The sequence below is a fragment of the Acartia tonsa genome, chromosome 10, assembly GCF_053477335.1.
Source record: "Acartia tonsa isolate MP-2025a chromosome 10, ASM5347733v1, whole genome shotgun sequence".
Taxonomy (NCBI): Eukaryota; Metazoa; Arthropoda; class Copepoda; order Calanoida; family Acartiidae; genus Acartia; species Acartia tonsa.
Window position 1 is genome coordinate 9,971,096 of NC_137269.1, and position 72,089 is coordinate 10,043,184.

At 34.4% G+C, this 72,089-nt stretch overlaps 5 protein-coding genes across 13 annotated transcripts in view; all 5 read left to right on the forward strand.

Moving 5' to 3' along the window:
- The window catches only part of LOC145329352 (uncharacterized), a 55,897-nt gene extending 53,360 nt beyond the window's left edge, over positions 1 to 2,537 (forward strand). For 6 of the 7 annotated variants that reach the window (XM_080173419.1, XM_080173421.1, XM_080173414.1 and 3 more), the window contains 2 exons: positions 906 to 973; positions 1,522 to 2,537. In XM_080173419.1, the coding sequence (XP_080029545.1) occupies positions 906 to 973; positions 1,522 to 1,524 (71 nt within the window). In that variant the 3' untranslated portion in view covers positions 1,525 to 2,537. The remainder of the gene's footprint in view (positions 1 to 905; positions 974 to 1,521) is intronic. The other variant, XM_080173417.1, reaches the window with a different exon arrangement.
- A 7,604-nt stretch (positions 2,538 to 10,141) lies between these two features.
- LOC145330517 (uncharacterized) lies at positions 10,142 to 20,129 on the forward strand. Its single transcript, XM_080175145.1, has 7 exons — positions 10,142 to 10,260; positions 11,275 to 11,347; positions 12,060 to 12,160; positions 13,616 to 13,711; positions 15,524 to 15,596; positions 17,860 to 17,958; positions 19,327 to 20,129. The coding sequence occupies exons 2-7, from the start codon at positions 11,276 to 11,278 to the stop codon at positions 19,369 to 19,371; spliced, it is 486 nt and encodes a 161-aa protein (XP_080031271.1). The 5' UTR covers positions 10,142 to 10,260; position 11,275; the 3' UTR covers positions 19,372 to 20,129.
- A 2,015-nt stretch (positions 20,130 to 22,144) lies between these two features.
- Positions 22,145 to 26,617, forward strand: LOC145329353 (prosaposin-like). 3 transcript variants are annotated; one of them, XM_080173423.1, is made up of 6 exons: positions 22,145 to 22,282; positions 22,760 to 22,815; positions 23,096 to 23,122; positions 23,507 to 23,554; positions 25,753 to 25,792; positions 26,251 to 26,617. In XM_080173423.1, exons 1-6 carry the CDS (start codon positions 22,210 to 22,212, stop codon positions 26,325 to 26,327), a joined length of 321 nt encoding a protein of 106 aa, XP_080029549.1. In that variant the 5' UTR covers positions 22,145 to 22,209; the 3' UTR covers positions 26,328 to 26,617. The 3 variants fall into 3 exon arrangements, with proteins under 3 accessions (XP_080029549.1, XP_080029548.1, XP_080029550.1); XM_080173424.1 differs by lacking the exon at positions 22,760 to 22,815 and adding an exon at positions 22,956 to 23,011 and having other exon boundaries at positions 22,182 to 22,282; XM_080173422.1 differs by lacking the exon at positions 22,760 to 22,815 and having other exon boundaries at positions 22,173 to 22,282; positions 23,040 to 23,122.
- A 3,886-nt stretch (positions 26,618 to 30,503) lies between these two features.
- LOC145330519 (uncharacterized) lies at positions 30,504 to 39,868 on the forward strand. The gene is made up of 5 exons (XM_080175147.1): positions 30,504 to 30,589; positions 31,345 to 31,361; positions 38,661 to 38,736; positions 39,385 to 39,452; positions 39,729 to 39,868. The coding sequence occupies exons 1-5, from the start codon at positions 30,516 to 30,518 to the stop codon at positions 39,797 to 39,799; spliced, it is 306 nt and encodes a 101-aa protein (XP_080031273.1). The 5' UTR covers positions 30,504 to 30,515; the 3' UTR covers positions 39,800 to 39,868.
- Positions 39,869 to 43,472: 3,604 nt separating this feature from the next.
- Positions 43,473 to 47,808, forward strand: LOC145329354 (uncharacterized). The gene is made up of 5 exons (XM_080173425.1): positions 43,473 to 43,595; positions 45,022 to 45,170; positions 45,729 to 45,889; positions 46,257 to 47,019; positions 47,596 to 47,808. The coding sequence occupies exons 4-5, from the start codon at positions 46,994 to 46,996 to the stop codon at positions 47,750 to 47,752; spliced, it is 183 nt and encodes a 60-aa protein (XP_080029551.1). The 5' UTR covers positions 43,473 to 43,595; positions 45,022 to 45,170; positions 45,729 to 45,889; positions 46,257 to 46,993; the 3' UTR covers positions 47,753 to 47,808.
- Positions 47,809 to 72,089: the final 24,281 nt, after the last annotated feature.

Consider the following 72,089-nt stretch of genomic DNA (forward strand, 5'->3'; position numbering starts at 1 on the left):
AGCTATTTCAGATGAGATGTTTCACCAGCTTGGAATAGATAAAAAGATAGATAATATGGATAGATAGATAGATAATGCTAAGGATAGATAGATAATATCTATAAGTTATTTCAGATGGGATGTTCCACCAGCTTGGAATAGATAGATAGATAGATAATATGGATAGATAGATAGATAATGCTCAGGATAGATAGATAATATATATAAGCTATTTAAGATGGGATGTTTCACCAGCTTGGAATAGATAGATAGAAAGATAGATAATATGGATAGATATATAGATAATATGGATAGATAGATAGATAATGCTAAGGATAGATAGATAATATCTGTAAGCTATTTCAGATGAGATGTTCCACCAGCTTGGAATAGATAAAAAGATAGATAATATGGATAGATAGATAGATAATATGGATAGATATATAGATAATATGGATAGATAGATAGATAATGCTAAGGATAGATAGATAATATCTGTAAGCTATTTCAGATGAGATGTTTCACCAGCTTGGAATAGATAGATAGACAGTTAGATAATATGGATAGATAGAGAGACAATGCTAAGAATAGATAGATAATATCTGTGAGCTATTTCAGATGAGATGTTCCACCAGCTTGGAATAGATAAAAAGATAGATAATATGGATAGAAAGATAGACAATGCTAAGGATAGATAGATAATATCTGTAAGCTATTTCAGATGAGATGTTCCACCAGCTTGGAATAGATAGATAGACAGTTAGATAATATGGATAGATAGATAGATAATGCTAAGGATAGATAGATAATATCCATAAGCTATTTCAGATGAGATGTTCCACCAGCTTGGAATAGATAGATAGACAGTTAGATAATATGGATAGATAGATAGATAATACTAAGGATAGATAGATAATATCTATAAGCTATTTCAGATGAGATGTTTCACCAGCTTGGAATGCCAGAAGCTAATGTCGCAGAATTTATCGCCCTCTAGGAAAAAAAAACACTTTAAAACAGCCCCCTCCCCCCCACACAAAAATTCTTTATCTAAGTTAATGGTAGCATGTAGATATTTACAGGGAGAAAGGGGGGGGGGCATTTGCCAGTTTATTACACTAGTCCCCAAAGTATTATGATAATGTTTTCTTATTCGTTTGCTTATCAACTTTGGGCACTTTTATCAAACTTTGATTTTGGAAGGTTCATTAAGTTAAATGGCCAAATGTTTTGACCACTAGTTGCTTCAGGGGAAGATTAGTATGTAGTTATTATATCATTAGCCATTAGTCGATTTTATGACTTTTTTAATTTTATTTATTTATTGTCTTATATGACAAACATATTGTCCACTAATATGTTGAATTATGTTAATATCCTCCCATTTGGCTAAACTAAGGGTACCCCAAGTCCTGCTCATTTACATCACCCCCTCCTCTTCTACTAGAATAAATAACTTACCAATCTATGTGGATATTAAAGATTTTATTAATATTATTTATTCTTTGGGTTTCTTGAATTTTAAAGTGTTTATTTGTACCATAGAACTGGAACAAAAGTTGAAGAATGAAACAGAAAAGCTTTCAAAAAAGTCTTGAGTTGGATACTTAAGAAAATACTTGAACAGTTACTTTACATTATCTAGTCAACAACTTTTTAAGAATTGGACCAAAGCTGCATTATCAGGCTTATATGGTAATCTTTCCAAAAAAGTTTTATCTGAAAAAGTATCTCTTTAAGTTAGCTTTAAACCAGTTTTTGTTCTGGTCTTAAACACTTTTAAGTATCCATCTCATATCAATCTGACTGAATGAACAGAAAAAGACTTGTGTAAAAAAATCTTTACAAAAAATACTTTTTTTGCTCGTGAAACTTGAAGGATTGTTGAAAACTTGAGAATTTTAGTGATGGGAAATGAAAAAAAGTGTTTTTTTTACTGCACAAGATTGCTTGAACCCACTTCCTTGCCTTTTTTTATTATTTTTAATATTATTTATTTATTTTTGCATAAATGTGATATATTTAGTTTTTATTTGATGAATGTAAAATAATTGGTTAGCCGCCATTTTGTCAAAATTGGCGGGAAAATCCGCGAATTTGTCAAAATTAGAGGGAAAACTCGCCATTTTGTTAATTTGGCGGGAAAATCCGCCATTCTTGAAATATGGCGCCAAAATTTAGAATGAAAACTTTGCACAAATCAGCTAAGCACAAGATATTTATTTATTATTATTTTTTTTTAATGTGATGATTGTTTATTTTTTTATAGACAATTTTAGACCAATTTTAATATAATTTTTATTTCATTTTTGAAAAAATTCTAGTTATAAATGATTTTTGTTTGATGTTTATATGAAAGGTTTATGTTGATATATTTTTATATTTATAAAGTGTGAATGTATTTATGAATTGTTCTGAGTGAGTTAAGATCTTTTAGAGATCTTTCATGACATGATGGTATATTTTTGTATCCTTACTTCCCAGAATAAGTTTTTGTAAAACTCAATTAATTAAATATTTCAATAAGTTTAGCAATTTAGTGCTAGAAAATCGTAAAATGATTTTTTTATTTGAGTGTTACAAAAAATTAAAATTTTCCCCACCACGCCCCCCCCCCTCAACCCTATAAAAATCCAAAATCCTGGTATACCCCCCCCCCCTCCCCCTCCCTCCTGTCTCAATTGGGTTTTCACTTTAGCTCAAGACAAAACCAAAACCAAAATTGAACAGAGGACAGAAGAACACCGGTGTAAAAAGTTCATTTTCAGCCCTAAAAGTCCCTAAATTTTTTTAGTGTGTTACAAAAAAGGCTTTAATAAATTATTAGTTGGAAAAAAATCATCTTTAAAAAAAAGTAAAATCCTAGTCAAAATTATGTTTTTTTATTGTTTAAATCTGAAAATTAAAAATTTCTATTTTTGTTGATAAATTGGCCAATTGTGTTAAAATAAATTCTTGAAAAAAATTCTTTTATATTTTTGACCTTAAATAAAAGCACCAGAATGGTTTTCTGTATGTGGCAAAGATCTAGATAACAGCTGGGCCGATATGGTTTCCTTAACAATGTAGCTTCTTATAGGTCCTTTGAAGGTTTATAACTAGTTTTGAAGAAGCTCTTTAAGTGTCTATAAAAAATAACGTCATACTATACAAATGACCAATGATAGGCCAATACACAGACTAAATTATAAATTGATGGTAGGTCAGTATGACGTCATTTTTTAAGGCACTATAAAACAAGGATCTAAAGGGATAAGATATGGCCGATAAATTGATGTACATCCCCAAAAATGATATACAGAATTAACCCTTCTGTAGATTTTAATTAGGCCATAACACAGACTAAATTATCAATGGCAGGCCAGTATACATTTTTAAGTGACCGATGGTAGGCCAGTATTTTGTCATTTTTCAGAGGGTACCTCAACCCCTCCAAGAAAAATCGACCCTAAAAAAACCTCTTACCACTCCCAAAAAATATTTTTTCTCTTTTTAAAACTAAAAGTCGATAATCAATTTCGTTATTCAGTCATAATAAGTAAGTAGTCAGGGAATCCTTATATAAAATTAAAGTAACAAAATGTATGTGAGTCTGCCTGTAATGCTAACCACTGGACCGATATGGTTCTCCTTTCCATCTTCCCAGTGGAAAGTTACCCTTAGAACAAAATGACACTCAAATTTTTTTTTGTACTTTTTCTTTATAATAATAATAAAAAGTGCCACTAGAAGCCTGTAGGGGCGTATCCGCAGAAGTGGATGAAATAACCAAATAAATAATCGTCTTTAGTAAAAAAAAAATTTAGTGTAATGTTTTCATTCAAAATTAATTCAACTTGTTATTGATGCGCTACTTACAAATTTTGGAAAATATTGTCCTTGTCAAAAAAGAAAAATATAAAAACAAGGCTGGCAACATCTATAAAAGCGAAGCTCATTAAATCAGAAAGACAGCCTATTTTTGATAAATATAACGTAACGAGTCATAAAATATTCCATATTTTGTAATCTTAACAAAAAATCCGTATAATTAATCCCAAATTACAAGATACTTCAAATGGACATACTTTCATATCAAGACTTGATTATTGAGATGCTTTGCTTTTAACATAGTATCCAATAGTCATAGGAAAAATTAGATGAAATGGGTAATGATGTACTTAACTGTTATAGGAATCAACATGCTAAATTTGAAATTTATAGGACAATTCTAACTTGCACTCTCGATTAATGACGGACAAACAAACTTACCCTGATTATATGTAGAAAAGCTTCACTTTTAACCATTAAACAAAATTTCCAATAAATGATTTATTTTTTATTTTAATTACATTACAAGGATGACAACATTCATACGTAGCAAAGCCTAAAACAATCATGGATGGGAATACGGAAAAGGAGGGAAAAATCACAAAACCTTTCTCACATACTTTTATATCTTTAATATTTATAGCTTGAAGCATGACTGATAGACAGACGGACAAAGTAAATCACACTCTGAATGCTTATTAGTAGGGAACAAAAAAATCAGCCGTCTAACAGCTGTGAAAATCACATTTCCCACAAAGTGTTACACACTAACTGGCAGACTGATAGACGAATTGAATTATAGAGTAGCTTCGCTACTAAAAATCAATTATCAAAACCAAAACATCCGTCTTTCTAGGATAAACAATTAATTATTTGTTTTATAAAACTTATATAGTACACAATTAGTACATCCTATTAAATAAAGTAGTTAGTTTTTTTTTGTCCGTAGTGAAAGATCTTGCTGATACCTGATAAATGTTCTCCTTCACAGTGGTCTAGTGAAGGTTTATAACTATTTTGGGGGATGGAATCTTTACTAAATCGCCCTTAGAAAAACTTACCTCCCCAAAAATTTTATTTTTTTGTCTAAATCAAAAATAGGACACCCCCCCGACCCCACCATAAGTGCCCTGATAAGTTAGGGGCGTAACCGCTATCTATAATACAAAGAAGAATGATGTCTGTCCGTCCGTCTGTCTGAAGAATTTATTTTTCTTTTTTTAGTTTCTTTTCTTTTTAATTAAAAAAATCCTAGAGGTTTTTTTTATATGTAGATTAATATTTCGTTAACGACTAAACGCGGTCCCAGGATAGATTTCATCTATTTCATTTTCAAATTTAAGTCGATTTGTTGTGAGTCTACTTTTCTGCCTTGCTTCTCTATATACTAGGGGTGCAACTTTTGGAAACTTTTATTAAATTTGTTTGGTTGGTTTCGGTGTCCAATAATTTTTATTAACAGAAGGGATCACATTGTTTAACTTCATAAAGGATGACAAGCTTTTTTTTTGGGGGGGGGGGTAAAATTTTTTTAAGGGGGGTAATTTCCTTTGGGAGGGGGGTACCCCGGGGGTAAAATTTGCTTGGGGGGGGTGGCTAATTACCCCCCTTGAAATCTGTTGGCAGGGGTAAATTTTGTTTACCCCCCCCAAAATTTACCCCAGGGTAAAATTTTTTGAGGGGTAATTTAATAATGTAGAAAGGTACCTGCCTAAAAATGAAATACTATAAAAAATTTATATTAGTAAAAATGCGCGCGAAGCGCGCAAAATTTTTTTTTGTTAGAAAATTTTTATTTTGGGGGGGTATTTACCCCCCCCCCCCCCCAAATTATTTGGGTGGGTAAATACCCCCTCTTAAATGGTTGGGGGTGCCTAATACCCACAAGGTAGGTGTAAATTTTAAAGGGGGGGGAGGTAATCACCTCTTTACCCCCCCCATTGGACGTCTTTGGATGACAACATCTATAAGTAGCGAAGCACAGAAATCTAAAATTACTTTCCAAAATATCAAGTAAAGATAAATAAACGGACTAACAATTTAACTAATATAAAAGTAACAGAATCTGTGTTTGTCTGTCTGTGTGACACCGGGGAGTCTTGCTAAACGCTGAACCGATATGGTTCTCCTTTACAGTGTAGCTTCTCATAAATCCTGCAAAAATGTTTAGCTATTTTTAGGGAGGGTACCTCCAAACTCCCAAGAGAAATCACCTCTAGAAAAAAAATTCGCCACCCCCATTTACTTTTTTTAAAACTAAAATTTAAAGCAGAGAAAGCAGAGGGACGGACAACGTAAATTATAGAGTAGCTGCGCTATTTTCAAAATCAACCTACGTAAGGATCTTTCGATAATTATGCGTTTAATTGGAATGACGTCGTTATCAGGGAGAGAGGGGACATTGGACTATTTATTATAATGGCCCCCGACATTTTATAATAGTGTTTTCTTAATTTTGTATATCATCATTGGGGATGTACATCGTTTTATTAGCTATCGTCTTATGCCTTTAGATCCCTGTATTCTTATAGAATTTAGAATAACAAAATTAATTAAATTAAAATTGATAAAAGATACTTTTATGAAATTTAATAATTTGATTTTCAAAGAAAATATTGACCGTAAACAAGTAATTCTTGGTGATTTCCTCCCAAAAGCCTGGCGAGCACTGAAATCAACCCCCTCCCTTGTCTTGAAATAACAAGTGTTTTATCTTATGTTAGGTTAGGTAATTTTGGGTACAGGGTAACACCCCACGTAGGGTTAGGTAGTCCCACAGGAGTGAGTTATCAAGAAACCCCCTATAATTTTTAAAATTCAAATAATTTTTAAAATAAAGGGAGGGGGGGGGGATCTGTGCTTGCTGTACACTTTGTAGGGAAAGCACCCAAATACTTCCTTTATCATATTATTTACGTCAAACAATTTGATTGTGTTCTTACCCTATAATACGAAGATTTCGGTACATCCTTATTTAAAAGTAATAGGATGTTTGTGTATGTATGTGTGTGTGTGTCTGTACCGAAGGATCTCTCTACCTCTAAACCGATATTTTTTTCCTTTACACTGTAGCTTCTCATCATGTAGATCATTGAAATATTTTTAGGGACGAGGGTACCACCACTCCTCTAGGAGAAATCGCCACACAAAAAATACCCTCCCCCCCACAAAGAATTGAAAGTGGGGGTTGACTCCCCACCCTTCTCAAGAGTTAAATGTAGTTTTTAACCTATCTTATTATGATATAATTGTTTCTCTCGTATTCATTCGAAACTGGTGGATTAGAACCGGTTGTAATCGATATGAAAAAACTATGTCAAGCATCGTTTTATATCCAGTTTTCTACGAATATAAAAATGTACAATCATATGAATAAAACAAGTTTTTTAGCCCGTGCCTTCGGCATCTCGGGGTTAAAAAACTGGTTTTAATCTTATAATTGTACAGTTTATATCCGCGGAAAACTGTTTATAATATGATTCGAGAAATAACTATAACTAATTTTTTTTTTTTTTAAATGATGATTTCTTTGGTAGTTAGGCAAGATGTAGCATAAATATTTTGAAAGTAGGTACGTCCATATGTTTAAAATTCAAAGTTCAAAATTTAAAATTTAGTTTAAACTATTATAATTTACTATTGATCAAAGGGAGGGAGAGGACATTGGACTGTGAATAACACTGGTACCCAAAGTTTTATATCCACATTTTATTTGTTGGCTACAAATTTTTATTTAATTTTGATTGATTGGTTCCAAACTTCAAATCTAACCTAATTAAATTAGAGGTAAAAAAACAATCGCTTCACTCTTTCCAATATAAACCCTACAGTTTTAGTCAAAAACTAACAAAAAATGACCCAAATCATGTCCAAGTAATGACAATGAGAAAGCACTATTTAATTTTGATTTCTACTAACCTCTCCTAAGCACTACAGCTCGAGTCCTAGCCCTTGTGGAGAATTTTTCCTTACATGGAGATTAAAAATCAACAAATGGTCTTAAGTATTTAAAATCTTGTAAATAGACCCCATAATGTTTAGATTTTTGATGGAGCATGGAAAGACCTTTCTATAGACACTTTAACCAGGTTTCTAACTCAATCCTAGCCAATTTGGCATTAAAAAGACAGACCCATCAAACATTTTCTCATTTTCATTGCTTGGACATGATTTGGGTCATTTTTTGTTAGTTTTTGACCAAAACTGTAGGGTTTATAATGAAAAGAGTGAAGCGATTGGTTTTTTTTAAACACCCCTTATAATAATTTATCATAATAGGCTGACTTTCTGGTAATGCATATAAGGTTGCTACACTTTCTTAATTTTTACAGAAATCATTATGAAAAGTTTAAAATCGATAGGACAATTCTAACATTAACAATTAACGAAAAAAGCCAACAGTTACGAACGGACTGACGTAAAGACATTGCATATAGAAAAGCTTTGATTTTTAATAACCCTTAACAGCAAAATATTTATTCCTCGTAAATCACTTATAAAACTTCATGGACAAGGGATTTCGCAGTTTGCACCACATGAAAACTTTTTTACGGCTGGCAAAATTTCTCATTTTTCAAGGGGATCTAATGGGATAAGACAATGGCCGATATATTAATGTACATCCCCAATGACGATACACAAAATTATCCCTTCTGTAGATTACAATTAGTGGTTGAAACGGGGTTATAACACTTACACACCCAGCAAATTTACTGTGGATGTATTTTTGGCAAAATGTTTTCTTCGTTTTTCGCATGTCATAAATACATTCAACACTGGCAAAAATACATCCTATATTTTTAAACATGTGCCAAAAATACACTCAACTAAAAAAATCAACCACTCAAAATTCCATAGAAGTCCCTAAAGTTGCTAAGCCAACGAATAAGAAAACGGATATTATAAAACTTTGGGGACAAGTGTTTAAACAGTGTTCAATCAGTTCAGTGGTTAGAGAGATCTTAAAAAACATAAAAACCTCTCTATAGGAGAACTATTGGCTACGCCCTTAGTGACATCTAGGCAATTTAAGGTAGAGATGGGGGTAAATTTTCTGGATCTACTGCAGTTCACGGTAAAATATTGCTGGTAACCCAATTTTCCAAAAATCTATGAATTTTAAAGGCTGCTAGCTGCCAAACGGCTGAACATACAGATCATACCCGCACACCATTTTAAGCGGCATAAGAAGGCCTACAAATAATCTGGAATAGCCAAGATCCAATTATGCACAGGGAAAGCTTCATTGAAGAAAAAACGCGTAAAATAGGTCTTTTTCGCGAATTTCTCTGCACTGCGAGATTATTATGCATTATTGATTTATGGCTATTCTAGATTGTTTGTAGGCCTTCTTATGCCGCTTAAAACGTTCAGCCGTTTGGCAGCTATCAGCCTTTAAAATTCATAGATTTTTGGAAAATTGCGTTCCCAGCAATGTTTTACCGTGAACTGCAGTAGATCCAATTTTCTTATAGGTGATATATCTTGGGAGGGTGGAGGTACCTTCCCCTAAAATAGTTATAAACCTTCCCAAGACCAATGGGAAGCTACCCCGGTTAAGGAGAACCCGATCAGTTCAGCGATTAACGATATACTTCGGTACAGACAAACAAAGAGACATCCAAGGATTATTTTACATACATTTTTAAATTTGTGCAATAAAAGGTTGAAAATGTTTTTTAACTCTAGCAAAGTTATTGAGAATAAGGAAATAATCCCTTCTGTAGATTGAAATTATTGGTTGATAAGTTTGAACACACCAATAACAACTCAATAACAGTACCCAAAGTTTTTTTAGCGAATATTATAACTTGGGTATTATTCTTTTGGTACCAGAACCAGTGTAATTTACATTTTAATGTCCGTCCCCTCCCTCCCTGGTATAAAATAATTTAATATTTAGCCCTGTCTCTCTCCCTCTCTCCTTCCTTCTCTCTCTATCTCTCTCTCTCCCTCTATCCATCTTTCCCCTCTCTCTCTTTTCCTATCTATCTCTCTCTTCTCCTTCTAAAAAAACTCTCTTTATCTACCTACTTAACTAATCTATCAACTAGTAAATTCACTCTTAAATTCTCTTTTAAAAAGCTCTTTTTATCTACCTCTTTATCTATAAACCTAAGATAACTCCTTACTGTGATATTATTTCTCTCTCTCTCTCTCTCTCTCTCTCTCCCTCTCTCTCTCTCTCTCTCTCTCTCTCTTTCTCTCTCTTTCTTTTCTTTTCTCTCTCTCTCTCTCTCTCTCTCTCTCCCTCTCTCTCTCTCTCTCTCTCTCTCTCTTTCTCTCTCTTTCTTTTCTTTTCTCTCTCTCTCTCTCTCCATCATTCTTTCGTTCTCTCATTCCTTCTAAATTTCTCTCTTTATCTACCTATCTATCTATAAACCTAAAATAATATTATTCTCTCAATAAGATAGAACTCTTCAACGTGAAAACACACTTATATAGAAACCAAAACAGCTTATTAAAAAATAGGTATTTTATTCAGGGTATTTTATTTTTACAGTACCCAAAGTTTAATACTGTGAGGTAGGTGACATTTGACTGTAAATTACAGTGTAGGGTACCCAAAGTATTACTTTTCTTATTCGATGACTCAAACTTTATATACTTTCGTTGAAATTTGATTATTCATTAATCTTTCCTTATCTTATTCCTTAAGACACCTGATTTAAAACTTGAATTTTTTTATTTCTGACAAATATTTCAAGTTTAAATTTTCCTAATTCAAGACTATAGGTAAGTAGCTACTTTATAACCTACTTTGTCATTTTGTACAGCCAAGACATGTTCCATAATTTTTATGAACCATCACTTGAATCCAATTTTTTGTTGGTTTAGGTAAAGTTAGCGATCTAAAGGGAAAAGACAATGGCCACTAAATTAATATAAATTCCAAATTATGATATACAAAATTACACTTTCTGTAGATTACGTTTTGACACTCAAATTAAATGCTTTTATAAAACTTTGGTACTAGTGCAAAAAACACTTCCAATGTCCCCTCCCTCTCTAGGTTAAAACAGATATTGTCCTCTGTACATTTCCACATCAGAAATAAAATAAATTGTTGCAAAAAAATGGAAAAAATGGTTTAAATGAGTTTAAATAGTTACAAACCTTCCAAGGATCTTACATTTTAAAGAATAACCATATCGGTTTAGCAGTTAGACATCCTGTTATTTTTATATAAGATAAGAATGCTCAAAAATTAATGCGTATAAAAACGTTTATATACATCTATTCGCTAGTTTTATTCCCATAAAAAGTTAAGCGTTACATAACTACATAGCTACATACAAAGTGAGGAACACTAAGTTTTAAAGAATTTGTTTTGTAAGTTAAGTGTTATTTTCTCACCTCCTATAATATATAGACATATAATTTTTTATATAAAGATTCCTCATATAAATGAGTATTAAGTATACAACTAACTTAGTCTGTCAGTCTGTCGCTCATGCTACAAATACAAAGAATATTTATATTTAGAATGGTTGATAAATTAGAGATTGTCGATGGAATTAGAAAAGTTCATAATTTTTTGGATACTTCAACCACACAAGTAAGATATAGATAGATAGATAGATGGATAGATAGATGGATAGATAGAAGGATAGATAGATAGATATATATATGGTTAAATAGATAGATAAATGAATAGATAGAAAGATAGATAGATAGATAGATAGATAGATAGATAGATAGATAGATAGATTAGATAGATAGATATATAAAAAGATATATAGATAGATAGATAGATTAGATAGATAGATATATAAAAAGATATATAGATAGATAGATAGATAGATTAGATAGATAGATATATAAAAAGATATATAGATAGATAACCTATTACCTAATTGGGACGGGATCCTCCTTCGACTTCAAGTGATCATCTAGAGAACCCAAGGTCATCATGTGCTTGTAATGGTGGATATTAGGTTAAGTAACATCCAGCAGACAACCAACCCTTTGATTGAACGACCCCTACTCTAACTATTAATGTCGCCCACCTGACATAGCAGCAATGGGAACCATTTTCAACGTTATGATGCAGTGTTTTTTTTACAAGGATATGTCATGTCCTTTATAGGTTTCGTGAATAATATTTTATAACAATTTACCATTATAAAAGTCTTCAATATTATATTGGTGCTAGCTAAAAATATTCAGAGCTAGATTGACTAAAAAAACTAATATACGCTTAGAAGGTTAATGAAATATTTATGACTTTGAGATAAAGATTGATAATAATCTATGTATATTTAATTTAGGCCCTGACAAACCTTGGTCTAGCCCGTGTGCCCAGCAAGAAGCAAAGAAATTGGAATGGAATCCCATCCAATATGGATGATATCAACCTACAAACTTCATGGTATATATCTATCTATCTATCTACCAATTATCTATCTATTTCTAAATTGGAGGGGATGATATCAACCTACAGACTTCATGATATCTATCTATCTATTTATCTATCTATTTATCTATCTATTTATCTATCTATTATCTATTTCTAATCTGGAATAGAATCCCCTCCAATATGGATGATATCAACCTACAGACTTCATGGTATCTATCTATCTATTATCTATTTATCTATCTACCATCTATTTCTAATCTGGAATTGAATCCCCTCAAATATGGATAATATCAACCTACAGACTTCATGGTATCTATCTATCTTTCTTTTTTATCTATCTATCAATCTATTTATCTATCTCTAAATTGGAATGGAATCCCCTGCAATATGGATGATATCAACCTACAGACTTCATGGTATCTATCTATCTATCTATTTATCTATTTATAATCTATCTATAAATTGGAATGGAATCCCCTCCAATATGGATGATATCAACCTACAGACTTCATGGTATCTAACTATCTTTTTTTCTACCTATCTATCTATCTATTTATCTATTTATAATCTAACTCTAAATTGGAATGGAATCCCCTCTAATATGGATGATATCAACCTACAAACTTCATGTTATCTATCTATCTTTCTATCTATCTATCTATCTATTTATCTATTCATAATCTATCTCTAAATTGTAAGGGAATCCCCTCCAATATGGATGATATCAACCTACAAACTTCATGGTATCTATCTTTCTTTCTTTCTATCTATCTATCTATCTGTTTATCTATCTATCTCTAAATTGGAATGGAATCCCATCAAATATGGATGATATCAACCTACAAACTTCATCTATCTTTCTATCGATCTATAATACATATACCTATCTTTCTATCTATCTATCTTTCTATAAATCTATCTGTCTATCTATCTACTTATTATCTATCTTGTCTAAGAAACAGAAAATTCTATTTATATGTCTATCTATTCATCCATTCACTGATCCATCCATCTATCCATCCATCCATCTATCTATCTGTCCATCTATATATCTATCTATTACAGGGATGAGGAGAAAGCTAGATCTGACCGCCAGAGACACAGAAAATACTATCTATATGTCTATCTATCTATCTATTACAGAGAGGAAGAGAAAGCTAGATCTAACAGACAGAGACACAGAAAATACTATCTATATGTCTATCTATCTATCTATTACAGGGAGGAAGAGAAAGCTAGATCTGATAGACAGAGACACAGAAAATACTATCTATATGTCTATATATCTATCTATCTATCTATTACAGGGAGGAAGAGAAAGCTAGATCTGACAGACAGAGACACAGAAAATACTATCTATATATCTATCTATCTATCTATTACAGGGAGGAAGAGAAAGCTAGATTTGACAGACAGAGACACAGAAATTACTATCTATATGTCTATCTATCTATCTATCTATTACAGGGAGGAAGAGAAAGCTAGATCTGACCGCCTGAGACACAGAAAATACGCCAACTTTAGGATTATCAGAGAGGATAAGTTATCCAAAATAAGAGACAAGTAAGTAGATAGATAAATAGGTAGATAGATAGATAGGTAGGCAGATATATAGATTATAGATATATTGAAGGGTAGATAGATACATCCACTATTGTGGAGTCTGTAGTTGAAGTATTAGTTATAGGGCCCTGGAATGGTTTAAATCTTTCTGATTTAAAGTCATGCGATGGTTTTAGGCTATTTTTCTACCCTCCCTCTTCAAGAAGAGAGAGCCACCAGCTTATAGTCATGTAAAGTGTAGGATATATCAATGTAAGATATTAATAGAAATTAGATAAATTTAATAACAATAATGATTATTAAGATAGATAGAAGCAGATAAATCAAATCAAAAGATCTTGTAAACCGTTTTAAAACTAAAAATATCAGTATAAAAAGCCTATTTAAATTAAAACTTGAAATTTCAAGATATTATTTCATTTAATTAAATTTTATATTTTATCATTACTAAAATTAGTTTGAAATACAATGAAATTTTACTTTATATTTGTTTTGAAATGAATGAAAAAAAATATTTGAAATTTGGTACTATTTAGAAGTACCATTTTATGTACAGGGTCATTCAAGAGAAATGAATTTTTTAAAAACTTAATTATGCATAGAAAATAAAACAATTATGTAAAATCCTTTATATATTTGGAAAACCTATTATGGGACATTTATGTTTCAAATATTTAAAAATGATTATTTCAACAAATTATGCCCTAAAAACCGGTTTTTCCAAAGGCCTTTTTTTCGAAGATTTATGGATTTAAGGAGTGTTAAAAAAATACACACATTTTTAAAATTCAAATTTCGTGGCTTGTGTTAATAGTAGAAAAATGTTATGCATATCGTTAGAATCGTCATAAGCTCTAGTTTTTGAAAATATAAGACCCGTTTTTGTGCTATTTGTAGTTTAGGAGCTACGTTGAAAAATGTGAGAAAAAGGATGAAAAGTTTTAAGTAATTGGAACATTTTACCACGTAGCTCCTATACTATACGTAGTACAGGAGTGGTTCTTATATATTAAGAAACTAGAGCCTATGACAATTCTAACGATATGCATAACATTTTTCTACTATTAACACAAGCTGCGCAATTTGAATTTCAAAAAGATGCGCATTTTTTACAACCTTTAAATCAATAAATCTTCGAAAAAAAGGCCTTTGGAAAAACCGATTTTTAGGGCATAATTTGTTGAAATAATCATTTTTAAATATTTGAAACATAAATGTCCCATAATATGTTTTCCAAATATATAAAGGATTTTACATAATTGTTTTATTTTCTATGCATAATTAAGTTTAAAAAAAAATCATTTCTCTTGAATGACCCTGTATAATTTAGAATTAGTTATATATTTTTTTGTCTATCCTTCTATCTCTAAATCTATCTATCTATCCGTCTATCTATCCATCTATATATCTATCCATCTATCTATCCATTTATCTATCCACCTATCTATCCATCTATCTTTCTATCTATCTATCCACCTATCTATCCACCTCTCTATCCATCTATCTATCCATCTATATATCCATCTATCTATCCATCTATATATCCATACATCTATCTATCCATCTATATATCCATCAATCTTTCCATCTATTTATCTATCTATCTATCTATCTATCTATCTTATCATCTAGCAATCCATCTATCTATCCATCTATCGATCTATTTATTAATCTTCCAATCTATACATCTATTTAGGTATAACATTGAGCCCAGAAGTCCCCTTTCAGCGAGTATGAATATAATCTATCTATCTATCCATCTATCCATCTTTCTATCTATTTATTTATCTTCCAATCTATCCATCTAATTAGGTATAACATTGAGCCCAGATGTCCCCCTTCAGCGAGTATGGATGTTATCTATGACGTCAAGCGACAATTTGCGGTAAGTCCTGCAATTATTAGGTAGAGTTGCTACTATTGAACAGCTCTTATTGTTTGGGCATGATAGAATTATCCAATTCATTTTAAATTGCGATGATGATTAGTATTAGTTAGGTATAATTTTGAAAGCTTATCAACTATATAATCGTTACCAGAATGTATATTGAAATAAGCTGATTGAAATATATTGATTTTTTATTTTTTGACAACAATTTTTGATATGATTATTCTTCCTCGGATTTTTGGAATATTGATTCCTTGGACAACAAGGTACACTATCATAAATATATATCATACCGTTTACTTCGATTTTTACCACAATTAATAAATGTACAACCCCAATTTTGATGCACAAACTAACCCCTTCTATAGCTTAAAATTGATGGTAGAAGATTCAATAAAAATACAAGTAATTATTGTTCAACTGGCAGACAGATAGACAGACATATAGACAGACAGATATGTAGAAAGATAAAAGACAGATACAAACTGATAGAAAGATAGATAGACAAATAGATAAACAGACAGATAGACAAACAAATAAACATACAAACTTAGCAATGTACTTTCTTTCTTAGTCTTGTCTTTTTTCGATGTATTTTAGGCAAAGAGTTTTATTACCTACAAAAAAAACAATTATCCCATAGAAAAACACATTCATTTATAAAGGCGAAGCTTTTCTAAATTAGGGTCGGTTCGTACGTCTTTTCGTTTGTTGTTGTTAAAATGATTTATTCAACTTATGGAAAAAATCATAAAAAATAATAAGAAAAATACAAACAATTAACTAACAAAATGATACACAGATAGCAAATAATCATTAGTACAGTAAGTTAATAACAATGTTTAACAATCTCACAGTGAGTTAGATAGGTTCAAAAACGATAAATATGATAAGTTAGTTATGAGATTATTAGCAACATAATGTTATAACATATATAATATAATGACACATAGGTTATAATATGGTTAATTTCATGATATAATAGTTATTGGATGATAGAAGTTAATGTTTTAGCAGCTAGATTCATATTTCCTCATTTATTGTAGATATTTATCCACTACGTAACAGTTAGCTCTTTTCGTTAATTTCGGTATGTTATAATTGTCTTATCGATTTCAAATTTTGCATGATTGTTCCTATAGCAGTAAGAAGAGATGGATAATCCCTCGTTTTTATGACGTAACATGCTGATTTGATGGTCTTTCTTCGTCTAAACGTTACAACTAATAGTTTTACTTTTAATCCACATAAGGGGTATTTTTTTGTATCATCATTGGGGTCATTATAGATCAATTCATATTCCATTGTCTTATCCCTTTAGATCCCTGAGGACATTGGACTGTATATTAAACCAGGAAGGAAGGGGACAATAGGCTGTTTGTTACATTAGTCCCCAAAGTTTTTAATAATGTTTTCCTATTCGTTTTTGGTCTTTCAAATTAATTATGATTCATTAAGTTGAGTGTCCAAACGTTTCAACTAATATATTTGATCTACAAAAGAGGGAATTTAGTGTATCATCATTGTGGATTTGCATCAATTTATCGGTCCCTAAAATAAAACAGTTTTAATGATTTACTGACAAAACATTTATGTGAAAAAGTTTTATTCTTATCATTGCTTTTTTGTTGTTGACAGAATTAAATTTATTTGTATTTTTTTAAAAAGAAAAATATGTTTATTTATTTTGTGTATATCTTTTAGTTACTAAGCTACTCTATAATTCACTCTGTCTATTAGTCAGTCAGTGCGTGGTACTATGGAGGGAAATGTGATTTTCTCAGCTGTTATTCAAGGTAGACGGCTGATTTTTTATTTACTCTGTCCGTCGGTCTGTCAGTCATGCTAAAAAGTATAAAAGGCTTTGTAAGTCTTTATTTAAACCTCCTTGTCAATGATTTTATTCATTTTGCTGTGCTACTTATGAATGTTGTCATCCTTTTTTTATATACGTCATAGGTTTCTAACGATTATTTCTATTTTTATGATTCTATTTATTCTCTTTGGATATTGAAAATGTGATTTTCTATAAATAAAAAAGATAAAAATTAATGATTATCTATCTATCTATCTATCTATGTTGTCATCCTTGTTTTATTCTTTACTTCATATTGAAAGGTTTCTAACGATCATTCCTATTTTTATAATTCTATTTATTTCTCTTTGGACATTAAAATGTGATTTTCTATTTATAAAAAGATGAATTAATGATTATCTATCTATCTATCTATCTATTTATCTATCTATCTATCTATCCTAGCTATCTGACCAAGAGGTAGATGTGCTGGAGACGAGCTACAGTGAGATGGCAACTAAAAGAAATATTTCTGTTGACCAACTGAATTCTAATGAAGTAAAGGTAAAACAAAATATCCTAATATAAAAGTTTTTTCAGAGAGGGAGGGAACATTGAACTGTTAATTATACTACTTTTATAATTATTTTTTCTTATCCTTTTGGTTGAGTGTCCAAACTTTTCAACCTTGATTTTGGCCTCCCTTTTAAAAACTTTTTAAAAAGGGTAGGTTTTTTTTTTAAAAAAGTTTAAAGTTTACTTTATTTTATATCCTGATATAAAATAAGAGGATGTCTTTGTGTGTGTGTTTGTGCGGAAGGTTCTTACAAAACTGCTTAACCGATAAGATTCTCCATTACAGTGAAGCTTCTCAGAGATTTAATAAAGTTTATAAGAAGATGATTAAAGTCCCTCCACAGATTATCACGTCATACGATAGAATAACCAATGAGAGGCCCAAATAAATTTTACCATTATTCAATTACAGTGTATACTGGCCTCTCATTGGCTATTCTATCGTATGACGTCATAATCTGTGGAGGGACTTTAACTATTTTCAGTTTATAATCATTTGGGGGAAGGGTATCACCACCCTCTCAGGATAAATCGAGCCTAGAAAAAAGTATATTTTTTATATTTGCCATTTTAAAACAAAAGTGTGGGAGAGCCGACCACCCCCCTACTTTTGCCCACCTTGGTGCCTCTAGGAGCGCGGCGAACCCGCTTGTAAAAAGTTAATTTAGGAACTAATTGAGATAAATAGATATTTATTTTCTTGAAAATCATAATAATTAATGAAAAGAAAATTATAATTTTATAACTTTTTGTAACACAAAAGAAATATTAAATTTATGAAACAATTTGTTTTCTAAAATATTTTTGATGGAATTTTAATATTAGAAATATTTTGTTGTTTAGGATAAAAGTATAAAGATTAATTCCAGTTTTTAGAGCCCGAAGGTCTAACAAAACTGGTATCAATTTAAGATTTTTATTTTAAAATTTATGGAAAATCATCTGTAATACCATGCTATACATGATTTTTCAGTATGGCTGAGAACCGGTTCTAATCCAGCGGATATTAATTGGTTCCGAAACCATACTGAAATATATTTTCTGTACATGTATACGTTGGAATTTACAAAAATATTCAAAATCTGATCTAGAATTAGTCTATCATACCAGGGAGGGAGGAGACATTGGGCTGTTTATTTCACTAGTCCCCAAAGTCTCATACTAACGATGTCTTATTAGTAGGCTTAACAACCTTGGGGACATTAATTGACTAATCTTAATCTACAGACATGGTTATTTTGTGTATCATCAATAGGGATGTACATCAATTCATTGGCCATTGTCTATCATACACAATTAACAGACGAACAGACAGAAAAACGTTTCGTTTTAAATAATTTCTTATATCTTTTTCAGAAGGAGAAAGTGAAGAAGTTGAAGGAACGATGTAGAATTCAGTAAAGAAACAAAATTTATCCTTTTTTGTATTTTTATTGCTTGGATAGGCTTATGGCAGATAAATTAATCTCCCTCCAAAAATGAAGTACAACCATATGCTAATTTGTCATAAGTATAAGTGTCCAAACTTTTGAATTCATAATCTGCATGAGGGTTAATTTTGTTTATCACTAAAGGGAGATACATCGATTTATACGCCATTGTCCTATCCCTTAAGATCACTGAATATTTTAAACCAAAAGCAGTCATTATGTAATTATTGGCCTAAATTGCAGTTGAATCATTATGATAAAGTATTATGATAAGGATGTTTGTCTGTCTGTACCGAAGAGTTAAATGAATGAACAATTTAAAGTCAAAGTTTTTAATTTTTATCATTACGTATTTTGTTAATATTTTAATATTTCTAAATCTGGACGGACAGACGTACGGACAGCCAGACGCTGAATATAGAGTAGGTTCGATACTATAAATTATAAAATACCAGTTTTGCTAGGGGCCGAAGGCCCGGGATAACAAAGCTGGTATACGTTTCATGATTTGTATTTTATTATTCGTGAAAAAATTGTCTGTAATACGGTACGTAAAATGATTTTTCAGTATAGTTAAGAACCGGTTCTAATCCAGCGGAATTTAACTGGTTTCGAAGCCATACTGGAAAAAAAAATAATAAAGTTAGTAAAGTTGCAGCTGTGATAAATTTATTGTAATAATCATGTTATCTGTGAATTAATTGTAAGTAAAAATTAAATTAGTAAAAATGTAATTCTTTTTTTTAAAAGCGAAGCTTTTCTATAATGAGGTGGTCCGTTCGTAACGGAAAGCTTTTTTCGTTAATTTAGGCATGTTAGAATTGTCCTATAGATTTCAAAATTTGCATGGTGATTCCTTTATTAGTTAGGTACGATTTAGAACTCAATAATCATTACCAAAATGTCCGTACGTCCATTTGAAACATGTTGATTTTTTTACTTTTTTAACACTAAATTTTTATGTGATCTAATCATCCGATTGATTTGATTTTTGGTATATTGATTCCTGGGACAACAAAGTATAATGTAATAAGCGAAGCAACTCTATAATCAAGTCCTAAAAATGTAAGTATGTCCATAAACATTATCCTGAATCAGGCAGTTTTTCAACAAATTTACTTACAATTTTGCTTTGACTCTTATACATTTACATTCTGATTATTCAGTTCTGACATTATACAAGTGTTAATGTCCGTTTGTCCTACCGTTTCAGTGCTTCGCTTTAATTGATGTTGTCATCCTTGTTTTATAATGAGCAAAGCTGCTCTATATAATGTGGATATGTCCGTCATTCTGTCCGGAGTTGCTCAAGAAAAGACAACGTATAACTATTCATCTATCTGGCTATCTATTTGTCTATCTTTAGGTCTATCATTTTCTCTATCCATCTATTTATTGGTCCATCTATTTATCTGATTATCAATTTATCTATTATTCTTTCTATCTATCTGTCTATCTATATGTCTATCAATCAATCTATCTATTTAAAAGGGATTCAATAGTGAGAAAGATGTAAAAATATGAAAAGTTATAGGTAAAGATAAATAGATAGGATAGATAGATAGGTAGAAAAAGACACATAGAGATAGAAAGATAGACATATAGAGAGAAAGAAAGACAGATATAAAAATAGATAATTGGATAATTGGGAGAGAAAGTTATAAGATAGATAGATAGAGAATCCTTTTTCCAACCATATAAAATTTTATAAATTATTTTATCCTTGTTTTTATCTTCAATTTTGCTAAAATAACAAACAAACACTTTTTTTTTATCTTTAGTTAGTTAGATAAAAACTTTAAGTGATTATTAAAAAGCTAATATAAATTTTAAGGCTTTTTTCCTTTTTAAATTATGATATAGTTTATTCTTACATAAAAGTAACAGGATGTATGTGTATCTGTCTGTGTGTATGCTGAAGGATCTTTCCAACAGGTGGACTGGTAGTCTTCTCCTTTATTAGTGAAGCTTCTCATAGTTTTATGACTTTTTGGGGGAGATATCGCTCTTAGAAAAAAAATTCCTCCACCCAAAATTTAAAAAAAATTTTTCGTGAAATTGAAAGTCGACTTCTCCCCACACTTTAAGTGCCCCTAGAGGCCGCCAGTATCAAATAAAATGGTAAGGTTTTTGTTTATTTGTTTATTAAGATCTCACTGAACATAAAATAAATTTAGTTCTTTACTTTTGGTAAGCTTTACATAGGTTCTAAGCTGATTTGTGGGTTTTTGTTCATCACTCTAGATGCTCGGGGTGCTTGCGAAATCTTATTATCAATTAATCCTTATAATAAAGTAACAGGATGTGTGTTTGTCTGTTTGATTGTACCGAAAGATTTCGCTAACCGCTAAACCGATCGGGTTCTCCTTAACAGGGTAGCTTCTTATAGGTCCTGGCAAGGTTTATAACTATTTGGGGGGAGGTTACCACCACCCTCCCAAGAGAATCGCCCCGAAACAAATACACCCACCCCCCCAAAACAACTTTATCTTTTAAAATCTAAAATAATAAATTGGGTTATCAAATTCGACTCTCTCCTCCTCAAGTGCCCCTAGAGGCCTCTAGGGGGCGTAGCCGCTGCTACTATTATATAGATTAGTAAGATTGTCTGTTAAGATCTTTTAATTTTAGTTTAAAAAAAACCAGTTTTTTGGTAGTTTTGCATATTTTTCCCAAAATAGTTATGGAATAGTTATAAACCTTTACTGAAGATATAAGTTCTACCAGTTGGCGAGATCTTAAGTTACAGACACACAGACAGACATCCTGTTACTTTAATATAAGGCCAATTTTCTTTTAGACAACAAAAATGAAGGGAAAGTTAGTTGTTGCTCTTTTTCTAATCATTGGTTTTGTTCAAGCTAATAATCAAAATATTGGCGGTAATTAGTTTTCACTTATCTTTCTACTAGCGGCTATGCCCCTAGAGGCCTTTAGGGGCCCGTGAAGCGGAGGGGAGTTGGTCAGATTCAACCCATTTAAATTCTCGTGTTAAAAAGAAAAAGTTAAAAACATTATTTTTTTGTGAGGGGTACATTTTCTTTCTAAGGGCGATTTCTTTTGTGAGGATGGAAGTACCCTCCCACAAAATAGTTATAAACCTACAGGACCTAAGAATAGTTACATGTTACAGGAAAACCATATCGGTCCAGCAGTTGGCTAGATCTTTCGGTACAGACAGACATACACACACAGGGAGACAGTAGACATCCTGTTATTTTTATAAAAGGATTAAGCTATCTAAATATTTAAATAGCGAAGTGATGTGTCCGTCTACTGTTAATGGGGAAAATGGTAAAACACTGATATCAACTATAGACTCCTCAGTAGTGGATGTATCTATCTATCTATCTATCTAGATAAAGATATCCTGACATGTACTATATGTAAAACACTGATATCAACTATAGACTCTACAGTAGTGGATGTATCTATCTATCTATCTATCTAGATAATGATATCCTGACATGTACTATATGTAAAACACTGATATCAACTATAGACTCCACAATAGTGGATGTATCTATCTATCTATCTATCTATCTATCTATCTAGATAAAGATATTCTGACATGTACTATATGTAAAACACTGATATCAACTATAGACTCTACAATAGTGGTTGTATCTATCTATCTAGATAAAGATATCCTAACCTGTACAATATGTAAAACACTGATATCAACTATAGACTCCACAATAGTGGACCCAGCTAATGAACAGGTTAATATTTAGCCTTATCTAAAAGTAACAGGATGTCTGTCTGTGTGTACCAAAGGATCTCACTAACCGCTGAATCGATATCGTTCTCCTTTACAATGTATCTTCTCACTTATGTCCTGGGATAATTTATAACTAACACAACATAAGCCCAAGAGGAAATCACCCCCCCCCCCCAAAAAAAAATTTTTTATTTTTTATTTTCATACATTTTCTTTTAAGAACTAAAATTGAAAATGGAAAGAGGGATGACCCCCCCCCCCCCCTAACTCCAGTTCGTTTGTTGGCGTATCCGTTAGCACACAAAAAGCGCAGCAATAGCGCAGCACTCACAATAATACTGCTCAAAATTATCGTTTTTTTAATGTTGTCATCCTTGTGATTTAGGCTTTGACTGATCTACTGATGGGAATTTGCAACAGCCTGGATGGAGAGGTAAGAGTCAGTACCCAAAGTTAAAACTGGTACCCAAAGTTTTATAACCTCGTTGGATACTTGTATTCAGGAATTTAAGGAAAAAAGACAATGGCCGGAAAATTGGCGTTGCTACAAAAGACCAACGCCTACAAAAGACCAACTCTACAAAAGACCAACGCCTACAAAAGACCAACTCTACAAAAGACCAACGCCTACAAAAGACCAACGCCTACAAAAGACCAACGCCTACAAAAGACCAACGCCTACAAAAGACCAACACCTACATAAGACAAACAACTACAAAAGGGTCAATTTTTTAAAAGCAAGGTCGTATCGGGTTCGAAACTGTTCCGTTGCGTAGCAAACACAGACTTTGGACAAACTGTCGGACGGAATTTTAAAATTCAGCCTGTGGACAAAGTTATTCAAGAAAGAAATTTCGGTTTTGAATTTTGTCCTTGTGTTTTAATCGCCATATTGGATATCATAAAAATTGGAAGATTTTTTCTTTAAAATTTAGAAGAATTTCAAGCCATTATTTGATTACATTGATACAAAAAAATAATTACAATTTTTTCTTGTAATTGTGTCGCTTAAAATCTATTTAAAGCATACATTATATTCATTATATTTATTAATTTGATAAATACAAATATGATGCTACACCAGTTGCAGCTATAGACCTTTTAGCTCTACGATTTTTTGTAGTCGTTGGTCTTTTGTAGGCGTTGGTCTTTTGTAGGGTTGGTCTTTTGTAGGCGTTGGTCTTTTGTAGAACCGACTAGTTGGTCTTTTGTAGGCGTTGGTCTTTTGTAGAGTTGGTCTTTTGTAGCAACGCCGGAAAATTGCTGAACATACCCAATGATGATACACCAAATTACCCCTCTGCAGATAAAATTAGTGGTTGAAACGTTTGGACATTCAATTTAATGAATCGACCAAAATTCAATAAAAGTCCCCAAAATTAAGTTGAGTTAAGTTAAGCCAACGAATATGAAAGCGTCATTATAAAACTTTGGGGACCAATATAATAAACAGCCCAATGAGCCCTTCCACTCTGGGTAAGACTTTTTTTTGTTAATTATTTGGGTGGTTTCCCGCAAAGTTCCCATCGAGCAGAGAACCCCAACCCCTTATTTTTAAAATAATCTGAAAAGAGAGGTGTGGAAAATTGTTAGAGCCGAATCTACTCTATAACTTGAAATGTCCGTCTGTATGTCCGTCAGTTTTTGTTTAAACATGTTGACTTTCTCGGTTCCCATAAAAGATAGGCGGCTGAAACTTCTTGTCCACATTCCCATCATGGAGCAAAATAAAACATCTAAGGCAGTTCTTCCTAATATAGATTGTTTCATGGGGGTATAAACACCCCACTTTTGTATGCTTATTGTTATAATTAACTAAATGTACTTTTCCAAACTCCCACATTAATTAATTTTAAATTAAAAACCACAGAAAATATTAAAATTCTTGCTTAAAATACTTAAGAATGAAATTATCCAAAAATTGGATGCTTTTACGTAATTCAAAAATTCCTTTCACGTAAGCTCATTATCATCATGACAGAGGCGTGTAGAGGGCCGGGGTGTTGTATCCAACCATACAGAAAAATTACTGGGGATTAAGAAGGGATAATAGGCTGTTTATTACACTAGTCCCCAAAGTTTTATGATAATATTCTCTCATTTGTTATCTTAATAACTTCAAGGACTTTTAATGAATTTTGTTTGGTTACTTTATTAGGTTGAGTGTCTAAATTTTTCAACCACTAATTGAAATCTACAATAGGTATAGTTTGTGTATTTATATAAGGGATGTACATCAATTTCTAGGTCATTGTCTTACTTATCCCTTTAGATATCTGCATCAGACAACATGACAGGGACGTGCTAAATGTGGGGGGCGTATCCACCCCCCCCCCCAATGGAAAAATTAAGGGGGAGTGAATACACCCAGAGAGAGAGAGAGGGGATTATGGGCTGTTTATTACACTAGTCCCCAAATTTAATAATAATGTTTTCTCATTCTTTGTATTAACAACTTTGGGAACTTTTTATAAATTTTGATTGGTTACATTATTAAGTTGAGTGTTCAAATGTTTCAATTACTAATTGTAATCTACAAACGAAAAAAATTTACAACTTTATGCTCTTCTTCCATTTTGATAGAATCGTCCCCTGAGCCTTCAACCTTACTGAATATATCTGTTTTTTTAGATTGAAATTATTTGCACAGAGTTTGTTAGCGAATATATTGGTAAGCAAATAAGATAAATAGATAGTTAATTTTTTAATGGACGTCTAAGCTTTTTCGAGGGGCAAAATGAGGGTTTCAAAGACTTGAGAGGTGTAATCTAATGTATATCTTAAAAATGTAAGATATAGTGTATGTACAGAAGGATCTCGCTAACCGCTAAACTAATATAATTCTCCTTTACAGTGTAGCTTCTCATAGGTCATAAGAAGGTTTAAAACAGTTATATGGTAAGATACCACCATCCTTACAAGAGAAATTGCATGCTAAACAATTTATCCATTGTTCCATCTTTCTATGTAATATATATATCCTAATAAAAAAGTAACAGGATATGTATCTGTCTGTCTGTATGTAAAGAAGGATCTTTTGAATTAAACTAACAATTTATCTATCAATCTATATACTCATCTATCAATAAATTTATCTAAGAAATTAATTGAAGCTATCTTTCTATCTAGATGATATACTAGAACAGCTGGTGAATGACTACCTGGACCCCACACAAGTGTGCACTAACCTTGGTGTTTGCCCCTGAACATTTTCCTCTCTTTAATGTCGTCTTATTTTTATGTTTTAAATGTTGTCTTATTTTTATGTTTTAAATGTATAAAAGACAGCTTTCCGCGAATAGTGAAATGAAAAATTATAAGAAGATGCATTTTAATAAGTAATTTTTTGAAAATTGTCCCTAATACTATGAAATATATTATTTTTAGAATGCCTCAGAACCATTCCCCTCAAATGTAAATAAGTTTCAATGTAATACTATAATTTTTTAAAAGTAGTTTGAAATTTTAGTGAAAAATAAATATCATTGCATTTTAACATTTTCAAAACTGCTTCTATGTCAGATTAGTGACATTAAGAGTAGGTGTAAGGGTGTCTTGACCTTAAAACATGTGCAACTCATTACCAATAACAGTTAGACCTCCTAGACAAAGGTTGTGCAATCAAAGGGGGTTAGTTGTATGCAATAGTTGGTATGTTAATTATTTAAGACCTACTATAAAGGTATGACCTAGCTACGTTGTATTAGAGGAATATATGTCAAAAGGGGGTTGGTTTTAAGTACTAGTTTTGATGCTATAAGACAATCTAACATGCCTGAATATCGTAAGGAAAGATTCTATATATGCTGTATAAAGTTGGGCTTTGAAAAATATAAGAGGTTTCGTGATTCTTTAATGGTAAAAAATATATTGCACATCGTTCTGTGTGAAGGTTCTAAGCTTTTTTTTATGTGGAAGTAAACCACAAGTACCAAGTAGCAAGCTGTGTAAACGGCTGACACAATTATTAGACAATTTTCATTGATCCAGGGCAGGTTTTAGGAAATTTTCATTTGTTGTGGAAAGAACCCCGAGTATCAAAATAATCCATTGCATTGGAATTAAAATTACATCTTAGACAGCTAACCCTTTGATTACAGAACATTTATCTAAAAAGGTCTAGTAAAATGTGCTATAGAAATGCCCAGGGAGGGAGTGGGCATTGGTTTGTAAATTACAAGTGTACCAAAAGTTTTGTAACCACATTATCTTATTGGTTAGTTAAAAAACTTTGGGTACTTTTATTGAATCTTTGTTGGTTGGTTCTAGCCTATCAATTTATCGTCCATTTTCTTATCCCTTAAGATTCAGGAGAAATATAATAATATTTAAAGAAATACCATTTTTTAACATTAATTATAACACACTAGCGGCTACGCCCTTGAAAGCCTCAAAGGCACTTAAGGTGGCAGGAGAAAAGACAAAATTTGAGTTTAAAAAGAAAATCCAAAACAAACATTTTTTGGGGGGTGGATAATTTTTATTGGGATGGTGGAGATACCCTGCCCCAAAATAGTTTAATACCTTCCCTGGACCTATAAAAAAAAACAGATTTTTAGCCCGTACCTTCGGCATAGCATGCATAATTCCAGATACTGAACAAACAACTATAAAGAAAAAATAAATGTTGGTGTATCAATTAAGGTTTATTAAATTTATGATCAATATTCCAACTATTTTTACTTTAATGTAAGTTTGACTTAAGAAAAACGTTTGATTCACCAACCCCCCCCCCCCCCATGGTTGTAGTAACAATACATAGATTATTTTTGACATGCATGAATAAATGGATATATAATATACGTGGATATTATGACAAGGGAAAAATTGTCGTCAAATTAGGTTGCTGACATGGAATTATTTTTTGGTCAGATTGTCCAGTATGAGGGGAGGGAATATGATAAGGGGGGGTGGATTGAGGCTATGTTATTTCATATTCAAATAAAAATCTGATGTGACATCCAAGTAAGAACATTTACATTCTTGAATGAAGTGCTAATGACCGAGTTTTCTAAGGAAATGACACCATTGGGCATACCTATGTTGAGGTTGGATTTCTCGTTGTTTTGGTATCAGCAAATGTTCAAAAACAATCGCATCAAACTAAATGCAACTCTAAAATACAATAGATTAAATGTAGCAAATGTTTAGCTATTACGTACTTTTAAATCATATAAAATTTGAAACAATTGCTTATTATTAAAGGTACATTTAATCCTTCCATTGCAGGCTCTTTGCTCCATTAAGAAGCCTCAGAAATTGACATGAGATCAATCTTTGGTTCTGGAAAAGAGGATGTAAAAGAATGTAGTCTCTTGTCAAATTTTTGTCAAGCAGGTTTGTGTTTTACAGAAAGAAAAGGGTAGTTAGCCTTTTGCTAAAACCTTTGGTGGGCATTAAAAATTAACCCGCGGATTTTTGAAAAAAGGTGATTTTTCAATATTGTCTTAAACTTAAACTACAATAAGTGTGAAGGAGCTCTGTCGCTAGCATTAAGCTTGGAGTGTCTGTCAGTCAGTCTGTCACAGGAAATCCTGTGTTACCTTAACCTGTGACCATGGCTTAACACGTAATCAGTGAGTGCCTCGCTATTAAAGTATGGTAATTTTTTTATGCTAGCTTTAACACGCCAGCCTCCTGAATCAATGTTATAAATTGTTATGCTTTTATAGTTTGAACAGGGATAAGTTTGAAATAAGAATCTGTTTAGCTTTCCTTTTTTATTTGATCAAAAGGGTAAATTTTTGTAAAGAAGAATGAATTGCATTTGAATTTAAAAGATTTTTAATAAATTTTATATAAAATAAACTACTAATAATATATATAATGCTTTAGTTTAAGTTTAGAATCAAATTACAAAGGAGAATTCCTTCAAGTAAAAGTGGAACATACGTATTCCCCCAAAAGATCAAACTAATATAAGTCCATGTTTTTTTCAGGGGTTAAAATGAGCGGTTTAAAAGGATTGAGGGGGGTAATTTAATGTATCTTTATTTTGATTTTAAGGGGGATAAAATAAGGAGTTTCAAAGGTTTTAAGGGTTCATTTACTGTATTTTTAAAACTTTTTAGAGTATTAAAATGAGGGGTTTTTAAACATCCTTTACCCCCTGACGGGGGATCCTTGGATATGGGTTTAGTGTTGGGTTAGGTGAGATACACTGAAAAAACATTTGTCGTATTCATTTGAAACCAATTCATATCCGATGGATTAGGACCGGATCTCATCAATACAAAAAAAATATATCTATCATCTCGGGGCTAAAAAAATGGTTTTAATCTTACGATTGTAAATTTTATATCCGCGGATAAAACGATGTGAGAAATAACTATTCTTTTATTTGTTACTTTAAAAATAAAAAAGTTTATTGTTTGAAAATTTAGTAATATGACAACAAACAATTACTAAACAATTTATATAAACACTCACAGTTTCAAATATAAGATTTAATCATTAAAATTTAAAAACTTTAAAAAATGTTTGTTATCTATGATACAAAGTAGAGCGATGTCTGTCTGTCTATTCGTTTATTTGTTTGTACGGAAGGATCTTGCTAACCGCTGAACCGATTAGGTTTTCCTTAACAGGATAGCTTCTCATAGGTCCCAGGAAGGTTTATATTTATTTGGGGTTGGGTACCACCACCCTCCCAAGATAAATCGCCCCGAGAAAAAAATCTAAATAAAAAAAAACTATGATGAAAAATAGGGTGGGGGTGTGATGTCTGCCTCCTCCCCACAAAAAAAAATAAAATGATTTTTAGGATTCAAGTCTATAGGGGCGAAGCCGCTAGTCTTAATAAATAATGAAGTTAGGGTTTTTGCCTGTAGCCTATGAATTCAATTACTGCTCAACCTGCTCAAATTATGAAAACTTTACTTTAATCCAGTAATTGCTAATTCATTTTTAGATTTTACTTTTGGGATGAGTTTAGGTTATTTTTCTGCTTATCCTACTCCTTCAAATATAGAGCTCCTGTGTTGATGTAAGGGGTACATTCGCTAGTTTATTTGTTTTTTTTTATGTAAAAAAAATGTTAACTTCAACTTATTTTTGTTGTGAAAATTGTATTAATCAATTTATCAACAACTGTTCATGAATAACTTGCCAGGCTGTGTATCTATTTGTGTGTCTATCTGTACTGCTAATTGCCGAACCGATATGGTTCTCCTTTATATTGTAGCTTCACATAGGTCCTAAGAAGGTTTACAACTATTTTGGGGCAGGGCACCACAACCCTCCCAAGAGAAAAAAGCATCTAGAAAAAATGGTTTTCCACATTATTTCTTTTAAAGACTAAAATTTATTTATGGGGATGATTCGACTTACCCCACCTCAAGTGCGACTAGAGGCCTCTAGGGAGCGTAGCTGCTAGTTTTATTTCAGACAAAGTGATGCTATGTTCTACAAAACTATTGATTGTTTTCAGCTCAATGTTTATGACAGTAATGTCTTGTATAGGATTTGCATGGATAAATTAATCGATATATTATTACTTGGATGTTGCATCAGATTTTCATGATAAAGTGATGCTTGCAGCTGCCTAAATTAACGATACCCACCATATCTACCCTATCCTATCCCTCCTTTCTAATGGATGGACGATCTGACTAATAAATGAGGTCCATATTAGCAAGCTCAATTGACAAATTTTCACATAAAAAATATCTATAATACAAAGTAGAACGATGTCTGTTTGTCTGTCTGTCTGTTTGTTTGTAGCGAGGGATCTCGCTAACCGCTGAACCGATCGGGTTCTCCTTTACAGGGTAGCTTCTCATAGGTCCCGGGAAGGTTTATAACTATTTTCTTGGAGGGTGGGACACCCCCAACCCCCCTAAAAAATAAAAATACCCCCCCAAATTTTTTAAAAATCTAAAATACGAAAAATTGGTTTGATCAAACCTCTTGGGGCAAAGCCCCTAGAGGCTAGGAGCGAAACCGCTAGTATTTCATAAAGAAGGAGAAAGAATGGGGTAGGAATTATCAGGTGCAATTTAAATAATATCCCTCCCCAAAAAAGCCTCCAGGACAAATGAGAAGCTTCGCTGTAAAGTATTCAGAGTATTGCAAGATCCTTCAGTACTAATAGATACATAAATAGACATCCTATTACTTTTATATAAGGGTTGTAAGATTAAAATAAGTTGGAATTTGTGTAATACAAAATAAAATAAAAGGTCGTATTCCATGAAACTGAAATTTTTATCTCTATAAATATGAAGGAAGAGCAAATCCAGGTATTTTTTGCTAATTTTTATAAAATATTCTTCAATCAAATTCAATTTAGATAATAGATTGAGTACTGTGTGTGTTTTTAAAAGAACAAAAGTACAGTAGTTTTTGAAAAGAATAAAATATTGCTTTATTTAACCCACTTACCGTTGACATAAGTTAATAATCAAATTCTCATTTGCTCATTTGCGTGGGACATTTTGTATAAAAAAAAAACATTTTATTGTTTTCAACAGATCATGTCAGTTTTTCCAAAGTGACTTTTTTGGAAGGTTTATAGATTTTAAGGGTGTGACTCTGCAAAAGTGCGCACATTTTTAAAATTGAAATTGCGCGGCTTGTGTTAATAGTAGAAAAATGTTATGCATACCGTTAGAATCGTCGTAAAATCTAGTTTTTGTAAGCAATACTTTTGTTCCTTAAATAAACTGTAGAAGCCACTGCTGCACAAAATTATTTGATCCAAAACATGTTTGATTTTTTTATTTGCAAAGGTTAAGAATCTAAATTCGAAATAAAAGGTTGAAGCCATAGACGTCGAAAAGGGGATTAGGGTTAATGAATGTTTAACTTTTAAACCACTCATTTTAACCCCTCAAATTAAAAAAAACATCATTCCTCTGAAAATTTACCTCCCTCAATGTAAAACAAGCAGGGTTCGGATGCCGCAGCTGCAGCCTCAGCCTCAGCCACCATCAGCCGCGCGGCTTACGAGAAGCCTCAAAATCAGCCGCGCGGCTTCCTCAGCCACCCAATAAGCCTCAGCCTTAGTCGCAGCCGCGCGGCTTAAAGAAAACATAAGCCACTGTAAGCCTCAGCCACATTCAGCCACTGTAAGCCTCAGCCACTGTAAGCCTCAGCCACAAAACTCCAATTCAGCCACATTAAGCCTCAGCCGCACTAAGCCTCATTCAGCCAACGCCCCTCTAAGCCTCAGCCGCAATCAGCCGCGCGGCTTATAGTTGGGGAAGCCTCAGCCACACTCAGCCGCGCGGCTGTTAATAATTTGAAGCCGCAGCCGCACTCAGCCGCGCGGCTTCAAGAAAGCCTCAGCCGCAGCTGCAAAGTTATGATTATGCCGCAGCCGCAGCCGCGCGGCTTGATATTTGTAAGCCGCAGCCTCAGCCGCAGCTTAATTTTTTAAATTCAGCCGCAGCTTTGACACAGCCGCGCGGCTGAGATATTGTAAGCCCCAGCCGCAGCCGCAGGTGCTAAATTAGTACAAGCCTCAGCCGTCAATTCAGCCGCGGGGCTTAATTTTCATTTAATTTTGTCTGTCTGAAGCTTAAGATCTCAGCAACCACTGAACTGACAATGTTGTCCTTCTCAGGAATCCTTTTACTAAAGTAACAGGATGTCTGTGTGTCTGTGTATCTGTGTGTCTGTACCGAAGGATCTCTCTAACCGCTGAACCGATCGGGTTCTCCTTAACAGGGTAGCTTCTCATAGGTCCTGGGAAGGTTTATAACTATTTTTTTGGGGGTGGGACACCCCCAACCCCCCAAAAAAATTAAAATCCCCCCCCCTCAAAAAAAGAAATTTTTTTTTAAATTTTTAAAACTAAAATTAAAAATGAGGGGGGAGGCCCCCCCCCCCCTAAAAAAAAAAATTCCCCCCTCCCAAAAAAATTTTTTTACTTTTCTTTAAAAATTTAAAATAAGAAATTGGGTTATTAAGATCAAGGTAGTGTCCACACAACATATAATCAAGTTAGTGTCCACATAATTTTTGAGAAAATTTTTCATGGAAAATGGGAAACTAGAGTGTAAAACACTAAGGCATGCAGGATACATATTTCAGTGCAATTTTTTTTTAATAATACATAATAAAATTTGTATTTGATATTCCCTGACCCTAAATACATTCTCACTTAATATTCCAGTATCGCTTCGAATCCGAATTAGAACCGGTTCTTAGCCATACTGAAAAATATATATATGCATCCTATCATATCCAGTTTTCTATGAATATAAAAATGTACAATCATTTGAGATTAAAGCCAGTGTTATATAATAATAGTTAATGATACGATGCTAAATAAATATTATATTACTCCTCCCTCTCCACCCCCCTTAAAATATTTTTGATTCATAAATGAATTAATCGATTCGTGAAATTGTTATGTAATAAGGAAAGATTACTTTGTTGTCAACGGAATTTTGGATAAAAAATGTGTAACTTAGCAAGACTAGAACCTGGATTTTAAGGATGACAAACCAGCGTGTTAACCCATGCGCTATTTAGAAAAGGAATGTTCACCTAAATTTTAAGCTGATAATTAAAAATTCTAATGTAGAAGCTTGGAAGCAAAATGCTTTTTAATGCATATATAGAAAATATGTTTTTCTATGAATATGTTAATATTTATATTTTTGATGGATTTTATAGATGTAGTTCTCTAAGTCATACGCAGTCATATTCAATGTTGAAGGGTGACGCAAATTCAGATTTCAGTTTTCATGATTTGAGAAAAATTCACCATTAATTGAAAAGTTGATATTATAAATTGAATTATAACAGATTAAATTTTGCATGTTGCATTTTCTTGGCTGCTGGGTTTCCTTGGATATTGGCATTTTAATGGAAAAGGATATATATATTTTTAAAAATATCTGAAAAACCTGATTTGAATCACATTTTTTCTTAAGCTGAGTCGATCCTGAGTTTTAAGATATGAATTAGATATGAAGAGAAAAAATTAAAATAACGCCTTAGCCCACTCAGCCATAACAGAATTTACGTTTGTGAAGGAAATTTAAACATATTTTAAATTGCAACAAGATTTGTTTGTAGACAAATTTTCCTTTTGTTAAGCTGAGAAGCAATAAAGATAATTCCTAGAATAATATAATATTTAAACTTTTTTTTATAGTATAAAGAATAAAATTACTTTTAGTATACATCTTTGTAAATAAATAAAGATTGATTTTGACTCCATAATAAGATTCATTTAAGTCAATATATCAAATACTTAAACATTCTGAAGATATTAATACATTACTGGGCAAGTTATGGAGAGTTTAGTTTTGTAGATTTAACAATCACTTTTTTTGTAAATAAAAGACAATTCATTGTGTTATGCGGACTTCCTATATTTAGACAAAAGTTTATTTTTTGTTTGAAACAATAATAGGAGAATGTATAATGTATATCTATAAAGGTATTTATTATTGTATATTCAAAACCCACCCAACCCCCCTTAAAATCCTTTAAAATGATGGACAGTTATAAAATGTCATTTCCCGAAGTTGCACGCGGTCATACACAATGTTGGAAGGTTAGCTAAAATTTCAGATATTTTTTTTTGCAATTTGATTTACTTATTTTCTCCATAAAATCTAAGGGATGCTTTCAGGATTATCTAATTTGTGCTATGATATAAAGATGAATTTTTCTCAAATCATGAATACTAAGATCTGAAATTTGTGTCACCCTTCTTTTTTAAAATGGAATCTTTACAGATTTTTTTATTTGATGGTAAAATAAAATCAACCACAGAAGAAATTAAACAAAAAAGCTAAAGCCCCTTTTTTTGTTGAAAATAATGTTTCAGGATGATGATTTTTATAAGAATCAATATCAATAATGTATCATAACAGAAGGAAACAATTATTTTCACCAATTTATCTAAACCTGGATGGTACATCCAGGCATTTCTAGTTTGTAATATTATTAACTAAATTTTAATATAAAATTGCTTTACACCTATGTTCTAAGGGTTAGTGCACCATAATGTGTAAGAAAGGTTTTCTGTTCAATTCCACCAAGAATTACATATGATTATTTCTAAAACCTTGTATAAAGTATGGAGAGTTATTTTGTCTGTAGATTAAGAATTCGATAACTACTGAACTAATGAAAACTTTTTAAATTGCCTTTTCCAAGTTTTTGAATTTTTAAAAAAACTAAAATTAAAACTAAAATTTTTTTTTTCTTCTGGGATTCGAACCCGGATGATAGATGGTTCAAAGCTGTTACCGTACCAAAAAGCTATCAGAGCTCCAATATTTCAAAATGAAAATTTGTCTTATTTTTAGATCATTAAGTATTATGATGTCTGTTTGTTTGTCTCTCTATATGTTTGTACTACAGGATCTCGCTAACTACTAAACCGATATGGTGCTCCTATTCAGGGTAGTTTCTTATAGGTACTGGGAAGGTTTACAACTATTTTGGGGGAGGGTACCATCACACTACCAGAAAAAAATTGCCTTAGAAAAAAAATTAAACATCACCCCAAAATTAAAAATGGGATTTACTCGCCCCGGCCCTCCCCACCCAATAAAAATTACCCTACCCCCCAAAAAATCATTTTAATTCAGTTCTTCTTTTTCCAGTACCTATTGTTTAGTATTTTTTGTAATAACTTCATAATTACATTGTCATTAAGATTATGTGACATAAAAAGTTAGTCATAAAAATTATACCCATGAATAATTGTAATGAAAAGCACTTTTGTAAAAAAAACATTTTTCATAAGAGGTAAGTTTTTATGACAAATACATTTATTGCAAGTGTACATATGATAAGCATTTTAAAGACGATTATTTTTAAGACAAATGTAACCTGCGTACCATGGCTCAACATGTAGCGCATCTGCTTGTCATCATGGAGGTAATAGGTTCGAATCTTGGTGTGAAAACTGAAGACATTAAATGGTTCCTACTGCAGCTATGCCAGGTATACAACATGTAAAGTTAGAGTATGAGAATTTCCTTGGCTCGTAAACAGGCGTAACTCATTACCATAGGACTTTCTGGCAGGTAGTTGGTTGCTGGATAGATGTCACTTAAATTGGAAAGAATTGGTTCCCCTTAATTATCCAAGGTTCAACAAGAAGCGCATCTGCTTGTCATCAGGGAGGTAATAGGTTCGAATCTTGGCCAGACACTGCGTTATAACTGAAGACATAAAATGGTTCCTACTGCTGCTATGGCAGGTGTGCAACATGTAAAGTTGGAGTAGGAGGATTTCCTTGGCTCATAAACAGGCGTAACTCATTACCATAAAACTTTCAGGCAGGTAGTTCCATAAAAAAAAGTTGGTTGCTGGATAGATATCACTTAAACTAATACAGAAAAGGAAAGAATTGGTTCCCCAAGGTTCAACAAGTAGCGCATCTGCTTGGCATCAGGGATGTAATAGGTTCGAATCTCGCGCAGACACTGCGTTATAACTGAAGACATTAAATGGTTCCTAGGTGCTAGGTGTGAAACATGTACAGTAGCAAAGGAAAGATATAATTCCCCTTAGTTATCCAGGGTTGTTGGACCTTGAGTTAATGTCATAGAAACCCTCGACCGTGGCTCAACATGTAGCGCATCGGCTCGTCGTCTGGGAGTTGATAGGCTTTGTACTGCATCATAACTAAAGATGTTGAAATAAATTCCTACTGCTAAAAAACTTGTATAAAACTTTGGGTACCAGTATAAAACTTTGGGTATCAGAATAAATTTTTGTCTATTAGTATAAAACTTTGGGTACCAGTATAAAACTTTGGGTACCAGAATAAATTTTTGGCTATTAGTATAAAATTTTGGGTACCAGTATAAAACTTTGGGTACCAGTATAAAACTTTGGGTACCAATATAAAATTTGGGTACCAGTATAAAACTTTGGGTACTCGTATAAAACTTAAGGTACCAGTATTAAACTTTGGGTACCAATATTAAAACAAAATTTTAGGTATTAGTATAAAATTTTGGGTACCAGTATAAAACTTTGGGTACCAGTATAAAACTTTGGGTACCAGTATAAAACTTTGGGTACCAGTATAAAATTTGGGTACCAGTATAAAATTTGGGTAACTGTATAAAACTTTGGGTACCAGTATAAAACTTTGGGTACCAGTATAAAATTTGGGTACCTGTATAAAACTTTGGGTACCAGTTAAAAACTTTGGGTACCAGTATAAATTTTTAGTACCAGTATAAAACTTTTGGTACCAGTTTAAAACTTTGGGTACCAGTATAAAACTTTGGGTACCAGTATAAAACTTTGGGTTCTAGTATAAAACTTTGGGTACCAGTAAAAAACTTTGGGTACCAGTATAAAACTTTGGGTACCAGTATAAAACTTTGGGTACCAGTATAAAACTTTGGGTACCAGAATAAAACTTTGGGTACCAGTATAAAATTTTGGGTACCAGTATAAAACTTTGGGTACCAGTATAAAACTTTGTGTACCAGTATAAAACTTTGGTTACCAGTAAAATTTGGGTACCAGTATAAAACTTTGGGTTCTAGTCTAAAACTTTGGGTACCATTATAAAACTTTGGGTACCAGACTAAAACTTTGGGTACCAGTATAAAACTTTGAGTACCAGTATAAAACTTTGGGTACTAGAATAAAACTTTGGGTACCAGAATAAAATTTGAGTACTAGTATATAATTTTGGGTACCAGAATAAACTTTGGGTATCAGTATAAAACTTTGGGTACCAGTATAAAATTTGGGTACTAATTCTGAATCAAACATTTGAAAAAATCCTGCTGTCCTCCCCCCTCTTCCCTCCACTCTTATTCTCACAACCCCTAACCACCCTCAACTCTCCAAAAAATGTCCTAGAATGCATTTAAAAAATCCAATTTAGCCGAAGCCTCAGCTGCAAAGCTTATTTTATAATCAGCCATAAGATCAGCCGCAAGGCTTAATATTGTATTCATCCGCAGCCGCATTCAGCTGCGCGGCTGAATTTAATTCAGCCACAGCCTCAGCCGCACGGCTTTCAGTAAGCCGCAGCCTCAGAATCAGCCGCGAGGCTTAATTATGTTATCAGCCACTCTCAGCCTCAGCCTCACTCAGCCGCGCGGCTTAATTTTCCAATCAGCCACTGTAAGCCGCAGCCGCTATGAGCCGCGCGGCTTTCAGTAAGCCGCAGCCTCAGCCACAAATCCTTCAGCCACTGTAAGCCTCAGCCACCCTCAGCCACTGTAAGCCTCAGCCGCTCGAAGCCTCAGCCACAAAATTCCAATTCAGCCACTGTAAGCCTCAGCCACCCCAATTCTTATTAAGCCTCAGCCGCATTCAGCCGCAGCCACTCTCAGCCGCACTAAGCCTCAGCCACTCTCAGCCTCAGCCACTTCCATAACTTTAAGCAGCCGCAGCCGCAAATTAGGATTCAGCCGCAGCCGCAGCCGCGCGGCTGATAGCGCGGCTTCCGAACCCTGAAAACAAGGAAGGAAAACTTTATAATCGGAGGTGTTTATAAATATATCTTCTTCTTTGTTACATTAAAAGAAGATGGGATACTAGAAATCATCTAACTTGCCTCCCCACGATGTAAAAATGTAAAACTGTTGTAGGATGTGACGCTGCTGGTCATGGAAGTGGTCACAGAGGATGCTTTGTCACCAACAACAGAGCAAACTTTCCACAACAGTAAGAACAGAGGGTGAGGGTGGGTGTGACGCTGCTGGTCATGGTAGTATTCACAGAGGATGCTTTGTCACCAACAACAGAGCTAACTTTCCCCCATAGTAAGAACATTGAGGGTGAGGGGGGGGGGATGTGACGCTGCTGGTCATGGAAGTGGTCACAGAGGTTGCTTTGTCACCAACAACAGAGCTAACTTTCCTCCACAGTAAGGATCGGGGGGGGGGGGGGGGGGCTGGGAGGGGGGGGGGTGGTGGCACTGCTGGTCATGGAAGTGGTCATAGAGGATGGTTTGTCACCAACAACAGAGCTAACTTTCCTCAACAGTAAGGACAGAGGGTAGGGGGGGAAGTGGATATATACAAAATACGTGGATGGTGTGGCGTAGGTTGCTATTATAGTCCTGAGATATTGATCAATACGTTCTTACATGGTCAGGGGAGGGAATGGGGTAAAGTCTTAAAAGAAGGTGTCTTACCTAAGATTAACTAAGATAGGCGACAATTTATAGCTGACTCATAATGCGGCCGAAATGAAAAAATTATGCCCTTATGTACCAAGATCTGTAGAATGTTTCAACCAATGAGATGTCTTAAATGTAAATTTAGTATTCTTCTATTGGCTGATTTAGACCGTATGTCTCTATTTATTTAGGGAAGTACAAGTCAATAATAAAGAAGATCAAAGTTGGAATGATTACAATGATTATGCTTTAAGAGCAGGTTAGATAATGCTTATATAAAAGTAATGGGATGTGCATCTGACTGTTTGTTTGTACCGAAGGATTCTCGCTAACCGCTAAATTAATAAGGTTCTCCTTTATAGTGAAACTTCACAAAAGTCCTGGAAAAATAGTCCCTACAAAAATTAACTCCTAACCTTTACAGTAAAGCTTCACTTAAGTTAAGAGAAAATAGTCCCCCCAATTTTTTTTTATTTTAACAATTTATCTTCCATTGTCTAATCCTTCAATTTTCTAACTATTTCTCTATATTTAGATGGAACTGGTGTTTACAGAACTGTTCTTGGCCTGGACAGACAACCTGTGGCTTTTAGTAAAACTGAATAATTTCTAAGAAAATAATTGTGATTTATCAAAAGAGGCACCATCCCAGTGAAAATAAACCCAACCTCTCCATCATAATGATATGTTTATGTGCTACTTTGTTAAAGTGAAAAAGTATTTCTTTCATAGATATTCATACTTTGATTAAGATTCTTGGTTACTTTTTGCACTATATTGGCTCCAAAAAGAATTCTATATCTTTCAGAAAGTTTTTGAACTTATTTTTATTTTTTTGGTTATAGGAATAATTATTAAAAAAGGTATGAAATTTCGTTCCTTTTTGTTATAATACCTTTCTTGTGAAGATTGAATGAAAAAAGTTTTGACCGAGTTTGTTTAACTGTGTGTCGTGCCCTAACCCTGAAGGGCTACACAAAACCCAGTGTAACCTAACCTAACCTGACCTAAAGTAATAAACAAACAACAGAAAAACTAACCCCCTTCTTAATATTTTTAATTTTAATGGTTCTCCTGTACAATTTAGCTTTTTATAGGTTTATATTTTTTTGGGGGAGGGTACCCTGGAAAAATGCCCCCAATTTTTTAATTTTTTTTCTAAAACTAAAATAAAAAATTGAAGGGTGTCCGATTCCTCCCTCTCCCAAAAAGGAAAAACAATAGGTCCATCCCTAATTTTTTTACTTTTTCTTTTTAAAATAAAATAGAAAATGGGGGTCGAAATCAAACCCACACCATCTCAAGTGCCTCTATAGGCCTCTAGGGGCGTAGCCGCTAGTATCTAAATGTATTAACTAAATTAGATCAAGAAAAGTTTAATTTACAACTTTCTAAATCAATTTAGTTTTATGAAATATTTAAATTCAAACACTTCTTTAAAGTTTTATCTCTAGTTAAACTTTTTTCTAGTTTTCATTCTAAATAATGAGAATATTATGTAAAAGAAATGAACAAAATTAATTAAAATATTGGGTAAAGTCCCTCTTGTGGCAACGCCTTTTAAGAGACGTTTGTCGTATTTTCACATTAGTTTTTATGGGTTATTTTAGGTTAAGGTAGGTTTATATGGTTTTGGGTGGTTGCCCGGTTAGAGCACCCCGCAGGGACTAGAAATATGGGAAAAGCTACTGTAAAAATACGACGAAACGCCCCTTACGAGGCGTTGCTACGAAAGGGACTATACCCAAATATATTTATGTTCTATGCATGAAAATGCATGAAAAAAGTTTTGTATAATTGTGAAAATTTTAAGATTCGTTGTCCTTCATTCTGAGCATTTTTTAAAATCACGAAACCTTTTCTTTTTAAAAGTATTTTTTCTGTCCATCTATAGGAGTTGTTTACTCTTGATGGCTCTTTATTGTTTTCCTATTCAGGAGATTTTTATATAATTAATGATAATTGGAACTATTCGAAATAGCCTAGAGACTTCTTTTTCTAACTCTTAGTTTCTCATTTCATAACCTGAATTGAACTAATAAAATTTTCTCCTTTGGCTGTTTATTATACTAGTCCCCAAAGGTTTATAATAACCTTTTCTTATTCGTTGGCTTAACAACTTTTCTAAACTATACTAAAATCTGATGGGATGGTTCATTAAGTTGAATGTCCAAACGTTTCAACCACTAATTGCATCTACAAACGGGTAATTTTGTGTATCATCAATTGGGATGTGCATAAATTTATCGGCCTTTGTCTTATTCCTTTAGATTCCTGGTATTATTGTATGTCTTGTGACAAAAAAGAGACATGATTGGTAAGTTAAATATTTGGAAATTAAAAGTTGTGTCAACACAATGAAATGTTTATTGTTTTAGGCAAAAGATAATCTTAACCAAAAAAGTCAAACAGCACTTAATTAAAAATGAGTAAAATATTCATAACCCAGCTTCTACGAAATACCACAAAATTTCACCCTTTTTACCGGAAAAGTGGAAAAGCTGGTCAAGCTGGTAAAATTTACCAGTTTCGTGGTAAATTTTACCAGCAAAAATTTTAGCCAAAAAAGTAGTAAAATTTTACCATTTTTTTTGTAAAATTTGACGAAACAAAAAACCCCGTTTTTTGTGTTTTAAATTAAAAACAGCTCTTCATAATCAGTTGTGGTACTTTAAAATAATGACTTCTATACAATGAAGCCTAAATTTAAAATTTTTTTTTTTTTTTAAATTTTACCACATTTGGAAGTTCTACCAAAAATGTGGTCAATTTTACAACTCTATTTTTCAGGTTAAGTCCGAATTTTCGGACTTAGACAAAAAAACGCAATTTGGTCAATTTTTACCAAAAAGTTGGTAAAATTTGACAAGGTATTTTTTTAGGCTAAGTCCAGATTTTTGGACTCTGACAAAAAAAATGAACTTGGTAAAATTTGACCAACTTTTTGGTAAAAATTGACAAGGTAAATTTTTAGGCTAAGTCCAGATTTTTGGACTTTGACAAAAAAAAACACTTGGTAAAATTTGACCAACTTTTTGGTAAAAATTGACAAGGTAAATTTTTAGGCTAAGTCCAGATTTTTGGACTTTTTTACTTTTTATTGAATTTTTTCGCATAAAAGAAGCTAACTTTTTTTTAAAACCTTGAAAATTATTTCATCATTTCTTTTAAAACATCCTCCCGCATCGTCAAAAATATATCAAATTTAATATTTACTTATTAGAGCTAGCTTCATACGAATTAAAATTAAAAGAAAAAAAATCCAGGTGTGTGTGTACGCAGATGTGCCGTGTGCATTTGAATTTATCGATTTTTCATCTTTAATATAAATATAAGCTTTCGTATATTCCCCTGAATGTTTCTAAAAGAAAGACAGAGATTTCGAATTATAGAGTAATTTCGCTACAAAACTTATATTTTTAAGTTTTGAAATTTATGGCACCTCTGTGCGCGCATGCGCACTATTGATAAGCTTATGATTATTTGAATATAGAGTGCCAAAAATAATTATTAGTTGTGATTCAATTTAATCAAATATTTTGAATCAAGAAGTAAATTACTACTCAATTTTCTCTAAATATTTAAATTTGTAGAATTTACAATTTGTTTGGAAGATTTTTTTTAAGCAAGATGTTTAAAAATGTGGCAAAATTGTGGAACAACAATATTTCATGATTTCTATATTTATGTTGTCTTTGCCAACCGGAAATACCACCGAGATGGGTTTTTAAAAGATGAATGCCACATTTTTTCGGCGTTTTTTAGACATTGATTGATTGAACGTTGACGATAGAATTTCAAACAGAGTATATAACATAAAAATACTGAATTTTAAATTATTTTTTTAGCAATTTTTCTAATGTCTAACACAGCTCTAAAAAGATGCATTAATTAATATGCAGCAAAAATGGATTGAAGATAATCTTTTTTTTTCTATGAAGGCCGTACCATCAAAAGCGAAATAATTAAATAAATCATTGTATACTCATTTAGATTTCGCGAATGTCGCGCTTGTTATTCATAGCGTAAAAAATGTCGAAAAAACGCGGCATTATCTTTTAAGAACCCGGCCGGAAATAGATTCATATATATATGGTTAACAACTATATATATTTAAATATTTTTTTTAATATTGAATGCACTATATTTTTTTTATATTCTATCGAATATATTTTATATGTCATTACAAAACTATATTACATTCAATATTAACATTAAAAAAAAATAACATCAATTTAAACTTTCGTAACCCTGTAATTGGTTATTGGCTTCAGGAGTTCAGTTCTATATAAACCACGGTCCACGCTTGAGCTAGCATCACCAGCATGGCTCTGCCTAGGCTTATAATTAGAAAGGCCAGGGTATTATTATTGGTTGAAAAGTTTGTACATTATTATTACAGGTATTGTGTCTTTAAAGGGACTGTGAACGTAAATTTTTCTCATCTTAATATCAAATCTTAACATTATCTCATTCATAATATCTCACAGATAGAGCAAAACGCGCTTTTGTTTGCTTAAAAAACGGCTTTTTCCGACGATTTTTATAAGGTACAGGGAAAGGAAGAAATTTTCCGTATTATATAAAATGTCCATTAAATTGATTTTTTCTCCCATTATAGCTAAAATTAAACTTTTTCACATAGTTCTAGATTTTTCCTAACAGTTAAGCTGACTTTTAACATAATCCTTGCTTTAAACCAATGTATAGTTACTTAGAAATTGATAAAATAAGCAATATTTTTTATTGAAAACCAAATACAATAACAAAGCCAGAAACAGGTTTTTTATTATTATCCAATTAACTTTAGATGGCCCATCTTAATTACAAATTTGTAAATAATAAAGACGCAATATTTTTTTATAAACAGTCTGATAAAAGTGTAAACTAATTCTCCAAAGTGGGTTATTTATTGTCCAACACAATAAAAAAGGATATTATTATTTTAAATAACCTATGAGATTCAACCCTTTGTAGACAGTGAGGTATTTTTTTTGTCAATAATACGAATTTAAAATATGTCTTTATTACCTAACTACTACGTTATAAAAAAACTAATTGGCAATTTTATAGCATAAAATAAATCCTTAACAGTAAGTAAATTGTTTCAACTATATATGACAAGTTAAATATCCCTACAAACATTATAAGAATCAAAAACGTTCAGATTTTCCCTGTTTTTTCCTTTTTCCCTCTCAAAATACCATAAAATCAAGGCATTATTCCTGGATATTTTTGTTAATAGGACGTTTTTGGTTGATCAGTGTAGTGAAATGTGCTTAGTAAATGTTAAGATTTGATAATCAGATGAGAAATTTTTACGTTCACACTCCCTTTAATGGCTTTTCACATGTCTTATTTTATAAAGTAGGAAGGCTTTTTTTTGTATGAAGCTTAAGATCTCGGAATTTCACCTTGCATAGAGCATTCGTAAAATGTACTGGGGTGCCCTTTCTTTACTGTTTAGTTTTAATAAGAATTAAAAAAAAAAACAATATTAGGGTTACTTTTCCTAGGAGTGAGAATATATATATATATAGTTATAAACATTCCCTGATCTTATGAGAAGCTAATTGAATAGGAGAACCATACAGATCGATCCAGCGGTTTGTAAGCTCAGCATTGTTAATTTTTAAAACATGCATTTTTAAACTCTCTTTACAAACTAGAATGGAAGAAAATAAAACCAAACAAATCAAATACATATAAGACCGATCTTTATTTATCCATCTTTCTTTATTACTTTAAATATATAATATTTATTTCCATATTTTTATTCTGTTCTTTACTTAGGAATGATAACTTTTTAACCTAACCAAAATATTCAGGGTCTGCTGTATTCCGGGCTGTTCCTGTACCACCTGGCGTCGTATGAGAGCGGCGGCGAGGCGCTGGTGTCCTGCGGCATGTTGGAGTCACTCCTTAAGGTCATACAGTTGGCCAGCAGTGAATTGGAACACATTACTTTTGTTACTAGGTATGTTTTTCATGGTTTGATATACAAGTATTACACTGAAAGCTAGGTAAAAAAAACAAGGTTGACATCATCCATAATGTATATCATAGAAATAAAGAAAAATACGCACAATTTATAAAAATAAGTTTCTTTGTCTTTTAAAGCATGACCGACGGACGTAGTAAATTATATACTGGTTTCTCGCCGTCTGTCTTGAAAAGGATCGCATGTTAAAGATTGCATCACAGACGTATAAAGCGGACAAACAAAGCGTATTATAATAAAGTAGATTCTTTATAATAAGAAATATATTTAAAAGTTTAGAAAAATTTGTTTTTCATTCTTTTTCCAGCATGGCTTCGAAACAAATTAAAATCGATTAGAAACGGTTCTCAGCCATAATGATAAAACATGTATACTGACCATTTTCCAAATAAAAATCATAATACAAGTACCAGTTTTGGTAGCCTAAGCCTTAAGCCTCTCAGGGCTAACAAAACTGGCTTTAATTATATGATTTTTATTTGAATATCCACAGAAAGCTATCTATAATACGATGGAATAAAAAATATTATTTAGGGCTGTAAGAGTGATAGATCAGAAACTATTCATATGACGTAGCGGCCATAGCCGCTCAGGAGGAGCTGGCGGCGGCTCAGGATGCGGATGCTGTTGATCCCATTGGTGGTCCTAGTGGCTCAGGTTCTAGCTCTAGGCTAGCTTCTCATCTTATTCAACAGGTATGCATTGTTTATTTATACAGGGATCTTAAGGGATAAGACAATGGACAATAAGTTTTTTAAGTTGCAAGCCAACGAATGAGAGATGTGTTGATTAAACCTTCAAGACCAGTAAAACTTACAGTCCAGTGTAACTTCCTTTCCTGGCATTTATAGAAGTTGAATAAGAAATGATAAAATATTATAAAGATATGCGAAAATGTAAAAAAGAGATAGGATATATGAAGAAATATTGATTTTAATCTTATATTGTATAACACAAACTTTGCTTAAATAAAAATAAAATCCTATAACGTAGCCCTATACTATTGAAAATAGTTAAATATAACAAAACATATTATTAATATCAATCTATCTGATTATTTAGGACGTACCCAAGCCTGGTTTGACCTGCCTACCCCAGCGGGCTGCCTTGCTAAAATCTATGCTCAACTTCTTAAAGAAGGCTATTCAGGAATGGGTTATTAAATGATTTAAGACGAAGTAAAATATTGTTTAAGTTTAAAAAAAGATTGTACTAAAATAATTTACGTTTCTGTAGACACAACGGGAAACATGGTTCTTATGGGATAGGACAAAAGACGAAGTATTGAAATTAAATCAAGATTTACCTAATAAAAATTAGGTACTCAAAGTTTTTGAGTTGACGAATAAGTAAACTTGTTTCTGAAACTTTGGATACCATTATGATATTTACACCATTTTACCCTCCCTGCCTGGGATTTAGGTCTAAATTTATCTAATATTAGTACTTGTTTGGGACAGGGATCTAAAGGGACAAGACAATGGCGGATAAATTGATGTACATCAGCAATGATGATACACAAAATTACCCCTTCTGTGGAGTATAATTAGTTGTTGAAAGCTTTAGACACTTAACTTGATTAATCAACCATTCAAAATTCAATAAAAGTCCCTAGAGTTGTTAAAGCAACGAAGAAGAAAATAAAGCTTTGGGGACTAGTGTAATAAACAGTCCACTTCCTTCCTTCATTTAATCCTCCATAACTTAGGACCCCGCGTTCCACGACTCCATACGCCACGTGAAGCATATAATCAGTAATGCCGAGTACTATGGCCCCAGCCTGTTCTTGTTAGCCACGGATGTTGTTACTGCTTATGTTTTCCAGGTAAGCTTTCCCTTTATTTTTTCTCGTTCTGCGTTTTCAAAGATGTTTAGTTAGATAAGTTTGCTGATTTTTTTGCCACGTGTCAAGATGCCTGTAGGAAATGAATGAGGGGGGAGAGGGGGAGTCGAACCTACACACTTTTATTTTTGCTTTCAAAAGAAAAAATTTAGGTGTGAGAGTAAGGGGGGGGGGGAAGTTCTGACACATTTGCGTAAACAGCGAGTATAGGCTTTATCTTTGGGACGGACGGACGGACAGACATCGTTCTACTTTGTATTATAGATTAGATATTTAGTAGGGAGGGATGGGACATTGGGCTGTAAATTACACTAGCCCCCAAAGTTTTCAAATAACATTTTCTTATTCTTTGGCCTAACAACCTTGGGTACTTTTATTGATTTTTTATTGGTTGGTTCATTAAGTTGAGTGTCCTAACATTTCAATCACTTATTGTAATCTACAGAAGGGGTAACGATGTGAATCATCATTAGAGATGAACATCAATTTATCAGCCATTGTCTTATCCCTTTATATCCCTGTAATTATCTAATTAACTAATGAGCAATTTTATTCCAGGTTGAATATCAGTGATACGAGGGAATGGGGCCGGTGCCCAGCAAATCCAGGAGGTTGCGCAACAGTTTTCGGCCAGAGCAGTAGAATCAAGAACACTTGTGTGTTTGGCGGCGCACCCAAGGGTCCTCAGCTGCGAGACATTGAGAACGGCTGCTGATACTAGAATTATTATTTTATGTTCAAGTTAAATAAATATAAAAATACAACAAAAAATTTTATAATTTTTTCTATTTTTAAAAGCGAAGCTTCTCTATAATTAGGGTCAGTCGTTTTTTACCACTTTCTCACGATTTTTACCACCCGATTTTACCACAATTTTTGGTCAATTTTTACACGATTTCCGGTAAAATATTTTACCAATTTAGGACAAAAATATTACCAGGTGTTGAACAGTTTTACCACTTTTTCGGTAAAATCTTACAGAAATTTGCGGTAAGATTTTACCAAAAAAGTGGTAAAAATTGGTCAAAATCTGGTATAAATTTGCGTCCTAAAATGGTAATATTTTACCGGAAATCTGGTAAAATTTTACCGATAATTGTGGTAAAAAAAGCTGGTAAAAACCGTGAGAAAATACCACAAAAAGTGTTTTTACCACGGTTACGGTAAAATTTTACCACCTTTTAAAACGTAAAGGCTGGTAAAATTTTACCGTAAAAGTGGTAAAAACTAGGTTTTTTTATGGTATTAATTAGAAGCTGGGAATAAAACTTTTATTCATTTAATGGCATTTTATAACTTGCCTTACATTTTCCAATATATTTAAAAATTGTATAGCTTATGTCGGTTTTAACTTTATGCGTAGCATTTTTCTATTTTAAGACAAGCAGAGAAATTTGAATTTTAAAAAGGAACACTTTTGTTGCACACCCTGTATAAATTGAATCCTTTATTATCCTAGAAATGATTGATTGATAGGCAAAACTGAATTGTACAGTCTGAACATAACACTGTGGTCTAAATCCTTATACTAAAGTAACAGGATGTTTGTTTGTGTGTCTGTTTATCTGTGTGTCTATGTGTACCGAAGGATCTCGCTAACCGCTGAACCGATCGGGTTCTCCCTAACAGGGTAGCTTCTCATAGGTATTGGGAAGGTTTGTAACTATTTTCTTGGGGGGTGGGACACCCCCAACCAACCCCCCCCCAAAAAAGAAAACCCCACAAAAAAAAATATTTTTTAAAATAAAAATCCAAAACAAGAAATTAGGTTATCAAATTCGACATTCCCCTCCTCAAGTGCCCCTAGAGGCCTCTAGGGGGCGTAGCCGCTAGTATATACTTAAAGTAACAGGATATTGGTTTGCGTGCCTGTTTGTCTGTACCCAATGTTCTTGCTAAATACTGGACTTATATGGTTCTCCTGTACAGTGTAGCTTATCATAGGTCCTAGAAAGGTTTTAGCTTTAATAGTTTATCTTAAACTAGAGTCTTCGCCCCTAGAAACCTCATGGGAGCATGAAGAAAGGGGAGGGGAGGGTGTGTATGTCGACCCAAAATTTAAATTTTAGGTTAAAAAAAGAGAAAAATATACATATAATGGAGATGGGGTATTTCAAGGGGCGGTTTTTCCTGGGAGGGAGGTGGTACCCTCCGACAAAATAGCTATAAACCTTTCAATACCTATGGGAATTTACTTTGAAAGAAAACCGAACATTAGCGGTTAGCGAGATCCTTTACTACACACACAGACAGACTTCATTTTTTTTGAGGAATACATTAGCATTAAGCTACAAAAGTTGGAAAGAATTTTAATGAATATAATAGATTTGAAATCTGCATAAAATTTTAAGGAATTTTTATAAAATTCGTTTTTTGTATAATTCTTTATCTATAAGCGCAAATACAAATTAAGTTAAATAATTTTGACATCTGTGATTGGTGGATTGAAAACTATCTGCGCTCTGATTGGAGAAGCTAAAGTGTCGTACATCATTCAACCAATTAGAGCGCAGGTAGTTTCCAATCCACCTATCCTATTGGTCAAAATTTATTAACTTAAATTAGATTTGCGCTTTTAAATAATGAACTATATAAAAAACGAATTTTATAAAAAATCCTTAAAATTTTATGCAGATTTCAAATCTATTATATTCATTAAATTCTTTCCAATTTTTATAGCTTAATTAGCATACATAAACAATATGAAAATTCTTTTATGAAAGTGGCAGGATGTATTTCTGTCTGTTTTCAACACAAAAATTAAATTGTTCCTGAGAATACAAACAAAAAATAAACTAATATTTAAGGATCACCTCATTGCCTAAAATTACCAGGAACCGTTTATTGACATAATCATTTAAACATGGGTATAGTCCCTTTCGTAGCAATTAAGGGGCAATTCATCGTATTTTCACAGCTTTTGAGAGGTTATTTTAGGTTAGGTTAGGTTAAGTTAGGTTAGAGCCCCCCTTAGCGGCTAGAATTATGAGAAAAGCTACTGTTAAAATACGACACAACGCCCCTTAAGAGGCGTTGCTACGAAAAGGACTATACCCAAACTTATTTGTGCTATCATTCTTCAAAGTGCCTACCCTCAATTTTGAATAAAAAAAGAATAAAAAATAAGGAGGGTTCTTTCACAGCTTGTTTGTAAAATAACAATGTTTGTTTATAAAAAGTTTAATCTAAATATAAAACTGTATAAACCTTTGGGTAAAATCTAAATTGTTCAGATATTTAAAATGTTTTCTTTGTGAACTTGACACTTTGGTAGGAGAGGAGAATTGATTGCTTCAGTTATTGAATATTGATAAAAACTTTGCCAGGAATAATCTCAGGTTTGTGTTGTGTACACATGGATATATTATTACCTGGATCCTACACCAGATTTTCATCTTCTCAAATAAAGTGAAACACGCAGTGGGCTAAAATAATGATTCCCCTTTTCAACGTCTTTATTTATCCCCTCCCCTTCTACTGGATGAACGAACTGACAAATAATTGAGTTCCATATAAGCAAACCATTTTTTCCTGTCATAATATCCACGTATATTCTACATCCATTAGTGTACAACTTCTCTAAAAGTGTTTCTTTGAGAATGGTTTTTAAGGAAATTAACAAGAGGGGGCTGGTAGGGAGACAAAGTGTCTAAAAAATCAGCCATGTGACGTCATAAAAATGAGGGAGATGAGAGGAGAAGTGGGAAAGAAAAACCCTATTAAAGAGATGGATGATCCCTCATCTTTATGACGTCACACGGCTGATTTTGAGACACTTTGTCCCCCTAAGGAAAGTGCACATTCATGACAAATATACTTTGTATTGCAGACATTTTTATGCCAAACTAAATACAGAATCATCCACAATGATAATAAACAAAATTTCCTTTCTGTTGAATTTATTATTTGACAAGTTTGGACACTTCTAGTTTGAAACCCTCTAATTAAAAATTCGATAAAAATATTCAAAGTTTATGAGCCAACGTAAAAGATAACGTGGTTATAAAACTTTGGGTACCAGTGTCATTTACAGTCCATGGTCTCCTTCCTCTCTAGTAATTTTGAACATGTGTGTTTGTGTGTGTGTGTATGTGTGTGTGAATGCTAAAAAGTTCATTCATTAAGTTTCATTCAACATTTTTCTACAATTCTCTGTAAAAACTTTGCTTAGTTGATGCTTGTAGTTTGTTAATAGTTATAATCTAGATACATAATCTCTAAAACAGCCAATTGGGAAAACAGTAGAGGAACAAATAATATTGTTTATAAAGTGTACAGTTTTTTATATGAAAGGGCAGTTATTTTTTCATTAGACTCTCATAATGAGTAAGCTATCAATAGTCGTATTTCTAGGGATAAAGCTTTTCTTGGGTAAATAATATTATGTAAAAATTTCTTAACTCTTATAATGTGAAGCACAAATTATGTATAATATAAGTCAGCTATGAATAGTAATTTTTTAGAATACTTTTAGAACTTATTTCGTCGAAATTATTTTTGGGAATTGTCTGCTTAAATTTCCTTTTTATGTTTGACGGATTATGGGACCAGTTTGATCATCTAGATCTACAATATCTTTATCGTTCAGGATGGAAAAAAATCCAGTTTTTGCTGTAGAAAATCAAAATTTGCACTGAAACACTTTATTTGCACTTTTTCCTCTAATGTTAATCAAAATGTTGAAAAAACTAAAAAAAACTAATTGTGATTTTTTTATAGATAAACTTGAAGTAAACAAAATTTATCCTTCGGTAGATTAAAATTATTGTTTGAAAAGTTTGGAAACTGATAGTTTCAACTAAACAATCAAGATTTATATATATAACAAGGATGACAACATCCATAAGTAGCGAAGCTCAAAATTTATTGATAGACATCAGAAAAATATAATCTTTTGAGTATGTTAAAAAGACATAAATGAAATAAATCACGAAACCTTTTAAAAGTGTTTAATATCTTTTGAAGCATTAAGCTAAGAAGAAAAACGTGATATCTAGGAATCGATCTAGCACCCCAACCAATAGCAAGTCTTTAATAAACTTGGTGAAAATATGTATAATGTTGACTTAATTAATCCCTAAAAATTCCAACTGTTCATCTTGAACAGGAGTCGAAAAAATCATGAAAACTTTTAAAACTAGGAATCGATCTAGCACCCCAACCAATTATCATATCTTAAAAAAAGCTTTATAAAAATGTCTAGAATGTTGACTTAATTAATCCCTATAAATTACAGCCGTTAATCTTGAACAGGAGTTGAGATAATCATGAAAACTTGAAAAACTAGGAATCGATCTAGCACCCCAATCAATATACAAATCTTAATGAAACTTGGTAAAATTATGTAGGATGCAAATTTACTTAATCCCTGAAAATTTCAGTTGTCTGTCTTGAAAAAGAGTCGAGAAAATTATGAAAACAAAAAAATCTTGGAATCGATCTAGCACCCCAATTAATATAGAGATGGACAATACAATGTATAGATTAGATGCGCATATGTCATTGAAATCTTCACTAAAAATTTCAGCTGTCTATCTTTAATAGGAGCCGAGAAAATCACGTTTCCCCAACTTTGTCTCAGACAGACGGACGGACATTTCGAATTATAGAGTAGCTTTGCTAGTAACAACAATATTCTAAACCCAATAAATAAAAATGATAATTATATTGGTGGTGGTAACTTTCCACCTCCCCTTCCTTTTTCTTATAAAATTTAAAGTTAAGGGTCGACTTTACCTTCCCCACACCCCTGAAGTGCCCCTTGATTCATATAATAAATTAGGTACACAAAACAATTATCATATTATAATGTTTTTGTGATAACCCCATTGAATATCTTCTATGGATAACCCTAAAGGAATAGTTGCATGTAGTGCATTTAACAAGTTTGATTGCAAGCATAAGTTACAATAATACCATCTAACATATATAATTTTGTATTACAATAAATAGCAATCAATTGGGCACCACCAAAATAGTCATCATGCTGTTTTTGTGAAAACAGGCCAGCTATATAAGTTGCATATACCCAAAAAATATGATTTTTATGTCATGTTACTTTTAAAACTACCTGGTAGAAAATTAAAATTCTTTCAAACATATGTCTCAATAGATGAATTTTAAACTATTAAACAGAAAAAATATGTGCAGTTCACTAAATTCATTTTTAAATGCACCTCGTGCAACTACCCCTTTGAGTGGGTTCTATGTAATTTTTCATTTTAATTTATAAAAAAAAGTAATTTTGTTGTACTGAGAAAATTTGTATCGTAGAACAATTTTCATTCATAAAGCCTTTATACATTATTCTGTACAAAGTATTTTGAGAAAAGTTAGATTTATACGAGTTTTAGTGAGTATATGTAAATAGTATGCCTGCTCCTATGAATTGTAACCCATTGTAAATGATCTTTAGTTACTTGTGGACTGTTTGACAAAATACACATTTTTACTATACATGGTCTTTGTTGATTATTCTGTAGGAGCGAAGCTTATATATACTAGGGAGTCTGTACGTCTGACCTAAGTCCATTATAACAGAACTCAAGCAGTATCCAGCAAGACAGGATACTACATATTCATTGATGAGTATTTTTACATTACTGTCAATTACCTCATACGGGCGAGGTTGCTGTCCATGACACTTTAACGTCAGTTCCAGCATCCAAGGATAGCTAAGGGGAGCTAAATCTCTCCGTGGGTATTGGGTTGAGTAACACTCATCAGACAATCAACTCTTTGGTTGCACGACCTTTGTCTGGAAGTCCTAACCGTGCATGGTAGCCTATTTTAGGCCATGGCATTCCCCATAATCTTACTAATAATGTCGCAAACCTGACATAGCAGCAGTAGAAACCTTTTTAACTTCTTTAGTTATGACATGGTGTTACGCCGAGATTCGAATAAGCGGATGAGTTTGTTACATTACTGTCAAAAAGTTTGCAACGTAAAAATGAAAAAAATGCAACATTAAAATATTTGGATCATGGAAAGAAAACAAAGTCATTCCTAAATTAGGACAGAAGTCACCTTCCTAGGAAGGACATAAGTAGCCTTCCTTAAGTGAGAATTTCTTAGATGAAGGGCATAACATGCCTCCCTTAACAAAGATTTTGCAAGATTGAGGACATAAGTAGCCTCCCTTCACCTCACAAAACCTAGCTTTTTGTTCACATAGCAAAATCTTGCATAAAATTGGTTTTTGGTCCATCACATAGCAAAATATTGGAAAACTTAGCTTTTCTGTCCTTCACATAGCTAATTCTTGCAAAACATAGCAAATTCTTACAAAACATAGCAAATTCTTGCAAAACATAGCAAATTCTTACAAAACATAGCAAATTCTTGCAAAACATAGCAAATTCTTGCAAAACATAGCAAATTCTTACAAAACATAGCAAATTCTTGCAAAACTTAGCTTTTCTGTCCTTCACATAGCTAATTCTTGCAAAACATAGCAAATTCTTACAAAACATAACAAATTCTTGCAAAACTTAGCAAATTCTTGCAAAACATAGCAAATTCTTGGAAAACTTAGCTTTTCTGTCCTTCACATAGCTAATTCTTGCAAAACATAGCAGATTCTTACAAAACATAGCAAATTCTTGCAAAACATAGCAAATTCTTACAAAACATAGCAAATTCTTACAAAACATTGCAAATTCTTGCAAAACATAGCAATTGCTTGCAATAGGAGTCCCAAACTCAAAAACGAATTTTCAGCGCGATCCGACCACCGGTTCTTGAGATACGGTGACCTGGTGTCCTTGGTACCGACAGTAAGATTTGGGAAATGGTTCGAATCCTTAGTAAATTTGGCTAAGTCCAAAAATTCTTTGACACTTAGAATATTTTCAACCTGGTGTCCTCTCAGTAGGTATGCTTGGTGTCACCTGGGTATTTTTTCTTCAAAAATTTGACTAAGTGTCAAAATATTTACTAAGGATTCGAACCATTTCCCAAATCTTACCGTCGGTACCAAGAACACCTATTATACAAAAGCTTTTTCGACCATGATAATTCTAGTACTAGTAGTAATTAGGCACACTTTATAATCATTACTAAAAATTAATCGACAAATCTTAATGAAACTTGATGGAAAAATGAAGAATATGAGCATATTCAATCCCTAATAATTTTAGCCGTCAATCCTGAATAGGAATGGAGAAAATCATGAAAACCTAAAAATCTAGGAATCGATCTAGCACCCAAATTGAACAGGAGCTGAGAAAATCACGCTTTCCCCATAGCGTTACGGACAGACAACGTGAATTATAGAGTAGCTTCGCTACTATAAAATATAAACAGAAAAAAAGAAGAATTACAGACAGGCACACATAAAGTAGCTACGCTACTAAAAAACGTGAAGAAACAAAACAAAAGAAAAGTTAGCAAGATAAAAACTTTATTTTTCTTATTCAAACAGTAAATATGTCACAAAATCAACTATTTTAGATTAAACTAATAAAAAATGTAAACTAATAATGTTGAAGAAAAATAAAAGATTGTTGACAACTTATTAAATTTATTAAAGTTACTTTTTAAAAAAAGCTTTTCTATAATTAAGAATTTAAGGTTGATGTTCGTCCATCTGTAATGGATAGCTTTTATGATTAATTTATGCATGGAAGAATTATAATTGCATGGTATAAATTCTAAACTTGGCATGATGAATCCTGTAACATTAAGGTACGATTTAGAAAGCTTAGGAACTATATAATCATAACCAGAAAGCCCATTTAAAACATGTTGATTTAAAAACTTTTTTGATAACAATTCTTAGTCCTCTATAATTCACTTTGTCTGTCCGTCCGTCAGTCAGTCAGTCAGTAACGCTATTGGGGAAATGTGATTTCTTGACATCTGAAATTTTTAGTGAAAACTCCTGACATATGCTCATCTAATCTTTACATTGTATTGTCCGTCTGTCTGTTAATTGAGATGCCATATCGATTCCTAAATTTTTACATTTTCGTAATTTTCTCCACTTCCCTTCTAGAAAGACGACAGAAATTTTCGCTAATTTCACCTCCTTCTAAAAAAACCGCAAAAATTTCCGATATCCTCACCTTAACCTTATATATATCAGAGATAAAGGAATAGGTCAATATTAATCAGAGATAAAGGAACGGGACAAATCAATCATGGATATAGGAAAAGGTCAATATTAATCAGGGATAAAAGAATAGGAAAATTATAATTTCTGAAAAGAAATAGGTAAATTATTATTATTCAGGGATAAAGGAATAGCTCAATATAATCAGGCATAAAGGAATATGTTAACATATATCATAGATAAAGGAATAGATAAATATTAAGCAGAGATAAAGGAATAGTTCAAGTATAATTCAGGCATAAAGGAATAGATCTATTTAATCAGGCATAAATAAACAGGTCAATATAAATCAGGGTAAAGTATTAGGTCAATATAATCAGTGATAAAAGAATAGGATAATATAATCAGAGATATAGGAATAGGTCTATGTTAATCAGAAAAAAGGAATAGGTCAATATTAATCAGGGATAAAGGAATAGGAAAAAATTATAATTCAGGGATAAAGGATTAGGTGAATTATTATTCCGGGATAAAGGAATAGGTCAAAATTAATAAGGAATGAAGGAGTAGGTAATTATTATCAGAAATAAAGGAATATATCAATATTAATCTAGGATAAGGGAATAGGTAGAGTATCATTCAGTCTTAAAGGAATAGGTCAATAATAATCAGAGATAAAGGAATAGGTAAAATATAATTCAGGCAGAAAGTACTATGTCAATATCAATCAAAAATAAAGGAATAGGTCAATGTAATCAGAGATAAATGAATAGGACAATATTAATCAGGGATAAAGAAGTAGTTCAATATTAAACAGGGATGAAGGAATAGGCCAATATATTATTCAAAGATATAGGAATAGGTAAAGTATTATTCAGGAATACAGAAATAGGTCAATATTAATCATGGATAAAGGAATATGTAATATATATCCAAGATAAAGAGATTGGTAAATATTAATCAATATAATCAGGGATAAAGTTAAAGAAATATGTTAATATACATCAGAGATAAAGGAATAGGTCAATATTAATCAGAGATAAAGGAATAGGTACAGTATTATTCAGGCATTAAGGAATAGGTCAATATTGATCAGAAATAAAGGAATAGGTCAATATAATTATGGATAAAGGAATAGGACAATAAAATCAGCGATATAGGAAAAGGCAAAGTATTATTCAGGAATAAAGAATAAAGGAATAGGTCAATATTTATCAGGAATAAAGGAATATGTCAAAATAAATCAGGGATAGAGGAATATGTCAATATTTCTCAGGGATAAAAGAATAGGTCAAGTATTATTCAGGCATAAAGAAATACATCAATTTAATCAGCGATAAAGGAATAGGTCAAAATAAATCAGGGATAGAGGAATCGGTCAATATTTCACAGGGATAAAAGAATAGGTAAAGTATTATTCAGGCATAAAGGAATAGGTCAATTTAATCAGGGATAAAGGAAAAGGTAAATATTTCTCAGGGATAAAGGAATTAGTCAATTAAAGAGGAATAAAGGAATATGTAAAAATAAATCAGGGATAGAGGAATAGGTCAATATTTCACAGGGATAAAAGAATAGGTAAAGTATAATTCAGGAATAAAGGAGTAGAACAAAATTAATCAGGAATAAAGGATTAGGTCAATATTAATCATGGATAAAGGAATATGTTAATATATATCAGAGATAAAGGAATAGATCAATGTTAATCATGGATAAAGGAATATGATAATATATACCAGGGATAAGGGAAAAGGTCAATATTTCTCAGGGATAAAGGAATAGGTTAAAATAAATCAGGGATAAAGGAATAGGTAAAATATTATTCAGGAATAAAGAAATAGGTCAATTTAACCAAGGATAAAGGAAAAGGTCAATATTTCTCAGCAATAAAGGAATTGGTTAATATTAAACAGGAATAAAGGAATAGATCAATTTGATCATGGATAAAGGAATAGGTCAATATTAATCAGAGATAAAGGAATAGGTAAAGAATTATTCAGGCATAAAGGAATAGATCTTTTTAATCAGAGATAAAGGAATAGGTAAAGAATTATTCAGGCATAAAGGAATAGATCTTTTTAATCAGGAATAAAGGAATAGTTCAATACAATCATGGATAAAGGAATAGGTCAATATTAATCAGAGATAAAGGAATATGTAAAGAATTATTCAGGCATAAAGGAATAGATCTATTTAATCAGGAATAAAGGAATAGTTCAATTTAATCATTGATAAAGGAATAGGTCAATATTTCTCATTTCTCAGGGATAAGGAAAAGGTCAATATTAATCAGAGATAAAGGAATAGGTAAAGTATTATTCAGGCATAAATGAATAGATCTATTTAATCAGGAATAAATAAATAGTTCAATTTAATCATGGATAAAGGAATAGGTCAATATTAATCAGAGATAAAGGAATATGTAAAGAATTATTCAGGCATAAAGGAATAGATCTATTTAATCAGGAATAAAGGAATAGTTCAATTTAATCATTGATAAAGGAATAGGTCAATATTTCTCATTTCTCAGGGATAAGGAAAAGGTCAATATTAATCAAAAATAAAGGAATAGGTCAATATTAATCAGGAATAAAGGAATTGGTTAATATTAAACAGAAATAAAGGAATATATCTAAATTAACCAGGGATAAAGGAATAGGTAAAATATTATTCAGAAATAAAGGAATAGGTCAATTTAATCCTGGATAAAGGAATAGGTCAATATTTCTCATTTCTCAGGGATAAGGAATAGGTCAATATTAATCAGGAATAAAGGAAAAGGTCAATATTTCTCAGGAATAAAGGGATTGGTTAATATTAAACAGGAATAAAGGAATAGATCAATTTAATTATGGATAAAGGAATAGGTCAATATTAATCAGGAATAAAGGAATAGGTCAATATTAATCAGGAATAAAGGAATTGGTAAAATATTATTCAGGAATAAAGGAATAGGTCAATTTAACCAGGGATAAAGGAAAAGGTCAATATTACTCAGGAATAAAGGAATTGGTTAATATTAAACAGGAATAAAGGAAGAGATCAAAATTAATCAGGGATAAAGGATTAGGTCAATAATAATCATGGATAAAAGAATATTTTAATAATTATCAGAGATAAAGGAATAGATCAATGTTAATTATGGATAAAGGAATATGATAATATATACCAGGGATAAGGGAATAGGTCAATATTTCTCAGGGATAAAGGAATAGGTCAATATTAATCAGGAATAAAGGAATAAGGTAAAATAAATCAGGGATAAAGGAATAGGTAAAATATTATTCAGGAATAAAGAAAAAGGTCAATTTAACCAGGGATAAAGGAAAAGGTCAATATTTCTCAGCAATAAAGGAATTGGTTAATATTAAACAGGAATAAAGGAATAGATCAATTTAATCATGGATAAAGGAAGAGGTCAATATTAATCAGAGATAAAGGAATAGGTGAAGTATTATTCAGGCATAAAGGAATAGATCTATTTAATCAGGAATAAAGGAATAGTTCAATTTAATCATGGATAAAGGAATAGGTCAATAATAATCAGAGATAAAGGAATAGGTAAAGTATTATTCAGGCATAAAGGAATAGATCTATTTAATCAGGAATAAAGGAATAGTTCAATTCAATCATGGATAAAGGAATAGGTCAATATTTCTCAGGGATAAGGAATAGGTCAATATAAATCAGGAATAAAGGAATAGGTCAATATTAATCAGGAATAAAGGAATAGGTAAAATATTATTCAGGAATTAAGGAATAGGAAAATTTAACCAGGGATAAAGGAAAAGGTCAATTTTTCTCAGGAATAAAGGGATTGGTTAATATTAAACAGGAATAAAGGAATAGCTCAATTTAATTATGGATAAAGGAATAGGTCAATATTTCTCAGGGATAAAGGAATAGGTCAATTTTAATCAGAGATAAAGAAATAGGTTCAGTATTATTCAGGCATAAAGGAATAGATCTATTTTATCAGGAATAAAGGAATAGGTCAATTTAATCAGGAATAAAGGAATAAGTCAATTTAACCAGGGATAAAGGAAAGGTCAATTTTACTCAGGAATAAAGGATTTGGTTAATATTAAACAGGAATAAAGGAATAGATCAAAATTAATCAGGGATAAAGGATATGAATGGAATGAAGGAATAGGAAAATTTAATCAGGAATAAAGAAATAGATTAAAATAAATCAGGGATAAAGGAATAGGTAAAGTACTATTCAGGCATAAAGGAATAATTCAATTTAACCAGGGATAAAGGAAAAGGTCAATATTTAATCAGGAATAAAGAAATAGATCAAAATAAATCAGGGATAAAGGAATAGGTAAAGTATTATTCAGGAATAAAGGAATAGATCAAAATTAATCATGGATAAAGGAATAGATCAATATTCAATCATGGATAAAGGAATTTGTTAATATATATCAGAGATAAAGGAATAGGTCAATATTAATCAGAGATAAAGGAATAGGTTAATTTTAATCAGAGATTATTCAAGCATAAAGGAATAGATCTATTTAATCAGGAATAAAGGAATAGGTCAATTCAATCAGGGATAAAGGAATAGTTTAATATTAATCAGAAATAAAGGAATAGGTCAATATTTCTTAGGGATAAAGGAACAGGTAAAGTATTATTCAGGAAAAAGATTAGGTCAATTTAAATCCTGGAATAGATCTATTTAATCAGGAATAAGTCAATTTAATTAGGGATAAAGGAATAGGTCAATATATTCAGGGATAAAGGAATATGCTAATTGGTAAAGTTTTATTCAGGCATAAAGGAGTAGTTCAATATTAATTAGGAATAAAGGAATAAATCAATATAAATCATGGTATAGATATATTTATTCAGGAATAAAGGAATAGGTCAATTTAATCAGAACTAAAGGAATATTAGAGATATAGGAATAGATAAAGTATTATTCAGCAATAAAGGAATAGTTCAATATTAGTCAGGAATTAAGGTATAGGACAATATGAATCAGGGATACAGAAATAGATCAATATTAATCAGTGATAAATGAAATAAGTTAATACAATCAGGTAAAAAGGATTAGGTCAACAGCATCTTGTCTATAGTGATATAGAATAAATAATGTAGATGGTTGATAATAAAGCAGTGTCTTCTCTAGTCATGTATATTATATAACCATGACTATAGAGACACTACCTTGTCTATAGTTATATAGAATATATAGTGTAGATGGTTGATAATAAAGCAGTGTCTCCTCTACTCATGTATATTAAATAACCATGACTATAGAGACACTACCTTTAATATAGTTATATAGAATGTATGGTGTAAATGGTTGATAATAAAACAGTGTCTACTCTAGTCATGTATATTTTATAACCATGACTATAGAGACACTATATTATCTATAGTTCTATAGAATATATGGTGTAGATGGTAGATAAGAAAGCAGTGTCTACTCTAGTCATGTATATTTTATAACCATGACTATAGAGACACTACCTTTTATATAGTTATATAGAATGTATGGTGTAAATGGTTGATAATAAAACAGTGTCTACTCTAGTCATGTATATTTTATAACTATGAATATAGAGACACTAACTTATCTATAATTATATAGAATATATAGTGTAGATAGTTGATATTAAAGCAGTGTCTACTCTAGTCATGTATATTTTATAACCATGACTATAGAGACACTACTTTATGAATAATTTGAAATGGATAGTTTCTGTGAATATAAGTAGCAAACATGATCATAATTAAAAGAACATTAACCAGTGATTAAATAAGGAAAAACAAATCACCAATTAATGTTCTATGAATTAAGATAATAAACTTTCTCTAGAAATAAAAATAATATCAATAACAGAATAAAACAACAAATCTTAAAAAACATATCAAAAAAATTTGTAAATTCAATAGAAGACCATTAAAATGTGATATAAATATTGTTATAGATAAATTATATCACTATTTAATGACCCATATTTAAATACTAAATTAACATATTCAAATATGATTAATAAACTCTGACATCATTAGTTTATATACTTCTAGACCTAATATACAAGTGATGGATGCGCACTAGCAACCATGCAGCGGTCAAATCGTAAGAGCATTTTGGCGGTCAAATTGAACCAGATTTTTACAGATTTTATTATAAGAAGCACTCAGTTTTAAATTTATAATATACATATTTCTTGCGGCTGCGCCCCTAGCATATAAGGACTCTGCATTTAATGAGGTAAGATAGGAGGGGGGGGGGGGGGGGGTTAAATAGCCTAAAACTGTACACCGGTAACTTTGTGAAGTTTCTCTAAAAGTTTATAATTATTGAAATCTTAAGCTTAAGACAAAAACATTATATAATAAAAAAGGTTTTTAACTATTTCCAGAAAATTTTTTTATTTAAAATTTAATCAACAGTTATAAACATTTATCTATACGATTTACATTTTCATCGAATCTCGATTAAGGGAATAAAAATTAACAATAACAAAAAAAATCTCCGGATTCTTCAGGCATAAGGATTTATTAAATTATTAAAAATTGTGTTATTTCTAGTACGAAGCTACTCTATAGTTAACTTTGTATGTCAGTAAATTGTTTGCTGGCATCCTGTGCCCGCCAGGATGGAGATATTCAAAAAATTCCAACTCTCAGTTATGTGTCATACCCATACTTAAAAAGTCACGCAGTTTGGGCTCTTTATCTTTCACATACAGAAAATGAGAAAGAAAAAACCGGAGGGGGAGGGGCGTTCAACGCCCCCCCCCCTGACCGTTAAGGGTTAAAAGTCCAACTTTTAATTTATAGACTTTTCTTTAAAATAAATTGTCTTCATATGTTTTTGATATAAATATTGAAAATATCAATTATTCAAAAATATGATGAAAAAGTTTTAATAAAAAATGAAAAATTGGCGAGAACATTACATATTTATATTTATACCAGGATCGAAAATTTTGCAAAGGTTTTGTTAGCATATACAATACTATATTGTACCTGTTGTTTCTTTAGGAGGCAGGGGACTATCTAATTTAAAATATGCTGGTTTTATAGACACGTTATCTCATTCGTTGGCGCACTAGATTTGAGTTAGTTCACTAAATTTTGATTAATTGGTTCAAGTTTGCAATGTCCAAATAATTATAAGATAAGAAATAATAATAATTGGGGGTCTACATCAATTTATTGGCAATTGTCTTATAAAGATTACTGATTTTTCAGTGATATAAGTAATACTAGCGGCTACGTCCCTAGAGGCCTCTAGTGGCACTTTAAATGTATGTTTTTTTTAAATTTCAAATATCTAATTTGAGAAATAATTGTCTCTGTTGCTCTCAAGTCTATTCGCAAAATTATTTTTCGATTTTTGTGGTTTCTCTTGGGAGGGTGGTGGTACCCTCCCCCAAAATAGTTATAAATCTTGCCGGGACCTATGAGAAGCACCCTGTTAAGGAGAACCCGATCGGTTTAGCAGTTAGCAATCCTTCAAACAAACATACAGACAAACAGACATCCTGTTACTTTATGAAAAAGATTATATGCAATGGACGAAAATTTTATGAAAATCCCCAACGATGATAAAAACATGATTACCTTTCCTCCTGTTGATTGAAAATTTTGGTTGAAAAGATTGAACACTGCTAGTTTGAACCAGCCAAACAGGATTTTATTAAAGTACCCAAAGTTTTTAAGTCAAAGAATGAGGTAACATACTATATATAAATCTTTGGGTACCAGCATGCTTTGCAGTCCATTTTCCCATCCCTCCCTAAGAATAATACTATTTCACAGCTATGTAAAACTTTATTTATATACTAGCGGCTACGCCCCTAAAGGCCTCTAGGGGCACTTGAGGAGGGGAGAGTCGAATTTGATAACCCAATTTATTTTTTTAGATTTTAAAAGAAAAAGTAAAAAAAAATATTTTGGGGGGTGGAATTTTTTTTTTTGGGGGGGTATTTTTAATTTTTTGGAGGGTTGGAGGTGTCCAACCCCCCAAGAAAATAGTCATAAACCTTTCCGGGACGTATGAGAAGCACCCCTATTAAGAATAACCCGATCGGTTCAGCGGTTAGCGAGATCCTTCGCTACAAACAAACAGACATACAAACAAGCAGACAGGCAGACATCGTTCTACTTTGTATTATAGATATGCATTTCTTTTACATATACACCTTTCCTTCAACGGAAGAATGATGTCTCAATGTTTGTACTCTGAAACTATTGGAGATAAACAGGAAGGGAGGGGACAATGGGCTTTTTATTACAATAGTCCCCAAAAATTAATAACATCGGGGACACTTATTAAATTTTGATTGGTTGGTTTATTTAGCTGAATGTCCAAACGTTTCAACCTCTAATTGTATCTACAGAAGGGATAATTTTGTATTATCATTGGAAATGTACATAAATTTATCAGCCATTGTCTTATCCTTTTAGATCCCTGAAGGTAAATGATTGTCGTACTTCTTGCTTTCAATTTATCTAATGGAAAGATGATATTTCAATGACTCCATGGGCAGGCAAAACATGAACTCTGTGCAAGGACACCCATGTTTTTGGTAATAGGCAAGGGGGAGAGGGGGGTTGAGGTTGTATAATTAACATTTTTTGAAGGTGGTGGGGAAAAATAAGATTTATTTAAATTTAAAAAAAAAAATTTTTTTTGGGGGGGGGGTTGTAAACACTATATTACCCCCCCCCCTTCTTGGACGTTCCTGACTCATTGTGCAGTACTAGGTGATAAATGATACCTGAATGAAGATATTTTAACAGTGTGGGAAGTAAAATAGTTTTTGATTCTTTGTTCTCTTCATTATTCTGGATAGAGCCTAAAACCATCCCAAAACTCAATCTGTTCAGTATTTATCTCTTAAGGTTCAGACAAAAAAAACTTTTTCTACTTTATATAATAGGATAAGTTTTATTTTGTCTGTAGTTTAAGACATCTGTAACTGCTGATCGATTTAGTACCAGGATGGTTATAGGCTATGATATTTTCTAGATTAAAGTCTTGAGATGGATTTAAGCTACTTTGCTGCTCTTCACCCCTACAAGCACCTAGCAACGTAACTAGTCATTTATACAAATAAAATAAAAGAAAACAGGATGTCCATTTGTACCAAAGGATCTTTGACCGTTTGACCGATATGGTTCTCCTTTACAGCGAATGTATGATCTTTTTGTGGGTGGACACTGCCCTCCTCTCAAGAGAAATCGCCCCTAAAAAATAATCCCTCTTTAAAAAAAAAATTATAAATGCTTTTTTCCTTATTTACCCACTTCTTTTTTTAAAAGTGATGTCTTAAAACCCTAGGGGTTAGTGTCGAATCCAGTAATAGTTGAAAGGGAATGAATAGCTGTACCAATATAGTATAATTCCTTTCATGTACCCAACCGAAAAGGTTTGATAGATTTATCTGCAGTACATCATTCTTTCATAAAACTTTTACAAACCTAATCTTTACATTCAAATATTTAGAAAACATGAATTTAAATGCAGGCTTAGTTGCTTTCCCTCAAGTGCCTTGCGAGCAGAGAAAACCCCCCTTCTTATTATTTTGATAAATTAAAAATAATGTGAAAGGGTGGACCTGTTTTCCATATGACTAACCCACGAGGGAGACCTTATCTTGCATGGCCTATTAATGCTTTGCCTTACAGTGCTTTCTACTGCTGCTATATCAGATACATAATATTGATAAATAAGGTAGGGTGTAATATTCCTAATAATTATGGATGAAGATCAATTGTCCTTTAAGATATCTGGATGTTATAAATACTAAAATAAATCCTGTCTACTGAAGAAATAGTGTCTCTATGGTAAGCCGAGCGTTCTCGGCCCACAGGGTAACGAGTTCGAGTTCAACGAGCCCTAGCCTTGAATTATTCTACCAAAACAAACTAGCAGGATTTAGTCATACAGAAATTATATATTTAACTGAATAATATTTACAATGAATGTTTACTATATATATACAACAGATTGTAACAATGGTTAGGTTTGAAGGGGGTGTGGGACGCTAGGGCTTAGCTCCCGGCGGTAGACAGGCTGTGGGGGCAGCGGTGGTAAAAGGGGAGGCAGCGCCTCCCGGTTGTATAATCGCGTGAGGGGCGCGTCATAGCTGCGTGTTTGAGTCCCTCCCCACATTTAGGCAGGCCAGTTTGACCGCTGGGTAGCGGGGTCAACATCGGTCATGAGATAGATGGTGATATAATAAGATTAGTGCAGAGGGTTTGTTATGATAAGTCACAGCGTAGCAACTCTGTAAACTGCCTGTCCGTCTGGTTGTCGTATTACCACAACCTCCCCTTCAAGGGTTGCGTGGCTCTCGAGCCACCAGGCCTTGAACCTGGGGATACGACAACCTATGTCTGCGCAGGACAGGCTCTTCCTGGGGCACAGCTCGATGGAGGACAGCTCGGGCTACACAGGCTCCACGGGACACTCGTTGCTCTGTCTGGCTGTGGTTGGATATCAGCATTGTCAGCTCCTGGTTGGCTTCTAGGCGTGGGTTGGCGACGGCCAAGCCCCGGCGCTGGAAATTTTGCCTCGTCTGCAGGATTAGCTCTGCCTCAGCGGGTAGCTGGACACGGAGGCCTAGGCTAACTCTGGTGGTTCCCAAGGGGGGAATGACGATGGCTGAGGGCGCATAAAATTCCATGGGGGCGCCTGCTTGATTCAGGTTGCTTGGCCTCCTAGCTCCTACCCGGATAGGGATGGCTGTCATCAACAGGGGGCACATGGCTTCAGCTTCGTCCTCTGGGGCGGCCTCTTCCATTGCAGTAGCTGCTTCTCCTCCTACAGGCTCGCTGCTGGCCGGCAGGTGCTCCATGTCTGTATCAGGATTCCAGATGGCATCTCTGGGTGGCTCTGGAACTGGCGGCGGCGGCGGTGGTTCGTTGGGTTGCTCCTGCAGGTTCTCTTCTACTGGGTCACGATCCTGGCCGCTGGGCTGTGGGGCGGCTGCGGCCGGCTGGTGCACTGGGAGCTGTCCTGGGTCGCTAGCTGCGGGCGCCGCCGCTCCAACCGGCAGCTCGGTGGCATCCTCGTCGCCGTCCACGTCGACTTGAATGTCTGCTGGAATCTGGTGGGCAGTCACATCTCCAGTGTATTTGCGCAGTCGGCCTACATGCGCGGTAACTTCCGAGATCCTGGCTATTGGAGAGGCAGGTTTGATGACATAATGGACGTCTGTAGCTTTCCTCACTACCTTCCAGGGGCCAGTCCATCTCTTGGTAATCTTGGCTGCCTTCCCTGGCACCAGGCGGGGGGCCAGGTACCAGACCAAGTCTCCAACCTCATACTTGGCCGTGCCTTCGTAGGCTGCCGCGCTCCTCCGGATGGCTCCCTCCTCCTTCTGCTGGATGGCATCATACACTGCATGGTAACGTTGCAGGAGAGCTTGGACGTTGGCTGGAACCGAGGCATATTCTGTTTCTGGCAGCCGGAGCACCATGTCCACCGGAAGCTTGGCCTCTCTCCCAAAGAAGGCCAGGAACGGGGTCACGCCGGTAGATCTGCAGGCCTTGGTGTTGTAGGCGAAGGCAATGGCAGGCAAGTGGGGCTCCCAGTTGTTGTCGTCTCTGTCTAAGAACAGACGCATGCCTGTATTGAGCGTCCGATGAAACCTTTCCACTCGGTTGGACTGCGGGTTGTAGGGTGGTGGATGTGTCAGGCCAATCTCAAGCCTGGAGGCCAGTTCCTGGAATACCTGGCCGGTGAACTCCATCCCATTGTCGGAGTGGATCTTCAGGGGGCATCCGAACGTGGCCAGGTGGCGGTGCAACAGGGCTTCAGCCACCGTGAGGGTGCGCTTGTTGGGGATGGCGTAGAGGCTGACAAACCGGCTGAACCTGTCTTGACAGGTGAGGATATAGCGGTTCCCGGCTGGGGTCTCTGGCAGTGGCCCCACCAGGTCGATGAACAGGACTTGCTGTGGATACCCCTGGCGGGAGGGCACATGTATCCCTTGCTTCAACCTTTCCTTGGTAACCTTCTGGACACATTCAGGACAAGTCTGAACCATCAGGCGGACGTCACGGGCCAGGTTGGGCCACCAGAAGTGCATGGCAACGCGGGCAATAGTCGCGTCCATCCCAAAGTGCCCGGCCATGGGGGTCCCATGGGCTAGAAAGAACGCGTCCTGCTGGAGGGCCGAAGGCAGCAGGTATCTTGTCCGTTCCCCTGTCAGGGTCTGGTCAGTGGTGGTGAGGCAGCCATGCTCGTCAAGTCCCAGGGCTGGGAAGCAGCTGGCGTACTGCTGCTCGTCTCGTTCCTTGCCGCGCAGCTCAGCCTTGGTTGGGGCTCTGCCATCAGCCACCCACTGGCGGACACGGAGCAGGAGAGGGTCTTGTGTCTGGGCTTCTAGTACTCTAGTTGGGTCCAGTCGGGCGGCAGGGGGCCGGCTGGCTGCGGACTCCCCTAGCTGGCAAAGGTTATGGATATACTCAGCCTGCTCTGCTAATTCTTCGGCGCTGGCCGTTGGCATGTTGGCGTCCTCTCGGCGGCTGAGGGCGTCAGCGTTGGTGTTCTGGGTGCCAGGACTGTGGCAGACAGTAAAATCTAGGGCCGCTAGCTCCTCTTGCCAGCGGGCCACCATCCCTGTGGATGTGTTCAGCGACTTCATCTGCAGCAAGGCTGAGGAATCAGTGTTGATCTGGAAGCTGCGGTAGGACAAGATGCCGTGGAATTTCCGGATTCCATACATAATGGCGGCCATCTCTCCCTTCCAGGACGGGCAGCGAGTCTCGGGGTCGGTTGTCTTGCGCCCCACGGCGGCAATCAGCCTCTCCTTGCCATCCTGGCACTGACTCAGAATGGCAGAGATGGCGCGGCTGCTGAAATCTGTGGTGAGCTGGAATACCGCTGGCAAGTCAAACCTGGGCGGCGCTCGGATGGGGGCTTGACGGAACTTGTCCTTGAGCTGCAGCAGCTGGGCTTCCATCTCAGGTGTCCAGGCTAGGGTCTTGGCCGTCTTCTGCCGATTCATCTCGTAGGTGAGGTCGGCATACTCTGGGATGAACAGGCGGTAGTATCCAAAGAACCCCAGAAGCGCCAGCAAATCTTTGGGGGTGCTGGAGGCCGGCCAGTCCAGGATACGGTCAATATAATCCTCTTGCATGGCTATCCCCTCACGGCTGAGGGTGTGGCCCAGATAATCCACCTTGGCTCGGAACAGCTTGGTCTTGGCTGGCTTGAGGCGGATTCCTCCCCTGCGGTGGGCTTCCAAGACCTCCTGGAGCCTAGCCAGGTGGGCCCAGGTATCCTGGTGGAAGGTCAGGACGTCGTCAAGGTATGACTGGAGGTTGGCTGTGCCTAATGGGTTTAGGACCCCTGCAATAAATCTGGAATAGACAGATGGTGCCGTAGCCAGGCCAAAGGGCATCCTTTTCCATTGATACAAGCCCCTGGGGGTGGTGAAGGCGGTGCAGGGCCGGCTGTCCTCAGACACACGGATGGTGTAGTATGCGGCCACCGCGTCTAGGGCACTGTAGACGCGGTGCCCTCCAGCTCGTTCTACCAACTGCTGGATCCTGGGCAGAGGGTAGCTGTCCAGCTCCAAGCACTTGTTGAGGGCTCTGTAGTCGACGGCCCAGCGGGTGCTCCCGTCCTTCTTCTTGATGGGCACCAGGGGGCTGCTCCAGGCGGAGTCTGACGGCTCTATGACTCCCTCCTGTAGCCAGGTGTCCAGTTGTTTCTCCAGCTCAGCCTCCTGCCGCGGGTTCAGATCCCTAAATCTCTGGCGGATCGGCTGGGTCCCTGGCTTGAGGCGCAGCTGCAGCTCGACTACATCTGTGCAGCCGGGGGTAGAGTTGGAGAAGACGTCCCTGTATTCTGATAACATGGTCCAAACCTCCTTTTTGAGCAGGGGATCCTTGCGCAGGAACTCGTTGTCTTCCATCTCAAGGGCCTCCCACAACTCCTGCATGTCTGGGGGCTCAACAGGCTCTTGGAACAAGTGGAGACTCGGGGGAGGCTTATCAGAAACCTCTAAAATGTCAGGCTTGACCAGCTCCCCTGCCACTGGGAGGCCAGCGTCCAGCAGGAGGGGCGTCTCCCCTTCATTCACCACCAGCACTCGAAACACAGTGGCGGATCCAGGCCTGTGGGCATACAGGCCTTCTGGGATGACAAGATCCTCCCCAAACCTCTGTTCTGGGGCAGCTAGTTGGATGGCATCCTTGGTGCGGTGGCCTACTAATTCAACAGGGACCGCCATGACACCGCGGCCAGGCAAGACCACCCGCTTGGCCGTGCGAAGTTGGGGTGGCTGGCCGTCAGTTGGAGTGACAGCGCTTAGCCTATACGTGGCTGGTGCGGGGTCAGCTTCGGCTCCGGGACCCACCGGCCGCGACTTGACGGGCTCGGCCTCGGGAGGGGCTGACGTGTCGGAGCCAGGTGTGGCTCCGAGGGCGTCCGGCCACGATTTGACGGGCTCGGTGCTGGGAGAGGCCGAGGCGCTGGGTCCAGCCTGGGCTCCGTGGGCGTCCGGCCGCGACTTGACGGGCTCGGCGCTGGGAGAGGCTGAGGCAGCGGAGCCATGCGTGGCTCCGGAGGCGGCCGGCCACGACTTGACGGGCACGGCGCCGGGAGAGGCTGATTCCTGGGAGTTGAGTGTGGCTCCGGGTGCATCAGACCGCGACTTGACGGGTCTGGACTCGGACTTGGCTGGTTGACTGGCTGGGGGTCCCAGGTAGAGGGGGCCAGGTGGACACGGCTGGCCGTTGATAAAGGTGTCGGCGGAGAAGATTGGTTCTGGAGGGCTGGCAATCTCGGGGAACGTTGTTGGCAGGTTCTCCCGCGGCACCTTGGGCACTGGGGGCAACCCCATGGCTAGCAGGTTGGCCCCCCTATGGGCGTTGAGCGCAGTATCCACCCAGTGCGTGCCTTTCTCGACCACATGCGGCTGCTCTGGCAGTGGGCCTGGCAGAGGCCCCTCATAACTCAACTCTCTCTCGGCTGTCTCCCGGTCAATGGGGACGCCACGGAGTGGGATAAACTCCCCACGCACCCACAAGCAAGGTGGTTGCATGTCGAAACAGAGCCTAGTTCCGAACTCCTTGAGAAAATACCCTCCTAGGTTCAGAGGGTGTGAGAGGTTCCGGACCACAGTCACGTGGTACAGATGGAGTATAAGGGTGTGTGAGACTGCCATATATAATTCTTTCAATTTTCCTATTACCTGGAGGGGCTGGCCTTCCTCGTTAGCAGTCAGGATTTGGGTGTTGTCCGGAATCAACATGCGTTGCACGCCCATTGCGTGCATGAGGTGTTCAGAAATTACAGCAGACCCTGGTACACGGTTGCCAGAATCGATCATGGCATCAACCTGTACATGCTGGGCAGGGTCAGGAGTAGGAAACCTCACCCTGATATGGCAGGGGAAGTGGAGGTCCTGCCCTTGAGACAAGGGGGCCTCCCGTTCGGCTGGGGTTGGCAGAAACTTCGGTGGTGGCCGAACCGCAGCTATGGTGGTATCGCTTACCATGGTGGCTTAGACTGTAGCTTCGAATCACTAGAGCTTATTAATTATCACTGGGTCAACAATTTTATATTTCTTTTTATCACTTGGTTGACATTTATACACACTTATGTGTTGTTATCACTAGGAGCTCTAGGTGTGATTCTGGAAGCACTGGCAGCAGGGAATGTCCGTCCTGCAAGGTTCAGAGGGGTGGCGGCGGTAGGGAATGACCCGTCCTACAGCGCCGCTGGTTCGAATCCCGAAAATGGCGGCAGGGAATGGCCCGTCCTACAGCGCCTCGGGTTCGAATCCTGGAAGGCAGCGGCAGGGAATGTCCCGTCCTGCCGTGCCTGTGGCTCAAAATCTGCTATCCGTCGCAGTGGTAGGGCTTACTTGTGTGCTGAAGCTTCGCAGCCACACATTGCCTTCTCAAGGAGACCAGCACCCAGCTGTCTGTCTTGTAGGTTTGGCCTGGGTGTCCTGGGGCTTGTCCCAGCTACACTTGCCAATTTAGACTCAGTTCTGTAGCCGTCTGA

Excerpts from the sequence above, each read along its gene's own strand:
- LOC145330517 (XM_080175145.1), top strand. The coding sequence starts at position 11,276 with ATGGTTGATAAATTAGAGATTGTCGATGGAATTAGAAAAGTTCATAAT. Across the intron at positions 13,712-15,523 it reads TTATCCAAAATAAGAGACAA|GTATAACATTGAGCCCAGAT; the intron begins GTAAGTAGATAG and ends CCATCTAATTAG. Across the intron at positions 15,597-17,859 it reads ACGTCAAGCGACAATTTGCG|CTATCTGACCAAGAGGTAGA; the intron begins GTAAGTCCTGCA and ends TATCTATCCTAG.
- LOC145329354 (XM_080173425.1), top strand. The coding sequence starts at position 46,994 with ATGTTGTTACTGCTTATGTTTTCCAG. Across the intron at positions 47,020-47,595 it reads TTACTGCTTATGTTTTCCAG|GTTGAATATCAGTGATACGA; the intron begins GTAAGCTTTCCC and ends ATTTTATTCCAG.
- LOC145329353 (XM_080173423.1), top strand. The coding sequence starts at position 22,210 with ATGAAGGGAAAGTTAGTTGTTGCTCTTTTTCTAATCATTGGTTTTGTT. Across the intron at positions 23,123-23,506 it reads TGGACCCAGCTAATGAACAG|GCTTTGACTGATCTACTGAT; the intron begins GTTAATATTTAG and ends CTTGTGATTTAG. Across the intron at positions 23,555-25,752 it reads GCAACAGCCTGGATGGAGAG|ATTGAAATTATTTGCACAGA; the intron begins GTAAGAGTCAGT and ends CTGTTTTTTTAG.
- LOC145330519 (XM_080175147.1), top strand. The coding sequence starts at position 30,516 with ATGCTATGTTCTACAAAACTATTGATTGTTTTCAGCTCAATGTTTATG. Across the intron at positions 38,737-39,384 it reads AGAGCAAACTTTCCACAACA|GGAAGTACAAGTCAATAATA; the intron begins GTAAGAACAGAG and ends CTATTTATTTAG. Across the intron at positions 39,453-39,728 it reads TGATTATGCTTTAAGAGCAG|ATGGAACTGGTGTTTACAGA; the intron begins GTTAGATAATGC and ends CTCTATATTTAG.